The 72,089-nt window shown below is 37.9% G+C and overlaps 1 protein-coding gene and 1 long non-coding RNA gene across 2 annotated transcripts; one reads left to right on the top strand and one right to left on the bottom strand.

The window, feature by feature from the left end:
- The first annotated feature begins 19,784 nt into the window (after nt 1-19,784).
- Nucleotides 19,785-21,596, top strand: LOC138896839 (uncharacterized). The gene is made up of 2 exons (XR_011410251.1): nt 19,785-20,156; nt 20,225-21,596. It is a non-coding gene; the product is annotated as an uncharacterized lncRNA (long non-coding RNA).
- LOC104119176 (vestitone reductase-like) lies at nt 20,747-24,050 on the bottom strand. The gene is made up of 5 exons (XM_070182209.1): nt 23,870-24,050; nt 22,073-22,591; nt 21,795-21,993; nt 21,313-21,463; nt 20,747-20,830 (listed from the first exon to the last, which is right to left on the bottom strand). Exons 1-4 carry the CDS (start codon nt 23,994-23,996, stop codon nt 21,319-21,321), a joined length of 990 nt encoding a protein of 329 aa, XP_070038310.1. The 5' UTR covers nt 23,997-24,050; the 3' UTR covers nt 20,747-20,830; nt 21,313-21,318.
- Between the last annotated feature and the right edge of the window lie 48,039 nt (nt 24,051-72,089).

Genomic DNA, 72,089 nt, shown 5'->3' with positions numbered 1-72,089 from the left:
TTCTCCATTAGCTCTAAGCTTGACCTTGTACACCCATCTACACCCACTGGGAGTCTTCCCTGGAGGCAAACACACCAACTCCCAAGTTTTGTTGGCTTGTAGTGCTGCTATTTCTGCATGCATTGCTTCTATCCACCTAGCATCCTTGCAGGCTTCATAAAAAGATGTAGGTTCAGATACTGCTGAGAAGACCCCTAAATAAGTTCTGTGAGAGGAAGATAGTTGATCATAAAAAAGGTAATTAGCCATGGAATCAGGCTTCTTGGTTTGCAGAGGTACTATATAATCTGTCAACCACAATGGTTGTTTAGTCATTCTTCCATATCTCCTCAAGGGTGTGGAAGCATCTGATGAGTAGAGTTCAGGTTCTTCAAAAACATTATCCTCATTTGTATGTGTGTGAGGGGCAATGCTATCTTGAGGAGCAGCAGGTTCTGCATCAGCATGGGAGAAACTAGGTAATGCATCATGTTGCTCCTGATGGTCGACAGGTGAGGAATCAACTATTGGTGTATCCAAGAATTGATTTGCATCAGTAGCTATGACATGAGGCTGTATATATGTTGCATGTGTATCAGCCTCTACAAAAACTGGGGGCTGCAATGTATCTACTATAGAAGTGGGAATGGTAGAATCAACATCTGCAAAATGAGAAGGATGGTTAGGATAAACACCGTCCTGGCAGGAGGTTGGTGAAACAAGTCCTTCAATATCCTTGAAAGGAAACACTTCCTCCTTGAAAGTGACATCCATGTTTACAAAGAACTCCTTCTTCTCCAAGTTGTACAAGAGGTATCTTTTAGTAACATTAGAATACCCTATTAGCACTGCCTTAACTGCTCTAACACTGAATTTATCCTGTCTAGGCAAGACATTAGCATAACACAAACACCCCAAAGTTCTCAGATGAAAAAGGGTTGGTCTCATCCCATGGAATAGCTCATAAGGTGACCTACCTTGCAGCACAACTGAAGGTAGTCTATTGATGATATACATTGCTGCCAAAACACAATGTCTCCAAAATCTCATAGGGATATGCCCCTGAAACCTAATGGCCCTTGCCACCTCAAGAATGTATCTATGCTTCCTCTCAGCTACTCCATTCTGTTGAGAGGTATAGACACATGTTCTTTGATGTACTATGCCCAATTCTCTTAACAAAGTAGTAAAGTTATGATTCACAAACTCACCACCATTATCTGACCTCACTGTCTTTACCATAGTACCAAATTGAGTGTGTACCATTTTAAAGAAATCTCTTAATATAATGATCACATCACTTTTAAATTTCAACAAGAAAACCTAGGTCACACGAGAATAGTCATCAACTATAGTTAAAAAGTACTTATTTCCATCAATAGTAGAAGTGTTATAAGGTCCCCAAACATCCAGGTGTAACAATTGAAAAGTTCAGTACTTTTACTGTTGCTAGAATGAAAAGGCAGTCTAGTATGCTTAGCTAAGGTACAAACATCACACTTATCTATTACATTTCTACAATTCTCAATAGGCAGTCCAAGCACCTCCTTCATAGCTCCTCCAGAAGCATGTGCTAACCTTCTATGACATAGAGAGACATCAACTCCTTTCTCCTGTGCATTTAATCCTCTACTCATTTCTTCTCGTTCATTTTCAGGTAGGAAGAGGTACAATCCATCTTTCTCTTTACCAATACCCTTGATCCTCCCATTTGAGAAGTCCTGGAACAAGCAAAAATAAGGGAAAAAGGTGACTGAGCAATGAAGGTCTCTAGTTATCTTAGAGACTAACATGAGATTGTAATGAAAATCAGGCACAAACATCACATTTTTCACTACTTGTCCTTTAGAAATTATGCAGTCTCCTATATGTGATACCAAAGTCACTAGACCATTAGGCATATACACCTTCCTACAGCTCCAGGAGTCAAGCCTTTTAATATTCTGTAACATGTTTAAGTCTGATATCATGTGGTTAGTTTCCCCAGTGTCTATGATCCATTCTTTTCTTGCTGCATTAACTATAAATGATTGTATCATACCTGCCATGTTGGCCATTGTATTTTGTGGAACATCTTTGTTCAACATCCTCATAATTTGATTGTACTGATCAGTTTTGAACTGTGGTAGCCTAGGAAACTCATTCATGTGTCCCTTGTCTGTTGTCTCAGTTCTTCCTGCATTAAATCCTACAACATTAGGATTATAATTTTCAACATTCACATTGTAAGCAGTATTAACATTGGCTCCTGATCCCTTTTTCTTGTACTTGAAATCAGCAAGATACCCTACTATTTTGTAACATGTCTCCTTAGTATGTCCTTTTATTTTGCAGAAATCACAGTGAAGATTTCAATTTTTCTTTGGTCTACGGTTCTGCCCTTGAAAGTTTTCTCCTTTTGCAGTCATGAAAGTTGTGGCCTCTTATCCTCCATTCCTCACAGATACATTAGAGACAGCTCTTTGACTCTCTCTCTCTCTCTCTCTCTCTCTCTCTCTCTCTCTCTCTCTCTCAATGATCATTGCATATGCTGTACTAACATTGGGAGTAGGATTTGTCATAATAATCTGACTTCGTGCTTGCTCATAATTCTCATTAAGCCCCATCAAAAACTGCATCAACTTCTGCCTATGTAAGTGTTCAACAAAATCTTTGTCACGACAGACTGGAATCATACTTTCATACTCATCCCAAAGCTCCTTCAGCTTAGTAAAGTATGTTGATACACTGTTAGAGCCTTGGTGCAGTATCACAATCTCCTTATGCAATTGATAGATTCTAGATGCATTCACTTTATGAAAACGCTCTTTCAAATCTTCCTAATCTCGACATGCATTCTTAGCATACACCACTCCTGTCACTAACTCCTTCGAAACAGAACTCATAATCCATCCCAAAATAATTGCATTACTTATATCCCATTGGTGACCTAAATCCTCTTCGAAATCTTCTCTCTTAAGTGTGCCTTCAATTAACCCTAGCTTATTTTTACCTAAAAGCTGGATCCTTATCGCACGACTCCAAATCGAGTAGTTGTCAGATCGGGTCAGCTAAATCGACATAATCAGAGCTCCGGTTATGTCTGAAGGGTGTAGATACACTGCATGGTTGTGATCGAAATCTGTATTCGCCATTGCCGAAGAAACAGAGGTTTTCAGGATGAAATCGAGTAAATCAGTTGAGCAATTTAGCTACTGGATCTGTAGATTTGGCTCACAATCGTGGCTCAATCGCTCTGATACCATGTGAATCTATGGGTGATTTAGCAATCAACCATAGATAATTGAGAAGGAAGGAGAAAAACAGAGAAAAGGGAAATGAATTATGTTATTGGCTAAGAAGAAGAATAATGTTCTGAATGCACTGTGCACTCTAACTACCTCTATTTATAGACTAAGCCAAAGTACCGACTTAATTAACTAATCTACTTGGCTACTTACAATAATGCTACTATGTCTAAGTAGCTCCTATTTTCACATGTGAGAGAGAGAGTATGTGCGTGTGATATAAAATTATAGTAATTATTTTGTGCTTTAATTATGCTATACTAAGTGCTACACTACGCAATCCTAACTTGCAAACCCCAGTTAAATTTAGCATTTCATGATATTAGCTCTCTATTTGAATTACTAAAAGTAAAATCAAGCTATCTTATTTGGTACTCCTTCCGTTTGGTTTTAGTTGTCAAATATTCTAAAAATAAATTTTCATTTTTACTTGTCACTTTTCGCATATCAAGTGAAAAATTATATATTTTTTTTGTTTTGCCCCTTAGCATTAATTATTCATTCCAAATTATTTTTCAAATATATTAAGACTACACACCAATTGATATGAGTATCATGGTAAATTATGCACTTTATTTATTATTTCTTAAGGGGTGTGCAAAGTCAATAGTGGACAAGTAAAAGTGAACGGATGAAATACCTTATATATATATTTTTTAAAATCTATTTGGTACCTTATATTAATGTTTAACACGTTAAAGTATGACACTACAGAAAACTAATAATTCTTTATAGCTCTAACAAAAAGAATTAAGATTTTCAATAAACACAAACGACCCAATTTAAATAGGCAATTACTTAGACAAACACAAGCGCATATCCAAATAAATAACATGAAAGGAAACGACGTAGACTCAACCCAAAGTCCCAAAGAGACAATTTAACCGAAATTGGTTAGACACCGAAGAAGAAAAAATGCCAGATAGCTCAAGAATCTAATGGGATCAAACAAAAATTCCACATAGGTTTCATGAAGATAAGAACTCTACCTTGAATAGAAAGTGATACTAAATAAACTAGAGGAAAAGAAATTGAGTTTCCAAATCAATATAATGGAGGTTTCAGAGTAACAAATACAGTGCAAGGATGTATGCCAAGCGACTTGTAATAGAATGAGAATTTTAGAGCGAAGTCAATGTTAAACTCTTGTTGCAAAGAAAACCATTCCTTCTTGCCAAACAATGTATTTTATAAGTAAAAATTCTAAAAATAGTGTGATGAAAGAAGGTGTATAATATCATCTTACAGAGTTGTATTAAAAGTATATATATGTTATCATTAACTTAGATATGATAACTAAATTAAAGTGTTAAACACTTTTGTTCACAAAATTTATCTTTCATTAGTCAATGATTTTTTAAATATATCTTTCAAGAGTCAATGATCAGCTCATGTATAAATTTGACTCTACAAAAGCTTCTTATGAGAAACAAGCGTATTTTTGAATTCTAAAATAAAAAACTCAGAATATAATTCATTTTCGAAAAAATTATACAAAGTTATTTGCTAATATGTTTCTTTGATTAACTCTTTATGCTGGAAAATGTTAGGAGTAGTGTGTTATTTCAATAAGAAAAGTTATTATGTGTAGCCCGTGTACTGCACGGGCATATCCGAACTAGTTTGTTATAAACATCACATCTGTTAATTCTTACCAATGAGAAGGGATGACAACAAGAAGGAATAGAAAAGAAGACAAAAATTTGGGGCATTCGCAGCCGTACCCTATATTTGTGCCACCTTTTAACGTGTACCTTATTTTTAAGAATTATTAATTTGATAGCCAACTGACAAAAAATCCGTAATAATATGACAATTACACCTCTGACAAACGCTTTAATCGCGTGAGATCTCCTCCTCTCCTCTCACCTTGAAGCTAAAACTTCATGCTAATGTAGCATGAAGTTGTTTCATGTTGAAGCTAAAACTTCATGCTAAAGCATGCTGAAGTTATTTATCCTGCAGTCTACAGTTTTGTCATGAGTTTTATCCAAACCTTCAGTCTAAACATGCTGAAGTTATTTAGTTCATTTGCTAAAACTTCAGACTAAACATGCTTAAGTTTTTTTAGTTCAATTGTTAAAACTTCAGATTAAACATGCTTAAATTTTTTAGTTCATTTGCTAAAATTTCAGACTAAACATGCTTAAGTTATTTAGTTCATTTGCTAAAATTTCAGACTAAACAGCTTATGTTTTTGTTTTGCAGTATGTAATTTTCTAATGAGTTTTTGCTAATGCATGCTGAAGTTATTTAGTTCATTTGTTAAAACTTCAGACTGAACATGCTGAAGTTATTTAGTTCATTTGCTAAAATTTCAGACTAAACATGCTTAAATTTTTTAGTTCATTTGCTAAAACTTCAGACTAAACATGCTTATGTTATTAGTTCATTTGCTAAAATTTCAGACTAAACATGCTTAAGTTTTTGTCTTGCAGTATGTAATTTTCTAATGAGTTTTTGCTAATGCATGCTGAAGTTATTTAGTTCATTTGCTAAAATTTCATACCAAAACATGCTGAAGTTTTGTCATGCAGTCTATAGTTATGTCATGAGTTTTATCCGAAACTTCAGTCTAAACAAGTTGAAGTTTTTTAGTTCATTTGCTAAAACTTCAGACTAAACATGCTTAAGTTTTTGTCTTGCAGTATGTAATTTTTTAATTAGTTTTTTCTAATGCATGCTGAAGTTATTTAATTCATTTGCTAAAATTTCATACTAAAACATGCTGAAGTTTTGCCATGCAGTCTACAGTTTTGTCAATAGTCTTTTATTAAAGAAGGGAAAAATCGTCTTTTAAAAATATTTTTAACAAAAAAATGGGTACGAATGCAAATAGAAAAACAAAACGGGTATAAGTTAAAAAAGGGCGACCAAATAGGGCGCCCCATGCAATTTTTACCAAAATTTTCTAGGCCGATTAGTGAAGCTGTGAGCCCGGCCTTTTTGCTACAACCAGGCTTTTCCTGCTTTTTAACCAGTTGTCCTATTTAAGAAAATGACAATATATAGTCGCTCTCAAAATAATAGCCGAACATATATATATATATATATATATATATATATATATATATATATATATATATATATATAATATAAATTTTATACACATTTTTGGCTACCGAATGTAAATAGTGTCTGGCGCGAGCTAAAAGTGAAAAACGTTTGTCCTATTTCGATGAGAAAAAATTGGCTGGCCAATTTTTCATGAAGGCCCAGTCAATCTTAAAGTAAAAATTAACTATGTTGGACGTTAGAGTTTATCTATACTTTAAAGAGAAAACTACACTATATACCTATAAAAATCAAAATATTTACCTGCTTTTACACATTTTAAAAATAGTTACACTATCTACCTATCCCATCCATATTAATTACCCGACCTATCTATCATTCCTTTTCTGCAATTGTATAGTTTAAAGCTGCCTGATATGTTCCTCCTACTTTTCTTCCCATTTTCTCTTTCTTCCTTTTACGACATCAATTCATTTTTTCCTCATATTCTTCCAGCGATAGCAATTCCTTATATTCTTAAATTCTTTCTTCCATATATCATTAGCAAGAAAATTAAAAAGGATAAAGTTCTCGGTGAGTCTCTATTGATTATTCAATAGAGAAATACTACAAAGTAGGAGTGTACAAACCGAACCGAAAAATCGCACCAAATCGATTAAAAAACCCGACTTGGTTTGGTTTAATTTGGTTTGGTATTGAGTAAAAAAACTCCGAACCAACCCGACATATAAATATATAATTTTTATATATATTTTTAATATTTTATATAGAATTTTCTTTAAAAAATATCTAGAAATATTTGGAATTTACTTGTGGGATATAAATTTTAATAGAATATGAAGTGCTCCATATTTATTGACCTTAAATAATGGGTTGTATGATCACTTTCTTATCAAGTGTTACTGAAATGTGTTTATCTCTTTGTTCTTCCATATTCATATCATATGTTAAGATCTATTAAATTCTTATATCTTTTTCGAATGTGAAGTGATTATTAATATTTAGGTATCATATTGATTTTTATGTTTAATTACTAGATTCGGTTAACCTGAAAGTGTACATCAACGAAAAATTATTGTCAGACGACTAAAAAAATAACTATTATGTGTTACTAATACAATTCTCCCATAAGAATATTTTAATCGATAATATGTTTCTCAAATTTTTTATATATTTTTACTAAATATATGTTTACTTATCAAATATTTAACAAAGTAAAATTGAAATAATATTTAAGTAACAAAAAACACGAAAACCCGAAAAACCTGACAAAATCAAACCAATCCAAACCGATATAGTTGGTTTGGTTTGGTTTTGATAAAAATCGACCCAACCCAGTCCATGTACACCCCTACTACAAAGTGGTGGATCCAATTTCAGATCTGAAGAAAAAAATTAAAACTTTATATGTATGAGTTCAAAATTCTAGATCTGAATTTTTAGTGTGTGTTTGAAATATTTTGTTGTGAAAATTAGTTTCGTGTTATTCTTTGACGTGTAGATTATAGTGTTAATGTTGATTTTCACATATTTGTTATTAAAAATGTCAAATCCACCATTGAACTACCTTGAAGCTTGAGACTCATATATTCAGTTTGTTGATTAATATCACGACCCAAAATCCAACTAGTCGTGATGGCACCTAACCCAACCCGCTAGATAAGCTAATTATCAATTATCCAATTCCAATAACAATAATTAAAACAATTTAAGTAAAGAAAAAATCTTAATCTTATACATTCCCCAAGAACTGGTAGTTCTAAGAATAGAATTTACAAAGCTGAAATGAAATAAATACATCGTCTTTTTAAAAAGTATATAAACAGAGTTTTATAGATTTAAAGCTACCACGAACAAGGGGCAGCTATAACCGGGACGCAGGTACATCTTCAAATTCAGCTCCCATCGAACACAGCAACATCAGCAGCCAACATCTGCACACAAGGTGCAGAAGTGTAGTATGAGTACAACCGACCCCATGTACTCAATAAGTAACAAACCTGACCTTAGGTTGAAAGTAGTGACTAGCTAACAAAAAGGTCGGGTCCAACATCAATATTCCACAATAGTTCATAACAGCATATTACAAAAATAAAAGAAGAATCTCAGAAATAAAAGGCTCAGTTTGTTCACAGCTCCAGAAAAAAGTAGGAATTTCTTTTCAAGTATCTCAGTGAAAACCCAAATCTTTTACCGAAAAAGCCAAAATAAGTAAGATGCTTTATTTTTTCTAATAGCATGAGGAAAGTACTTCTCTATGCCTACATGTTAAGATACAGAAAAATCATAAATATCCCCACAACCGGGTAGCAGAATGAAATGCACCTTTATGCATGTATCACAAGTACGCAGGTCAAATGCAATGCATCTCGATGATGAGCTCATGTACTCACACTCCCAGAGTACTAAATCTCACTGTCTCGCTTCCTCTCTCACTATGCTCAATGCTCAGCACACTCGATCACTCAGCATTGTACAATACCTGCTGCGGCATGTAGCCCGATCCACATATGACCATAAGGCCCGTTGCGGCGTGCAACTCGATCCACATATGTATAGTCGACTGCGCTCACTAGGATGTGTAGACTACTGTGTGCTCCTACAGCCCAAGCGCTATAATCCGCACGGACAACTCACGTGCTGAACGGACAACTCACGTGCCATAATATCAATATCTGGATCCGCACGGACAACTCACGTGCTATAGCATCAATATCTTCACAAACAGCCCCCCGGCCTCACTCAGTCATCAATCTCTCGAGTCTCACTCACGGGCTCACAATGTCATGAAACTAGCCTGACAATAATGATATGATGTATCAATAAATAACTGAGACTGAGATATATGAATGCATGAATATGACTAAGTACGAAATATCAATGAAATCAGTGAGATGACAGTATGAAACGACCACTATGGGTCCAAACAATATCGGCATAATGCCTAAACATAATATATATCATGATTGACAGCTTAACTACTTTATCACATGGTGAAAACACAGATATCAATAAAGTAGGACCACTATACAGTGCCATGGAAACAACAGAGTCCCAATTCACATGGTGCGCGCCCACACGCCCGTCATCTAGCATGTGCATCACCTCAACACCAAACACATAACACGTATTTCGGGGTTTCATACCCTCAGCACTAAGATTAGAAGAGTTACTTACCTCGAACAAGCCAATACCAATGCCGAGCAAGCAAAACGGTGCTCCAAAGATGCCATCCCGTGTGTTCCGACCTCCGAACGGCTCAAAACTAACCAAAAATAACTCAAGTACATCAACCAATTGTAAAGGAACCAATCCCGATCGAAAAAGATCAAATCTTGAATCAAAAGCCCGAAATCGGCCAAAAGCCCAACCCGGGCCCACACCTCAGAACCTGAAAAAATTTATAAAATTCAACAACTCATTCAATTACGAGTCCAACCATACTAGTTTCACTCAAATCCGACTCCAATTCGATGTTCAAAACTCAAAAATTCATATTATGAAACTTTAGGCCAAAACCCCCAATTTCCTCTTTAAAATTCACAATCTAATTACCAAAAACAAAGGTAGATTCATGAAATATAACCAAAACCGAGTAGAGAACACTTACCCCAATTCATATGGTGAAAATTGCCTCAAGAATCGTCTCAATCCGAGCTCCATAGCTCCCAAAATGAAGAAAGAACCACACCCTCGATAATATAGCTTCTGCCCCAGCGATTCCGCATTTGCGGACAATTCGTTGCATCTGCGACCAACGCTTCTGTGGTAAAAACTTTGCTTGTGCAAAAACAACTGACCCAGCAATCCCTCGCACTTTCGGTCTTGAAGCCGCTTCTGCGATCGCGTTTCTGCGCATTTGAACCGCATTTGCGATTGCGCAGGTGTGTCCAAGCACCCGCACCTGCGATCCTCGCGCCCAGCTCCCCTTCACGTTTCTGCGATGCATCTGTCGCTTCTGTGACCATCGCACCTGCGCAAACCAGCCGCAGGTGCGATCACACCAGAACCAGCAGCTAGCAAAAATATAAAAATGCAATGAAATGATCCGAGCCTCGTCCGAAACTCACCCGATCCCCTCGGGACCCCGTCCAAACATACCAACAAGTCCCATAATATAACACAAACCTATTCGAGGCCTCAAAACACACATAACAACATCAAAACGACGAATCACACTTCAATTCGAATTTAATAAACTTTGAAACTTCAAACTTCCATAACCGATGCTGAAACCTATCAAATCACGTCCGATTGACCTCAAATTTTGCACACAAGTCCGAAATAACATAACAAAGCTATTCCGATTCTCGGAATCACAATCCAAATCCGATATCAAAAAGTCCACTCCCGGTCAAACTTTTCAAAAATCCAACTTCCGCCATTTCAGGCCAAATTCCACTACAGACCTCCAAATCACAATTCGGACGTGCTCCTAAGTCCAAAATCACCCAACGAATCTACCATAACCATCAAAACTCCGTTCCGGGTTCAAATTCACAAAAAGTCAAACTTGATCAACTCTCCTAATTTAAAGCTTCAACAATGAAATTCATTCTTCCAATTCGATTCCGAATAACCTGAAAATCAAAACCGACGATTCACATAAGTCATAATACATCATACAGAGCTACTCATGCCCTCAAACAACCGAGCGAAGTGCAAATGCTCAAAATGACCGGTCGGGTCATTATATCCTCCCCCACTTAAACATACGTTCGTCCTCGAACGTGTCCAGAGTTATTCTCAAGGCCATCAAACCGCCGTATAACCTTACCATGCACATACCCGGGGGTGATCCCACGTCACCCTATCCCATACAGGTCCGATAACACAACATAATTGAAATTTCTCAATTCAACCTAGCCCACAAGCCTTCGAATCAAATTTCTAACATCCGAAATTTCTTATAAGATCAGAGTTTCGCATCTACATACTGTATAAGTCTGAACAAGCTGTACCAAAAGCCGTAACCATAACTCAAATACTCAAATTCAAATACCACATAGCTCAAATGCTCGAAGCAATGTTTTCTAATCACAGTAACTGCTCAAATCAACCCAATGTCGGTAATAAACATCATATCAAACAAAACCTCATTCTAAAACCTTCGTACACTGCCGATGATGAAAGAAACATGCAGAACTCATAACCATTCATCAGATCAACCAGTCATGGAATTTCCTCTCGTTCGACAAGAACTATAGCAAATTCTAAGCCAACTTTCGATATTATCCTTCCAAACATGCTGTAATCAATTCTGATAGTATCCATCCTAGGTCCAATGATCTTATCTCATCCAACACGACCGCTCTAGTGAAATGCCACATCAATATAATCTAAAGCCATAACCCGTGCACCAATAAGCAACATTCCAAATATACTCAAATCATGTAAAACTAATTCAGACGGAAGAACTGTCCCTCAAGCTCAACAAGTACCACCACAATGCAATGCTAAGAACCTATCACACACCATAGAACCAAAACATACGAATCTAACACGAGGGATCATATGCTGCAATGCGCGACCCTATCGAAATACTGGTCCATATGAAATACCTCAAGCCACCCTGCTAAAAATCAATAACCATGCACAATTCGACATCAAGTACTCAAAGTGAATTGCCATAACCACAGAGAAGCAAATGACACAATATCACACAAAACCCGAAAGAACATAACCAATACTCTATCAACCAAGCAATACCCAATACTCTTCTCGCTCAACTTCCACTATAAGGCCCTAATAGAACCGCACCATATGTGCATATAACCAACGAATCACAACTCCTTATAGCATAGAAGAGTAACTCACAGATCATCTCAGAACATGAATAAGCTCAACAACAACCGAATGGCACATCCCTCAACAATAGCAGTATGGAGCCAACAAATCCAGCTCGGTGTAGAATGCACATCCTAATTGGGCCTACCAATGGACCCCTAGATCAGCTCTAGTCACCCATATATAGATAAATAACCTCCGAAAGTTCACAATGACTGAATCATAACACATACTATCATCTAGCTAGTTTCGGCCACGACTTCACAGTCCACAACCATGAAACAGTCTGCTCCCGAGAAATCCTAGTCTCCAAATCCATAAAACACACGAATCACCATATTTGATCCTAACTCCATCGCCAGAATGTCTAACACATCTCTCATACACGATCATCCCACGAGGAATACTTCTAAAATTCTTCCGTTCCACCTAGCAAAATTTGAATATCAGTAGTCGATCAACCAGAAGAGTGCCGCAATACCAATGGAGTATCCATAAACCAAAACACATTGCCCCTTCTGAAATGTATACTCTCATCAAGCCACACCGATTAGTAATGTCAGTTACCTAGTCATCTGAAACCGTCCATGCTGCCTACGAATCTATTCCCTTCCCTTCCAAACTGACCTATGACCTTGCACATGTAAATCTCAATCCCACACAACACCGCATCTACCATGCCATCATGTGAAGAGTACAAGAATCTCATAATCAACTCTGAGTCCCAAGAAGAATACATACTTGATCAGTCAGAAATCTTCCATTTGATCTCATGCCGGAGAAAAATCCCAATACGCAACATATCCCTCACGCCGGTAGGAAATATACTCCTCGAACCGTGGTAAAAACCATTGAGAACTCCTTGAAACCCATTTGCACATAACCAAGCTATCAGAACCGAATCTCTCTAACTCAACCCAGCCACGCAGGTTGCCAAAACCTAAGATCATTGCCACGAAACACCTGTGGAGACCAGCCACATCATAGGAACCTAAAGAACAGATTATATCCATTACTGTGCTGATCCAACCTATTACCACGCTGTCCTATTTCTCCAAGTCCCTTCTAAATTGCCTTCAAATTGATACTTCTCCTTGCTAGAACACCACGATCCCTAACCAAAATTCACCACATAAGAGACCCTAGTATAAAATCACAATGCCCTAAGGCCCATAAGCCGCTGACTTCCCTCTTAAGCACCACACCCGCGACACCCACTCTAAAGAGACCTTATGTGAACCTAAAACTGTTTCCTTCACCTTCTTGATACTGAAATGCATAATCTACAATGATATAAAAATGCCACAAGTCTCGACACCATCCAATGTAACTCTCAGTTTCTAGCTATATACCAATCTTAAAAATTCCAAATCGCTACATATAATTCTTGAATCCATTAGAACCATTCTCGAGAGTCATCCAATGTGCTCAAATCTCAATTGCACCGCCCCAAACGGGCCAAACGTTTGGTGCCTCATTGGCACGACGACACCCAAAGGAGTAACCCCACCTTAACACGACCAAGCAAATTCCTACTCCATGCACACTACATCTTTCACGACTAACCACTCAATCATTCCATAATTCCCATATACCCATAGAGTATAATACAACCCATATCCAGGAATTCCTTTACCCAAGTCATCCTCGATCTCGACCTCTACAAGTCATAACTGATTCACCAGTATACCCCGAACCGAAATCAATACAAGACATAACCATGCAATCAACTCGTCGATAGCAGACTCCCCCACTTGGCTCAAAGCTGTGGAATAAAACATTTGACTACTTACAATAACCATACCCCGTTACTACCATAATACCACAGTGAGATTCCATTAAATCCTTCATCCGCTCATGTAACACAAACCATCTAGTACCTCAAATCATCTGCAAATCTCGTGTTCACCCTTGTAATAGTCAAGCTAACTTCCACAAGCGATCCAAACTCAAATTGCAACATATATCATTCACTGGTAAAAGAGAACTCTCTACAAAATATCATAAGGACCACACAACCTCAGGACACCTCACAAGAGATATCCCACCTGCTCTGCCTTAAACTGACATCACTCTATACCCTGCTATAGTAACGACTACTACGCAATCACTTAATCTTTTCGATTCTGAACTCGTCAACAAGACATGATAATCAACTTCACTCCACAACTAAACAACATGAGAGATCCCTCCATACACCCATAACTTGGGACCATATGCCAAACCAAGACCACACCTTATAGTCCTTGCTACATCTCAAGTAAACTTTCCTCGTCACATTCGTAAAATCTGAACACATCTCGCAATCACATCATACTCATCACAAAGCCATTCTACCGCTTATCGAGCCACAAATTCTACCCGTAGGGACATTACCGGACATATAAGTCCCAGAAGCACGTGCTCACAAAATCAAAATCTCCGTGCTCAAGCTACCGTTAAAACCCGGCCTCAAGTCCTCCAGACTGGCCCATCATCAGCACGCTAAAATCACATCTCGTACCTCAACCATGGAACCACAAGTTGCCGACGCACAGCCGATACCGAGCGCTCACATGCGCATATAAATGCGTGAAAGGAATTCAAAGAGTTACGCTTCAAGCTGAATCAATGCCACACGATAGGGAATGAAAGATGGGAAGTATATCCTATATGTCCTGTAGCCTCTCGAAGATAGGTATGGATGTCATCATACCGATCCGTAAGACTCTACTAGACACTTGCTCATAACTTGTAGAACCTATGAACCGAGAGCTCTGATACCACCTTGTCACGATCCAAAATCCAACTAGTCGTGATGGCACCTAACCCAACCCGCTAGGTAAGCCAGTTATCAACTATCCAAATCCAATAACAACAATTAAAGCAATTTAAGTAAAGAAAAAATCTTAATCTTATACATTCTCCAAGAATTGGTAGTACAAATTATGAGATTCTAAGAATAGAATTTACAAAGCTGAAATGAAATAAATACATCGTCTGTTTGAAAAGTACATAAACAGAGTTTTATAGATCTAAAGCTACCACAAACAAGGGGCAGCTACAACCGGGACGCAGGTACATCTTCAAATTCAGCTCCCATCGAACACAACAACATCAGCAGCCAACATCTGCACACAAGGTACAGAAGTGTAGTATGAGTAAAACCGACCCCATGTACTCAATAAGTAACAAACCTAACCTTAGGTTGAAAATAGTGACGAGCTAACAAAAAGGTCGGGTCCAACACCAATATTCCATAACAGTTCATAACAGCATAGTACAAAAATAAAAGAATATTCTCAGAAATAAAAGGCTCAGTTTGTTCACAGTTCCAGAAAAAAGTAGGAATTTCTTTTCAAGTATCTCAGTGAAAACCCAAATCTTTTACCGAAAAAGCCAAAATACGAGTAAGTTTGAAAATTGTGATTTTCCAAAAACCTTTTCAACAATAAGTAAGATGTTTTATTTTTTCTAATAGCATAAGGAAAGTACTTCTCTATGCCTACATGTCAAGATACAGGAAAAATCATAAATATCCCCACAACCGGGTAGCAGAAGGAAATGCACCTCTATGCATGTATCACAAGTACGCAGGTCAAATGCAATGCATCTCGATGATGAGTTCATGTACTCACACTCCCAGAGTACTAAATCTTACTGTCTCGCTTCCTCTCTCACTATGCTCAATGCTCAGCACACTCGATCACTCAGCACTGTACAATACCTGCTGCAGCGTGCAGCCCTATCCACATATGACCATAAGGCCCGTTGCGGCGTGCAACCCAATCCACATATATATAGTCGACTACGCTCACTGGGGGTGTGCAGACTCTGGAGGAGCTCCTACAGCCCAAGCACTATAATCCGCACGGACAACTCACGTGCCATAATATCAATATCTGAATTCGCATGGACAACTCACGTTCTATAGTATCAATATCTTCACAAACAGGCCCCCGACCTCACTCAGTCATCAATCTCTCCAGTCTCACTCACGGTCTCATAATGTCATGAAACTAGGTCGACAACAATGATATGATGTATCAATAAATAACTGAGACCGAGGTATGATATGAATGCATGAATATGACTTAGTACGAAATATCAATAAAATCAGTGAGATGACAGTATGAAATAACCACTATGGGTCCAAACAATATCGGCATAATGCCTAAACATAATATATATCATGATTGACAGCTTAACTACTTTATCACATGGTGAAAGCACAGATATCAACAAAGTAGGACCACTATACAGTGCCGTGGAAATAACAGAGTCCCAATTCATATGGTGCATGCCCACACGCCCGTCACCTAGCATGTGCGTCACCTCAACACCAAACACATAACACGTATTTCGGGGTCTCATACCCTCAGTACTAAGATTAGAAGAGTTACTTACCTCGAACAAACCAATACCAATGCCGAGCAAGCCAAGCGGTGCTCCAAAGATGCCATCTCGCATGTTCCGACCTCCGAACAGCTCGAAACTAACCAAAAATAACACAAGTACACCAAACAATGCTAAAGGAACTAATCCCGATCGAAAAAGATCAAATCTTGAATCAAAAGCCCGCAAATCGGCCAAAATCCCAACTCGGGCCTGCACCTCGGAACCCCACAAAATTTACAAAATTTAACAACCCATTCAATTACGAGTCCAACCATACTAGTTTCACTCAAATCCGACTCCAATTCGATGTTCAAAACTCAAAAATTCATATTATGAAACATTAGGCCAAAATCCCCAATTTCCTCTTTAAAATTCACAATCCAATTATCAAAAATAAAGGCAGATTCATGAAATATAACCAAAATTGAGTAGAGAATACTTACCCCAATTCATATGGTAAAAATTACCTCAAGAATCGTCTCAATCTGAGCTCCATAACTCCTAAAATGAAGAAGGAACCAAACCCTCGATAATATAGCTTCTACCCCAGTGATTCCGCATTTGCGGACAATTCGTCGCATCTGCGACCACCGCTTCTGCGGTAAAAACTTCGCTTCTACAAAAATAACCGACACAGCAATCCCTCGCACCTGCGGTCTTAAAGCCGCTTTTGCGATCACGCTTCTGTGCACTTGAACCGTATCTGCGGTTGCGCAGATGCGTCCAAGCACCCGCACCTACGATCCTTATGCCCAGCTCCCCTTCACACTTCTGCGATGCATCTGTCGCTTCTGCGACCATCGCACCTACGCAAACCAGCCGCAGGTGCGATCACACCAGCGCAAACCAGCCACAGGTGCGATCACACCAGAACCAGCAGCTAGCAAAAATCCAAAAATGCAATGAAATGATCCTAATCTCGTCCGAAACTCACCCGAGCCCCTTGGGACCTCGTCCAAACATACCAAAAAGTCCCATAACATAACACAGACCTACTCGAGGCCTCAAAACACACATAACAATATCAGAACGACGAATCACAATTCAATTCGAATTCAATGAACTTTGAAACTTCAAACTTCCACAACCGATGCCGAAACCTATCAAATCACGTCCGATTGACCTCAAATTTTGCGCACAAGTCCCAAACAACATAACGAAGGAATCACAATCCGAATCCGATATCAAAAAGTTCACTCCAGGTCAAACTTTCCAAAAATATAACTTCCGCCATTTCAGGCCAAATTCCACTACGGACCTCCAAATCATAATTCGGACGTGCTCCTAAGTCCAAAATCACCCAATGGACCTATCGGAACCATCAAAACTCTATTCCGGGTTCAAATTCATAAAATGTCAAACTTGGTCAACTCTCTCACTGAGTTGAACTGGAAAAGAAGAATTTACATTGTATAATGTAATAGTATACTATTACAATTTTGTCCTTTTAGAATTTTTTGAAATTTTCATTGAATTCTTTTTCAATTTTCCAACGGAATTCTCATCTTTTATCAATTTTTTTCTTAAACCAAAATATTTAGTTTGAAATATTTGATTGGAGGTTGTGGCTAAAGCTTGAGTCAATTTGGTAAAAATTCTGGAGTAAATTTTTAAAATTGAGTTGAACGAGCGAAGAAGACCAATTTGTACTATATACCAAAATAACATACTATATACTATTTTGATATATAATATTTAATTCAATAGTGTATAATTTATTACAACAATATACTATTATAGTATATGGCATAATGTAACAATATAGTTAAATTTGGTATTTCTTTAATTTTTCAAAAACAAAATCAATGGGTCATTTTTCAATTTTCTAATAGAGTTCTCGATGTTATATACCCTGCCAGTATATGATATATAGCACATGAGTGTCATAGTATACTGCAATAATATACTTCAACTACTACTAATATATTATTTTCATATACTATATACTAAAGTAAGTCATTTTCTAATAATTAATATATTAAAAATAGAAAAAATAAAAAAAATAAAAATAGAGCCAAAAATGTGTGCAGAATTAGATTATAACAAAAAAGAAAATAAAAATAAAAGCAAAAAAGAGAAGAGAAAACAGTTATAATGTATAAGTCGTTCTGATCATTGAATTAAAAAAAATAAAATGTATATTATGCCAGTTATATTTAAAAAAGGTGAACAAATATTTACTATATCAATTATCTTTTCTTATTGTATAAAAAAAAAGAAGAATAAAAGAGCAAAATAATAATAAATGAAATTAGATTATGAAGAGAAAAAAATAAAAGAAAAAAGGAGTTAAATGAAATTAGAAAGGGAACAAGAAAAAAATAAATAAATAAAAGAAAAAAATAAAAAAATAAAATAAAGGAGTCAAAATTGAGTGTGAAATTAAATTATGGTAATAATAATAATAATAATAATAATAATAATAATAATAATAATAATATGATCTGGGCGAAAAATAAATGATTAGAAAAGGAGAAAAAAGAAGAAGAAAACTAGAAAAAAGAAAAGGAGAAAAGAAAGAAAATAAGAAAAAAAAAGAAGAAGAAGGAGAGAAATAAAAAAGAAAAGGAGAAAAAGAGAGGAAAGTACTTACAAAAGCTATCATGGGTAGGAAAGGTACTTAGTTTGATGAGTAGAAAAGTAAATGGGTAGGAAAGGGTAAATAGTTTTATTTTTGTGAGTAATTGTGTCATTCAGCCTATTTTAAATTGTAATGGCAAAGTAGCCACTGAAATTTTCAAAATTTAACAATTTTGAACCTTTACTAGTACAAAATCCAAAATGCAGGAAAAACTACTGATTTTTTAACCTTTACTAGTGCAAAATCCAGGAACAGTTCATGATTTTTCCATTCAAATTATACTTCAGCAATTTTTTACCTTTTAATATAAACTTCAGGAAAAACTACCGGTTTTTAAATCTTTACTATTGCAAAATCCAGGAATAATACAGTAATTGTACCTGGAGTTGTTCCATATTTTAGATAGGAATATTTTCGTCAAGACTTATATTTTCACATTGATAAGTAACTACTTTACCCATGCAGTTTAAAATATAGCTAAGCTCTATAGCTAAGATCATCCAATTTTAGACGAATTAGTAAGAATTCATCAATTGGAACTTAACTATGTATTGGGGAAAAAGAACTTAACTATGTAACTCTGCTGACTTAGGTTGAGCCCTTAAATTTCATGTAATTTTTTCAAATTTTTTTAATGTAATTTGGTCTGCAACCCGGGATCTTTTGATATGCCAAATAAGGAATTTGATGGGTTGTGTCTTGAAATTTAAGTCCTCTACCATCAATTATAGGTCTCCAACATAATAAGTGTGGATTTAATTCTCACTGTGAGTCACTTGGTTGCCCTTTATCAATCCCCCACTATATTAGACTTTTTATTATATAAGAAAACAAAAGAAGCTACTAAACCTCTGTCCAAGCAAATGCATATGCAGTTATAAAATATAAGAGCACTAAAATGTCTGGTTCCAATTATTGGGTGTATGAGCGAGTATATGGAATGTTTCCCCAATCACACGGCACGGCTTAACATCCCTTATGAAAACAGAATAAAGGAAGAACAATAAAGGGATGAGCAAGTTTCTAAATTTTATTTGCTACAAAGGAATTAGAGTATGCCTCTTTTTTTGCAACATTCAATTGCTCCATCGAATTCTTCACTACATGCCCCTGTGTACCTGCAAATAAATGTAAGTAAAATCAATTTATCTCCTTCCATTTTCTCAAATTAAACCTTTTTAATTTAACTTGCACCTAGATATTCGTGACACCATCTCAGTACTCAAATCCTCAAATCAGTGGGAACCCCAACTGTTGTCAAGTGATCACATTAATCACTGTTGCATCGGGCACTGGACTTGAGGTCACCATCTCTAATTTTTAGATTTACTTTCATTTGGTAGTTGAATTATTCTTTTTTGTTTCAAGTCGTAATTTTGAGTTATGCTAGAGAGTTGTTTGATGAAATGCCACAACTAGATTGGTCTGTCTTAGAATGCTGTGAAGTTTGAATTCCATGAATGTTCCTGGAGTTTGAAGTGACAAAGGTTTGAATTCTATGAATCATTCATGGAATTTGAAACTCCATTAAATTCTCACACTTGTACTGTGAAAGTTTGAACTCCATAAATCATTCTGAAAGTTTGAGCTTCATGAATCGTTCATGGAGTTTGAAACTCTAGCAAATTTTCACACTTAGATTGTCAAAGTTTAAACTCTATAAATCGTTCCTGAAGTTTGAACTCATAAAGGTTTTGAGCTTCCTGAATTGTTCTTGGAGTTTTCTGTGTTTTAGCTCGTGGGATTTTGTCCAAATTTTATTTTCACGTTAAGAAGTGGCTACTTTCTAATTACATTTGAAACAGTGACTAAACGCTTGAAAACTGGCATCCCACCTAATTTACTTTGCGGAAGGACGATGATAGCAGAAGGGTCAAACGCAAAATGGTGTCCGCACTTGCACGAAGATAGCCTAGTCCATTTATTTTGGAAATGGCGATGTGGCTTCCGATATCGCGAAATACCCCGGAGTATAAAAGATCAGTTTTGCGAGATTTCAAACTTTCTATTCTAATTCTGAGCGAAAATAGTCACAGGTTTGAGGGAATTTCAGTTCAGCTAAGGAACTATATATTGGTCTAAGGTAAGCATTCTGATCTCCAATATCATTTAGAGCATGTTATATTGGATACAAATATTAAAACTTCTACACAGGAGGACTCTTTTAGGCTCTATCCATGCAAATACATTTGCTGTACTTCTGTCCATTCATTTGAACCACCGAAATATGTAAGAGCAATAAAATGTAAGATTCCAATTATTCGGGTGAATAAGTACATGGAAGCAAAGGGATTAGAGTATGCCTCTTTGTTTACAACACTCAATTGCTCCATCAAACATTTCCTCAAGACCATACTTGTACTTGAATCCAGTCTCCAAAAGCTTTTTTGGTGAAAGGCTAGGTGTTTTAAGCTCTTCACTGCTTGTCCCTCGGTACCTGCAATGCTTCAATTAGTTTCTTTCATTGTCTCAAATTAAACTTTTTGATTTGACTTGTGCCTAGATATTAATATAAGCAATTAAAATATGCATTGCTTAGCTTATGAGAGCAATATCACATGTTCTTTGGCTAATCAAATGAAGAAAAAATTCTATTTAAAATAGGTAGCGCAGGTCATATGTAAATCCTTTTCAGAGTATATTTTGTTTTGACAGTCACTTTTGAGAAAGTTAATTATTTAATATTTCACTTTCTTCTTTCCTCTTCTTATCCAAGCGGAACAAGCAAAAAATCGAAGTCAAGGCAAGAATGAAGAATCTATACTTACTCAGTAATTTGTTTTTGAAATTCAGGGTATCTAGTTGTAAGAAATTCAGCTAGCTTTTCACGTGTTATTTCAACAGCTGAGCAGATATACCTCCCTTTCGCGTTAGGATTGTCAAGAAGGAAGATGTGAGCATTTGTCACATCATCAACATGTACAAAAGGTACTAGTGCAGGATAATTCATGCTATTATTTTGATGACCTGCAAAAATTTCAACTACTATTAATTAAAACATACCTTAGGCAAACGAGAATCAATGATAATATAATTTAAGACATACCAAGAATCATTTCCATAGATGAGCGAACAGAGCCAGGAATTTGAGGAGTAATAAAGGGGCCATGTATCCAGGTAGGGATTACAGTCACAAAGTCAATTCCATTTTTTTCTGCAAATTCCAGAGCTGCCTTTTCCGTTAAGGTCTTGCTAATCGCGTAAGAACCTCCGAAAGGCTTTAAGGTTCTTACAAGATCCACGTTAGTCCATGAGTTTTCATCTATTATACTTGGACTATCAACCATAACCGTAGCTGCACTAGAAGTATACACGACACGTTTAACTGTCTTTGAATTCAGACACGCCTGTAAAATACCTAAAGTCCCATTAATCGATTGTTGTGTTATTGTTTCTTCGCTTTCTTTGTTCTCAAAATCAATTTGATGTGCAGCATGAAAAACACCAATGCAGCCTTCAATCGCTGGATTGAAACTCTCTGGTTTGTCTAGATCAGCTTTAAAAATACGCAGCCTTTCTGGTGCACCTGGAAGATTTGTGAGGTAGCTCACATCCCTCTTGCGATCTAGAGTCAGTGGATTCAAAATTTTCTATCTTCATAAACTTGAATGTATTTCATAATCAAATAAAAGACTAACTAATATAACTTCAACTTACAATCACATAAAACTATTAAATGAATAAGAAGTTAACAGGGGATTTTCTAAGAATAAATCTTCATCCTGCATACGAGTGACAAATGGGTTGTTGGGCTGACTCATTAAATGAGTCATTGCACAACCCTGCCCAAAGTTCACTTGGGTTAAAATGGGCTAAACAATTAGTTATAACCCAACCTGCCCAAATTGACCCAAATATTTGCAATATTCTCAACTTTTAAACAAGCATATGTAAAACATTATCTTATGTTTTGGAATAAATGTCAATTCATGCCAAATGATTTCTTTCCTCAATTTGGATTTAGAATTTTATTTGATAGTTCTTCATCTTATAATACTAAGATGAAGAAGAGTTTTGGAAAATGTTTTCCTTCTCTTGATACGAAAAATAATTTCCCCCAATTAGAGAAAAACTAATTCATAAAGAAAATATTTTTCAAACATTTAAACCAAACAATCATGGAAAAATTAAAAAATATTTTCCTCCAATTAGATAAAAACGAATTCATAAAGAAAATATTTTTCAAACATTTAAACCAACCAAACATGGAAAAAAACTTAAAAATATTTTTCAGTAACATGGGTCAAGGTAGAACTCTAAGATTGAGCATTTACATGGGTCAATGTTGGGCATTATTATGAGTCCATTTGGACTGATGATTTTTGATGGGTGAACTTGAGTTAGCCCAAAACAACCCAGTTTCAAAATCGTTCTAGCCCAAACTCATTAAAACTTGGGCGGGTTAGGCGGGTCAAATAAGTTTGTGTTAGTTTTGCCACCCCTAAATTCCAGTATTTGATTTATGGATTTAGTTGTCATATTCAATTAGATCTTTTTTAGTTAAAGACCCGGCTGAATTTTATTAGACATTTATCTGATTTTACAAGAATTGTTTCTGCAAACAAAAAAGGTACAAGACCATGGCAAAACAGATATGGCAGATGGCCTAAAAACTGTTCGATTAAAGACTGAAAAACTAATCTACATATTCACATAGAGAACAAGTGAGGAAGCAAACCCAAGGATTGTTGGTCACTTTTACCCACTAGGTAACACGTTTTATTTTTCAAAATAAAAAATTCCACAAGGGGACTTACCTGCAAATATTATTTAGATGATCTAATGGCGTAATTGTTTTTGTTTTTTACAATAATGTATATAATTTAAACTCATAAAAAATCACCTGGGTGAGACCTAACGGTGGTGTTAACAGAATAACCAAGTTGAAGAAACCTCATAACCATCCATGATCCTAGATAACCACTTCCTCCTGTTACACATACTCTTCCCTTCCTCTTCTCTTCTTTCATCTCCCTCTAGTGATTTCTTTTTCTTCTTCTCTTTTTCCTATGTTCTCTTATTTCTTTTTATCTGTCTCTATATAGTAATAACTATCAATTGGTCATAGGTTATATCAAAGTGGTTGAGAAGTAGACGTAAAATAAATTGTCATGTTATATGTCAGTTACCCCTTGCTTTCATCTCTTACAAATGGCAAGACATTCAATTGGATGGGACAACAAATGGACTGGAGGAGAAACAAAATGAGAAAATCCTCTATTTTCTATAATATAAATCAAATTGAATTTTCATCAGTACGTTCATTCCTTAAAATAAAACTTACCACCATAGTGCAAAGTCTCCCCATCCTTAACAAAGAGCATCGGATTCGAGCCGTATGAAGTCACCTTTAGTAGGAAGTGATTTACCCCAACGTAAGACTTTCTCAACGCGAATCCAAATCAGTAGGACATTAAAGTAAGTACTAGACACCCGATATAAAATAAAAAATAAAATGAAACGTATGTGAAAAATCACAAAACAAAACTCTTTTGATGGTCTTTATGCACAAGCAAATCCACGTAATTCACCTTATCGGTATGCAAATCCACCTTCCACCAGCAACATGTATCAGGTAACTCTGTCCACCAGCAAAATAATAGATTTATCTTAGATGGAAAGCTATTTTGAAATCATTAGATTATTATTTTTTAGTTCTTTTCTTCTTTGGAATTTGACATTTTTGGTCGAAATAGATCGTATACTGTTATTAGAATATTTTTCATTTGTATCCTTTCTTTTGTATATTTTTAATGACCAACGATTGGATTGCTTAATGAAATAACAAAAACTAGCCCGCTAGCTAAAAATTAAGTTGCACTGTCTTGTATTTTAAATTAACTGCTCAATCGTTGCTACTCATTTTTTATATTTCTATATCCAGTTAAATATTTTTTTTGGGTAATTCTATATCCAGTTAAATATGTACAAAAGAATGTTTACTTTGTTTGGACGAAAATAAAATTTCACTTTTTTCAAAATGAACGTAATATGGGGACTTGGATGTCAAAAAGGTCACAATCCATCAATTTCATTGTTAGCAATTCTAACTCACGTAGCTCTCCATTTCATTTTCTCATATCAATTTTAAAACACAACCCAGAATAAATTAGCTGATACACAATAATGCGACTCTTTTGTGACATTTTAAAAATAAATTACCAAAAATTAGTTGAACCAAAACTGATATAAAAAAAAATTAAAATAATTAGAATGGTTTCAGAAGATCTAATTTTAATCATACATAATAGAATAATAAAAAAAATTAGTATGATACAAAAATAATCGATGGACCCAAATCATTGACGGTGTGAGATTTGGTCCAGTAACTTTTGGTGTAGTAAAGTTTAATACCACACTTGATATTAGCCACGTATCACTAAAAATATGAACGATGTGGATCATTAGTCTTCAACAAAAATATTAAAAATTTTACAGCCTGAGAAAAAGAAATCGTCCTGTAATCTTCAAGCTGCTAAGTTCTTTATCTTGTTATCATTGTTTTCTTCCCTTCAACTTCTTCCAGAATTTCTTCGCTTTTTCTCCGACAATCCCTCTCCACAAAAAAAATAAAAAAAATAAAAATCAATGTTTTTTTTGCACCTGCAAAAGCTTTAAAAAAGAACCATTTACCAGAGATTTAAATATTCCCAAGAAAATAATTTTCTAGACCATGTCACAACAATCTCAAAAGACCTTTTCTTGCTTTTTCAAATGACATTAAACCCAGCTCCCAAAAGATTTCCTTTAATTTACTTGGTGAAGTTAAAATAAGATTGAAGTTGATTATGCAGATAACACGAACTTCTTATTGTTAAATCTTATTTCATGCATATGGCTAATACGAATTTTATAATCGTATTGATCACTTTTGATGGTGTATAACTTATTTTTTACTGATGACTTCTCTAATGTTAGAGGAGACAATCTTCTCGTGATAAATGACCATACAAGTCTCCCTATTGTTCATGCACACATTTTTCTTTTTGAGTATCCAAATACAAAACAAAGAACCATTTGTTCGGTTAACGAGATGACTAGATAATCTTTACGATTTTCTTTCAATCAGATATCCTCAATATCGAATAGCAAAAAGTAGAATGTTAGTCTAAAATGATCATTTTATTTGGTTCTTGATTTGAAAATATAAAGGGTTCAAATCATATAATTCAATCCTCTTTTCTGCAGAACCTTAACAGCTTGTTGGGATGGTTGTCCCCTATTGTATTGTATCACATACTTACTTTAAATCCAATATTTATTTTAATTATTATTTAAATTTTATTGTATCGTATTGTTAAATTCATAGTTATGTAACGATAAAAGTGCAACTTTATATAATGAGCGATTTAGCATGGTCGCGTCGTTACCTTGTTCTTTTCTCTCATTTTGTCTTTCCTTGTTATTAATTAATCATAGTTTATCTTTTATCCTAAATTTTTATATGATAATTCTACCTCGTATCTTATTATTATTATTTTTTGTAATATTGCTTGTTTATTCTTCAAATTGTTAGTATCTGACATTATGAAACGATGACAAATTAAACGATACTCCATCCATTTCAAATTAGATGAGTTACTTTCCTTTTTAGTCTGTTCCAAAATAAATGACACATTTCTAAATTTGGAAATAATTCAACTTTAAACTCTTAATTTTACCCATTTTACCCTTAATGAGAAGCTTTTATAACCACACAAATGTCATGGCCCCATAAAACTTTTACCCCTTAAGCTTTTAAGACCACAAGTTTTAAAAGTTCTTTTTTTTTAAAACTCTGTGCCGAGTTAAACTACCTCATCTAAATTGAAACGGAAGGAGTATAATTTATCAAAACATTATATTCATCAAAATAATACATCTAGGGAAGCTTATAAATATTCACGGGTTTCGTCAAAGAAATTTCTGGCCGCTGGATTCAAATTAAATACAAGTATTGTCTCTAGAAAGAGATTTGCTCTTTTCTTGAAAACACTTTGTTCTCTTAATAATTATGCAATTTTCTTGACTATTGCATTATTAAAGTATTAGATTAATTTCGAACCAAGATAATCCGTTTTAGTAACCAAAGTGATGTTATTGAAGCAATACGAAAATTAGTGTTCTTGTGGACTTACCAATCTATCTACATCCCTTTGGCGTAGGGTGTTAATAGTCCGGGTCGGTCAGTCATTTTAAAAAATTTAAATCATACTGTTTACCCTCAAAATCGAATAACAATTGAATTTGTAAGTGGTTTTAAGTATACGTGGATTAACTTGACATAAAAATGATAAATCAGATTGCAATTGAAATAAATAAGGGAAAAGTAAATGCAAACCACACAAATTGAACAGTCTTAGCTTTAGAAGGTCAATCACCCTCGAGCCAGGTGCGCTTCGATCGGTGTCAGGATACAGAAGAACAAGAGATTAAATAATAATAATAAAATATTACTTTGGGATGCGTATTACAATGTGTTCAATGAATTATCAGTCCCCCCTTTATATAGTAGATGAGTCCTACTTTAGGTACAATTCTATAAAAGGTAAAAATCATTTGATTTGCTGATTGTCGGTTCCTTATTGATACGTGCCGAGATTCCCGCCGTAATATCCGACCGGTCACGGATATTTCGGTCTTCTGTTAGTTATGCTAACAATATTTCTTTGAGCTCGATCGGGGCTAAGGTCGACTCTGGGATTACGGACTCAATTTTCTCGAAGGCAGGCGTTATGGCCCCGGGTTCTAGCTCGGTGGGACTCGAGGTCTATCTTCAGTCTTTGGTTGTCATGTTCCTAACCTATCATGCCAAAGGCGAGCTCGATTTCGATCGTACACAGATAGTCCCCTCATTTTTCGGAGAGTAGACGACGAGAAACGATATGAGCTTCCGATTCTTTCTTCGATATCATACGACAGAATCGACAAAAAAGTTGAAACGTCTTGTCAGTCAATTCTTAATGGTATTAAACGCTTGTCAGTTGCTGGTCGGCCACTCCTAGATGTGAACCGTCATTGGAAAACTATAAATACCCCTCATTTGTTTATTCAAACTTTACATTCAAACCTTTTGCCCTCATTCCTAAGAAATTTCAATACTTCCACGCACTTATATTCTAGTTACTTTGAGATCTTTTACAAGAACTCTCACTCGACTTTTTATCAAACCATCAAGTGTACTCTTTTAACTTCCTCTTTTTCCTTATTTCCTCTCTATAAAGAAATGGCAAAAACTTCCAAAACTGTTCCCCAAAAAGAAACTCCTTCTACCTCGCGGCCGGCTACCGAAGAAATCGCTTCACGTACAGCTGTCGAGGAACCAGCACCGGAACCTCCTCTAAAAATGTTCATCCCGGGGGGATGCCCGGTAAATGCTGATTTTAAAGTCGAAAAGCCCTCCTTCGTACTAGGCCGGTGTGAGGAGGTCTCGAGGTACATCTGCTCGATCACCGAGGATATTCTCTCCGAAGTCAAGAAGGATTGTAACTAGACTGACAAACATGTGGTGGTTCTCGAACCTGACGAAGCTATCACCATCTACGTCGAGGGATTCTTAAGTGTTTACACTTATCCCTTCACGTTGAGCCCCTTGGATCCGGTTATCGCTGACTTTTGCAAAATATACGAGGTAAACCTCAGTCAAATTCATCCTTCTTTCTGGAGGATCGTAATTCTCCTCCGTTTCTTTGTAAGCAAGATCGAAGGGTGCCCTTTCACGATCGATCACCTTATGCGCTTATACAGTCCCGACTCTACCGGGGAGGGGGGGGACTGATCAATCTCGCCCGTTGGGCCAATAAAGCCGAGTTCTCGAGTATCAATGAAGATAGGTATCGAGGTTATCTAGGCCGTTTCGTCCGAATGAGGACCTCGGACGTGATCCCGGCAGAGCACATGTCGTTCGCCTAGAAGTGGAACATGAAACGTAAGTATATAATTTTGCTTCCAAGGATTTATTTATCTCCCTTTTTCTTCTTTCTTATCGGTGTTCTGTGATGCTGCAGCTGTTGCTCGGATCCCGAATGCAGTTCCTCGACTCAAGGAATGGGTCGATGGTATCGTATCGCAAATGCCTTATTCCGAGTGCTCATGGCGCGAGCTTTCAAAGGGTCGATGGGAGGCCCGTTTGCACGATGAGATCTCTTTCATAAGTGATATTTGGTTTCCCCTTTGCATGATTAAGTCCTTACTTGTTTTATTTCTTTTTGCAGGTTTACCCAAGAATGTCCAAATGAGGCCCCCATCCGGTAGTGATGATTTCCCCATTGAGTCCCTTGCTCCGAAACAGGGTGAAGAGAAGAAGAGAAAAAAGGCTCCGAGTTCTCCGAGCTCGGAGAAAAAAAAACCAAAGAAGAGGCTTATCCGCAAGCCAAAAGAAACCTCCAGCTCCCGAATACTTGATTCAGACTCCCTCTACCAGCTCAAGGACGAGTCTGAAGAGGAGGAAAATTTAGTGGCCTGGGAGCCATTGGTCCCTGAAGAATGGGCATCAACCGAAGGGGGGACAATAGAGGCCAATCCTTCGCAAACTCAAGAGGTCAACGCATCAGTGAGGGTCGAGAACCTTCAAGATGCCGGTTCTGCTCCACCCGGTGTCATCGATATAACAGGATCGCCTTCGTTCATGGACTCAATATTAGGTGAAGCTCAAGCGGCGAAGGAGCGTTCAAATGAGGGGGTCCTAGGAGCGAACGATCCCCTCAAAGCTTTTTTGATGGCGTGGACTCTATTGCCATGGAGGATGTCACATGTTTGGGTGATTTGGAAGTACCAAGAAAAGTCCTCCCTCGGGGACAGGTGGATCTAGCTCGATCCCGAGATTGGTCAACCGATTCCCTGCCGCGAGTGCCGATCCCGGTCGGAAGCGGTCGATCATTATCTCTGTTCTGGAGGACGCCCGGGTCCTTTCTGCACCTGTTGGGGTAGCTAGTTACCTCCAATGCCTGGTGATTGAAGAAGACCAGTCAAATATGAAACAAGGTGGAATCTCCATGCTTGTTCAATGAAGCACATCAGGCATTGAATCGGGTAAGGTGTTACCAAACCTTTTCATTTTCTAGCTTTGGTTACTTAATGATCTTAATATTTTCCCTTGTATCCGCAGGCCTCGGTGCTTCACCACGAGACCTTCCTCCGATATTGAGAAGAGCTGAGTCTCCTCGAGGCCTAAACTAAAGAGCTTACTGAGAAGAGATATATGTACAAACTTCTCAGTGAGCAACGCGAGGGGGAGGTTAAGAGCCTCCGAGCTGAGCTGGAGGTGGCTTGAAAGGAACATACCGACTTAGTCGTGCAGATAAAAATATTTGAGGTTAGTGACGAAGAGCTAAGCTCGGTGACTAACGGTCCGAATCCGCAGGTCCAACAAAAAATCGATCAGATCGATCAACTACGAGCTGAGATGGATATTATCAAGGCCGAGACCGACGAATGGAGGGGCAGGATTGATCACCTAGCCTCAAAAAAAGAGACTACTCGGGCGCAACTGACTTCAATCGAGGTCCAGCTTTGAGCAGCAAAGGAAAAGTTCGAGGTGCAAGACAAAAAGGTTGAAGAGCTCCAGTCTCGGCTAAGTTTGTCTGCCTCTGATCGAAACATTATGGCCTAGGAACTTGAAATGGCCAAGTTAGCGGCCGCGGTGGTTAAAATCGACGCCGGCGAGATGGTGGCCCAATATAAGGCCAATGTCGAGGCGGACCAGGACCACTTGAAGGACATTGTTGATTATGAGAAGCGGCAGTCGCAAAGAGAGGCCCTCGAGGAGATTCATGCTCGAGGTTTCGATCTATCGGCCGAGATCAAAACTGCTAAGGTGCTCGAGGCCAAGGCCAAGAAGTTGGCCTACCCTGAAGAAGAAGAAGAAGAAGAAGAAGAAGAAGACTTTGAGGGTTCCGATGGACGCAGGGGTGGATAAGACCGGACTATTTAGACGCCTTTGTAGAAATTTTCCCTTTTTGTTTTTAGAACCGGTTATGAAATTTCAAAGGCCTTGTTTTTTTGTTATGGGTCTCGGACATCTCTGAGCCATTTTAATTATGGTCGTAGCCTTTAGTTCGGGTGTTGCCCAGTGGGCTTGTTACCCCGAGTTATCCGGGCTTGCCTAAGATAACAGTCTCCGAATGGGGATGGCCGTAGCCTTTAAGGTTTGGGCGTTGCCTAATAGGTCTCGTGCCCTCGAGTTATTTGGGCTTTGCCTAAGATAACAGTCTCTGAATGGGAGTGATCGTTTGAACCCGGATAAAGGCAGCCCTTGGGCTCGATACCTTTAAGGGATCGGATGTAGGAAATTCCTTAAGAGAAAAAAGAAAAAAAGAGAAATTCTTAAGGGACAAGATATTTATCCGCAAGTTAGAAATTTATTTTTATTCTTGTGCGTAATAGATATACATGTGTATAGGTTTTTTGCCAGGGCTCGAGCAGTCTATGCAGGCACGATTTGTTTGACCATATGGCCCTTACAGTAAATCCTATCGATCGAGCCGAGACCATTCAATCATAAAGTTTCCTTCCTTGTTAAAGTCGTTTATCCGAGGGTGATGCCCCTTAGTGTTTGGGGCCAAGCGTAGAGAGGCCTCGAATACTGTTGACGTGATTTTCGATACCGGTTCGTGACCGACCTTCAATTCCAAGTTAGCACAATTTACTGTTGTTTCATTAAAAACCTTGCTGGAAAATTCTATTTGGGACAAAACCGGTTCAAGGGAAAAAGAGTGCACCGCGTGTTTTCAGGCCTAAAGATTGTATTGTTTTTTGATGATTTCCTGCAAGTGTTAGTTCATAATGTAAATAAATAAAAGAAAATGAATGAGATCGTACCCTAACAGTAGTATCACTTCAAGTGAGTTATGTTATAGCTGTTCGGTAGTTTCTCACCGCTCATTGTTCTGAGCTTGTACGATCCTTTACCGGTGATCTCGATAATTTGATAAGGTCCTTTCCAGTTCGGCCCCAACTTTCCTTTGTTTGGGTTCCGAGTGTTTAGTGTGACCTTCCTTAACACTAAGTCCCCGACATTGAAGTGTTAAAGGTTGTCCCTTCGATTGTAATATCTCTCGATCCGCTATTTTTGGGCAGCTAACCGGACAAGGTCTACCTCTCACCTTTCATCTTATAGATCTAGGCTCGTGTTCATAGCCTCAACGTTCGATTCCTTGGTTGCATATCGGAACCTGAGACTTGGTTCTCCGACTGGTATTAGAGCTTCGGCGCCGTAAACCAGTGAGAACGGGGTGGCCCCGGTACTGGACTTCGAGGTCGTACGGTATGCCCATAAGATTTCGGGCAGGATTTTCTTTCATTTTCCTTTAGCGTCGGTCAGCCTCTTCTTGAGGTTTTGGAATATGGTTTTGTTGGTCGATTCATCTTGTCCGTTCCCACTAGGGTGGTAGGGTATTGATAGGATCCTTTTGATCTTATGATCTTCGAGAAACTTGCTAACTTTGTTGATGATGAATTATTTCCCATTGTCGCACACGATCTCAGCTGGCATTCCGAATCGGCATATGATGTGGTCCCAAATGAAATTGATGACTTCCTTCTCCCTGACGTTTTCGTATGTATGGGCTTCCACCCACTTAGAAAAATAGTCAGTCATAAACAATATAATTTGAGCTTTACCGGGTGCCCACGGAAGGGGTCCAACGATATCTATTCCCCACTTCATGAACGGCCATGGTGACAAAACCGAATGCAGCAGCTCCCTGGACTGATGAATCATCGGAGCGTGTATTTGATATTCATCACATTTTTGTACGAACTCTTCGCGTCCTTTTCCATATCGATCTAGTAGTAGCCGACTCTGATCACTTTTTGAACAAATGATTCGGCGCCTGAATGATTTCCACAGGTGCCTTCGTGGATTTATCTCAAAACGTACTCGGTGTCCCATAGTCCTAGACATATCGCTAGTGGTCCATCGAATGTTCTTCTAAAAAGGATTTCATCTTCGGACAGGCTAAACTGGGCTGCCTTTGTACGTAGGGCCCTCGATTCCTTTAGATCCGACGATAATTTTCCGGTCTTCAAGTATTTTGTATATTTATTTCTCCAGTCCCAAGTTAGGCTCGTTGAGTTAATATCGGTATGACCTTCTTCCACTACCGACCTCATAAGTTGTACGACTGCCCTTGAGTTTAACTCGTCATCCTCGACAGATGACCCTAGGCTAGCAAGGGCATCGACCTTGCTGTTTTGATCCCAAGGTACGTATTGCAAAGTCCATTATTTGAATCGATGTAATGTTACCTGCAATTTATCAAGGTACCTTTGCATTCGTTCTTCTCTGACCTCGAACGTCCCATTAACTTGGTTCACTATAAGAAGGGAGTTGCACTTGGCTTCAATTACCACTGCCCCCAAGCTTTTGGCTAGTTTGAGACCTGCAATCATGGCCTCATATTCGGCCTTATTGTTAGTCAATTTCACAGTCCTAATAGATTGTCTAACTATATTTCCTGTTGGTTGCTTCAATACGATGCCAGGTCCGGACCCTTTTGCGTTAGAGGCGCTTTCTGTAAAGAGGGTCCAGATCCCCGAGGAGGTTCCTGAGTTGATTAATAACTCTCTTTCGACCTCGGGTATTAGGGCTGGCGTAAAGTCGGCCACAAAGTCTGCCAAAATTTGAGAATTAATGGCAGTCTGAGGTCGATATTCAATATCGTACCCATTGATTTCCACGGCCCATTTGTCCAACCGGCCCGAGAGCTCGGGATTATGCATAACATTCCTCAATGGATAAGTAGTCACGGCACATATGGGGTGAAACTGGAAGTATGGTTTTAGCTTTCTAGAGGCGCTTAGCAAAGCAATCATCAACTTTTCTAGGTGAGGATACCTAGTTTCAGCCTCACATAGGGTCCTGCTAACATAGTAAATTGGAAATTGCGTACCTTGATCTTTCCGGACCAGGACTCCACTTATCGCTATCTTCAATACTTCCAAGTACAAGTATAGTTGTTCGTCTGTCTTAGGCGTGTGGAGCAGCGGTGGGCTCGATAGATACTGCTTGAGTTCCTCCAAGGCCCGTTGGCACTCCGGGGTCCATGAGAAGTTATTCTTCTTCTTCAATAGTGTGAAGAACTAGTGGATCTTGTCGGAGGAACTCGAGATGAATCGCCCCAGGGCAGCTATGCTGCCCGGTTAATCTTTGCACAACCTTCACGTTGTCCACAACCGTGATATCTTCGATGGATTTGATCTTGTCGGGGTTGATCTCGATTCCCCGGTTGGATACCATGAATTCGAGAAATTTACCTGACCCAACTCCAAATGCACATTTCTTCGGGTTCAGCTTCATATTGTATTTTTTTAATATGCTGAAGGTTTCCTGCAAATGTTTGAAATGGTCCTTTGCTTGCAGGGACTTAACCAACATATCGTCAATATAAACCTCCATTGATTTTCCTATTTGTTCCTCGAACATTCGATTTACTAGGCATTGGTAAGTGGCACATGCGTTCTTTTAACCCGAATGGTATCACGTTGTAGCAGTAGGTGCCGTATTTAGTGATGAAGGAGGTTTTTTCCCGGTAACCCGGGTCCATCCGTATTTGGTTGTACCCGGAGTAGGCATAGAGAAAACTGAGGATCTCGTGGCTGGCCGTGGCATCGATCATGCGATCGATGTTGGGCAGAGGAAAAATGTCCTTGGGACATGTCTTATTCACATCCTTATAGTCTACCCACATTCTTAATTTATTCCTCTTTTTTAGGGAATACCACTACGTTCGCTAACCAATCCGGGTATTTAACCTCCCGGATCAAACCAATTTTAAGGAGTTTAGATACCTCGTCCTTGATGAAAGCATGTTTGATCTCGGATTGAGGTCTCCTCTTCTACTTTATCGGATGGGACTTCGGGTCCAGCCTTAGCTTATGAGTGGTTATTTATGACGGGATTCCTTTCATTTCAAGGTGAGACCAAGAGAAATAATCTATGTTAGCCATAAGAAACTGAATGAGTTTTTTCCTGAGCTCGGGATTTCACCCTGTACCTACGTATACCTTTCGATCGGGTAGACGCTCGACCAATATGACCTGTTCCAGCTCCTCGACTGTCGATTTAGTGGAGTCGGAATCATCGGGGGCTATAAAAGACCTGGGTACCCCGTAATAATCGCCTTCATCAGTCTCATATTTCTCTGGTTGGGTCAGAGCTAGTGTCGGTAGTTGCTATTTAGTTTCTGGTTTTGTGACCGAACTAGGCCTCTTTGTTGTTGCAAGTGCGGATATTGAAATCGCCTCTTCGACCGCAAACATCTCCTTTGCGGCTAGCTGTTCTCCGTATATTGTTTTAATTCCACCTGGTGTTGGGAATTTTAACTCTTGGTGCAGAGTTGAGGGTACTCCCCTCATGTTGTGGATCTATGGCCTTTCGAAAAAGGTGTTGTACCTCATGTTTCCTTCGACCACATAAAACTTAGCTTTCTGAGTAGTTCCGGCTGTGTTCACCGATAATGTTATCTCACCCTTAATGGTTTCATATTTCATGTTGAATCCGTTTAGAACTCGGACTGCAGGCACGATTTGATCCTGTAGACCGAGCTGCTCCACGACCCTCGATCGTATGATGTTGGCCGAGCTACCTGGATCAATTAACACACGTTTAGCTAGAATTTTATTTACGAGTACAGATATTACCAGTGCATCATTATGGGGTTGCACAATCCCTTCCGCGTCCTCGTCGTTGAAAGACAACGTTCCCTCCGGTATGTAATCTCAAGTTCATTTCTTCCTCGTGATTGATTCTTTGGTGCGTTTCAACATCGGCCCTTGAGGGATATCGACCCCACCAATGATCATGTTAATGACGTGTTGAGGTTATTCTTGTTTGGTATATTTGTTAGAATCCCTATTCCTGAAATGACTCTTGGCTCGGTCACTCAAGAATTCTCGAAGGTGCCCGCTGTTGAATAGTCAGGATACTTCCTCTATCAACTATCGGCAATCCTCCGTTCTGTGGCCGTGAGTGCCATGATATTTACATATCTGGTTAGGATCCCTTTGGGTTATATCAGATTGTAGAGGTCGAGGCCATTTGGTATTTTTGATGCGTCCAATAACCTCGGTGCTTCTTTAGGCCCAATGGGCCTGTCGAAGCTGTTTTTGCTCATGAGTCCCCGGTTGCTCTAACCTCGCCACTTATCCTTTCGTGTCTTATAGAGTTCTACCCGGACCCACTACTTCTTCGGTCTCCAATATACGGCTAATACTGATCCCTGTTTGGTCTCGGTTCACGATCGATGTCTCTTTTGACTCTATCGATAGTTCTGACAGGATAAATAGACCCCGAAGGGGCCCCGAGTTGATCATCTTCCACTATGATCTTTGATTGATATCGATTATGTACGTCGGCAGTAACGACCGGATATTCTATCAGGTTTTATTTCAACTGCTGTGAAGCCACCAAGCTTTTAACATTGAGCCCTTGGGTGAAAGCCTGAACGGCCCAATCATCAGCGACATGTGGCAGGTCCATTCTTTCCATTTGAAACCTGGACACGAACTCTCTGAGCATCTCGTTATCCTTCCGTTTTACTTTGAAAAGGTCCTATTTCCTGGTCTCGACCTTGATGGCCCCGGCATGTGCTTTCATAAAAGAATCCGCAAGCATAGCAAATGAATCAATAGAATTAGAAGGTAAGTTGTGACACCATATCATAGCCTCTTTTGACAGGGTCTCTCCGAATTTCTTCAACAGGATAGACTCGATCTCTTCATCCTCCAAGTCATTCCCTTTGATGGCACATGTGTAAGAGGTTACATGCTTATTTGGGTCGGTCGTTCCGTTATATTTAGCAATCTTGGGCATGCAGAATTTCTTATGTATCGACTTCGGAGCCGCGCTTGGAGTAAAAGGTTTTTGTAAGAATGTTTTGGAATCCAGGCCTTTCAATATTAGCGGTGCTTCTGGGATTTGGTCTCCCTTGGAAATGTAGGTTTTCACCTTTTTTTCATTAGCTTCGATTTTCTTCTCCCCTGATTCTATCCGTTTTGTCAGCTCTTTGAGCATCTTTATGATCTCGGGGTTAGCCAACGATTCATATTTATTTGACCTTTCTGCGATCGGTTCATCCCTGCGGGTGACTTCCCGGGGTGGATCGGGTTCAACCCTGCTCGGTGCACATCTTTGGTTCTGTAACTGAGCTATTGCCGCCTGTTGAGCCTGCAACATTTTAAAGATCACCCGTAAACTGACCACATCTCCTCCAATGTTTTGTGTTTTTGAGTTACCGATCGAGCTCCACCACAGACGCTATTCTCGGGGTCGGTAAGAAAGTTTGCGTCGATAACCACATGTGAATTAGCATCAATCAGGCCCGTGACCGGAATTCCGATAGGATCAACGGGCGATACCTTGTCACCGGGCGCTATGTTATTATTTTCACCGTGATGGTCAGACTCGTTGTCAACATGTAGGGGTGCTGATTGAGAGTTCGACATTTTGAGTTTTAACCTGAAGGTAGAGACACCTCAAAGAACAAGTGTGAAGTAGAGTGTGATATGGAGATTTGTATGAAATAACCACTATTATCCTTAGCCCCACAATGGGCGACATAACAATTAAATTTGTAAGTGGTTCTAAGGATATGTGGATTAATTTGACACAAAATGATAAATCTGATTGCAATTGAAATAAATAAGGAAAAAGTAAATACAAACCACACAAATTGAACAGTCTTAGCTTTGGAAGGTCAATCACCCTCAAGCCAGGTGTTCTTCGATCGGTGTCATAATACAGAAGAATAAGAGTTTAAAGAATAATAATGAAATATTACTTTGGGATGCGTGCTACAATTTGTTTAATGAATTATCAGTCCCCCCTTTATATAGTAGATGAGTCCTACTTTAGGTAAAATTCTTTAAAAGGTAAAAATCTCTTGATTTGCTGATTGCCCGTTTTTTATTGATACATGCCGAGATTTTCGCCGTAATATCCGACCGGTCACGGATATTTCAGTCTTTTGTTGGTTATGCAAATAACGTTTCTTTGAGCTCAATTTGGGCTAAGGTCAATTCCGGGATTACAGACTCAATGTTTTCGAAGACAGGCGTTATGACCCCGGGTTCTAACTCGGTGGGACTCGGGATCGATCTTCACTCTTTGGTTGTCATGTTCCTAACCTATCATGCCAAAGGCGAGTTTGATTTCGACCGTACACACATACTAATTTTTTGATTATTATATTTTGTATGACCACTCTTAGACCTTTTAATACCTTTATAATCATTTTGGTTTTTCTTCAATAACAGTTTTGGTTCACTAAATTTTTCGGTAGTTTATTTTTAAAATGTCACAGGAGATAGCATTATTGTATATCGGTTAATTTATCACACGTTTCGGTTATTCTGGGTTTTATTGTGTTTGAAAATTGATATAAGAAAACTAATAGGAGAGCTACGTGGGTTACAATTGCTAAATGCTAACAATGAAATTGATGGATGTGGCCTTTTTGACACCCAAGTCCCCTTATTACGTTCATTTTGAAAAAAGTGAAATTTTATTTTCGTCCAAACAAAGTAAACATTCTTTTGCACATATTTAACTGGATATAAAAACATAAAAAGTGAGAATAATTAAGAAATTAATTTAAAATACATGAAATTATAACTTAATTTTTAGTAAGCGGGCTATTTTTTTGTTATTTCATTAAGAAAGACAATTGTTGATCATTAATAATATACAAAAGAAAGGATAAAAAGAATAAATTTCTAATTACAGGATACCATCTATCTCAACCAAAAATGTCAAATTCCAATGAAAACAAGTACTAAAAAGTAATAATTTATTGATTTTAAAATAGCTTTCTATCTAAGATGAATCTATTATTTCGATACGTTGTTTGTTATTATACGCTGTAACGATCCGGCCGGTCGTTTTGAGTTTTAGCATTCCGTTCAGTTGTTCGAGGTCTTGAGTGACTTCATATTGTGTATATGACTTGCATGTATGGTCGGATTCGATTTTCGGATGTTTCGGGATAGATTTGGATGAGTGATTCTCATTTTAGGAGCTTAAGTTGAAAATGTTGATTGAGGTTTGACTTTTGTAAAAATGACCCGGGAACGGTACTTTGATGGCTCCAATAGGTTCGTATTGTGATTTTGGACTTGAGCGTATGTCTGGAATATAATTCGGAGATCCCTAGGTTGATTTGGTATGTTTTACCGAAAGTTAGCAATTTGAAGGTTTAGAAATTCTTTAGGTTAGACTATGGTTTGACTTTATGAATATCGGGTTTGAATTTTAGTTTTGAGACTTGGAATAAGTCTGTTTTGCTATTTGGAAATTGTTTGTAAAGTTTGGCGTCATTCCTAGTTGTTTTGATAGGATTCAGACGCTTGGTTGCAATTCTAGAGGTTCTTGAACTATCCTTTGAAAATCAAGCATTTTGATGTTCGATTCGTGGTTCTAGTTATTATTTTGGTGTTTAGATCGCACGAGCGAGTTCGTATGTTATTTTTAGACTTGTGTGGATGTTTGGTTTGGAGTCCCGAGGGCTCGGGTGAGCTTAGATGCGTTTTGGAGTGTTTGAAGAGTTTTAGTTCTGCTAGTTATAGAACAGATACTTCAGGTCTCGCAAATGCGAGATTTTGTTCGCATTTGCGATCACCCATTTGCAAGGTGGCAGATCGCATTTGCGAGATATACTGGGAACTGTTAGATTCTCATTTGCGAACACAAGGTTCACATTTGCAATGGGGACCTGGGCTGGGCTCAATCGCAATTGCGATCAGAGTGGTCGTTTTTGCGAAGTGTTCATGTTCGCATTTGCGATAAAATCATAGCATTTGCAACATTAGCAGGACTGTGATGTATGTCGCTTTTGTGATCATTCTTCGCATTTGCGGAGTTCGTTTTTGCAAATACTAGGACACATTTGCGACACCTGCGCCTGGACATAAGGGTTGGAAGTCATAATTTTAGTCTCATTTTCATATCATTGAACCCTAGACTCGGTAGGAGGCGGTTTACAGAGGGAATTTTCACTTACTGTAATGATCCGACCGGTTGTTTTGTACTTTAAGGATCCGTTCAGTAGTTCGAGAGGTCTTGAGCGGCATCACATTGTGCATTATGACTTGCGTGCATGGTCAGATTTATTTTTCGAATGTTTCGAGATGAACTTGGATGAGTGATTCTCACTTTAGAAGCTAAAGTTAAATATGTTGACCGAGGTTTGACTTTTGTAAAAATTATCCTTGAACGGTGTTTGATGGCTCTGATAGGTTCGTATCATAATTTTAGAATTGGGCTTATGCCCGAAATTGAATTCGGAAGTCCGTAGGTGGATTTGTGTTGTTTTGCCGAAAATTGGCAATTTAAAGGCTTAGAATTTTAATAAGTTTGATTGTAGGTTGACTTCATAGCTATCATGTTTGGATTTCTATTTTTTGACTTGGAATAGGTCCGTTTTTTTTATTTGGAACTTGTCTGCAATATTTGGCGTCATTCTGAGTAGATTTGATTGGGATCAGACACGCGTTTGTGTTTTTAGAAATTCTTGAGTTTCATATGAATTTCATGTGTTTTGGAGGTCCGATTCTTGGTTTTAGATGTTATTTTGATGATTTGATCCCGCGAGCGAGTTCATGTTTTGTGTTTAGACTTATATTGATGTTTGGTTTAGAGCTCCGAGGACTCGGGTGAGTTTCGGACGCGTATCAGAGTGTTTAAAGAATTCTAGCATTGCTAATTTTTCCACAGATGCCTCAATACGAGACTATGATCGCATTTGCGTCATCATAATTATGTGGGGGGAGGGGGGGGGGCACATCGCATTTGCGATATTAGCTAGACTATGTAATGTTCGCATTTGCGAACCCTGTGTTCGCATTTGCGAAGGGGCCTGGGCTAGGAGTTCCGCATTTGTGATCAAATGGTCAGTTTTGCGATTAGACCATTCTTCGCATTTGCGATCTTTTTGTTGCATTTGCGATGACAGCAGGGGTGTGAAAGTCTTCGCTTTTGCGATCATTTTCTCGCATTTGCGGAGTTCGCATTTGCAACACCTGCGCCTAGACATAAAAGCTGAGGGATGAGATTTTAGTCTCATTTTCATATCTTTAAACCCTAAACTCGGTAGGAGGTAATTTTGAAGAGGGGTTTTCATCTAGAATCATTGGTTAAGTGATTTTGATCAATTTTCATCTATTTTACATGTTTATATATGAGATGTAACATCAAAGTATGAGAATTAAAGTGAAATTTTTGAGAAACTTTATCTATATTTTGAAAAATGAGAATTTGAGTTTTGAGAGTCGATTTGGACTCGAATTTTGAAATAAAACACATATATATATACTTGTGGGGTTATGGGTAGACGGAATCTACCCTTAGACTCGGATTTTGATCGGGCAAGCCCGATGTTGACCTTTGAGGAATTTTGCAAAGATCATAGCTTTATTTATTAAAATTAATTTCTCTTGCATTACTTGATGTTATTAAGTTGATTTTGGTTAGATTTGAGTCGAGCGGAGGTGAATTGTAAATGAAAAACTGTCTTTGAGTATTGATTGAGGTCTTTTGAGGTAAGTATCTTGCCTAAATTTGTGTGGAGGAACTACCCCGTAGGGATTGGTTTTCTTGCACTAATGAACTACGTGAAAGATACATACACGAGGTGACAAGTGTGTACACAATCTTCTATTGCCAAATTTACTCATACATGTTTTAATTGTAATTATTATTTCTGTATTGTCACGTTATCTCTTTCGTAGTTGATTATCCTTATTTGAAGTTATTGTTACACGTTATCCCTTTCGTAGTTGATTATCCTTATTTGAAGTTATCATTACTGTTATCTCTTTAGTAGTTGGTTATCCTTATTTGAAGTCGACGTTACATGTTATCTCTCTTATTGTTGAACTACTCTCACTTGAAGTCAGTATTACTTGTTATGTATTTCATTGTTGAGCTTATTCTTCCGTTTTATTGTATTATTGTAATTCGTGTGTTGATTTACTTGTCGTACCCTCATGTTATTGTTGTTATTGTTGTACTCGATGTTGTTGAGCCGTGGGCTATGTGTGGTTGTGGTACTGGAATTGTGGTTGTGGTATATGGGCACATGTGGTGATGTTTGTTATATTATGTTGTTATGTTTTTGGCACAAGTGGTATTGTTGAGAGGATTGTCGGGGTGTTCGCACGTGAGTTGTCCGTGCTATTGTTATTATTTCTATTTATACATGCAGCGTGGCAAGGCAGGCTATATATATTGGATTTGCGCATGTAGCGAGACAAGGTGATATAATTATTTTACGCCTGTGGAGAGACAAGACGGATATTTACTTTATTGTTGCGCATACGGTGAGACAAGTGGGCTATGTCGGGGATGATTTGTGATGGACTGGGGGAAATGTTACCGATGATTATTGTGTGGTGGTGTGACCTTCTTGTGTGTGTCATGCATATTACAAGTTTTGTTATGTTGTTTCCAATGTGCCATTCGGTGTTTCTGATCTTACTTATTGACTCGAGCTGTGATAGTACACTAACATAAGCATACACCATAATCTGTCACTTATATCAGTCTAAGAACATGAACCTTGTAGTTTGTTGATCATTTACATGTATTCTTGTATACCTGCCTTCTGTGCATGAGTTGTACTATTGGCACGTGAGTTATCCGTACGGATATGCGATATTGTTACTATTGACACGTGAGTTGTCCATGCAGATATGAGATATTGTTATTATTAGCACGTGAGTTGTCCGTACAGATATGAGGTATTAATGCTATTGGCATGTGAGTCATCCGTTCAACACGTGAGTTGTCTGTACGGTTATGATTGGTAATGTGGGCACAAGATTCCAAGTGATTAGGGTTCATGAATTGGGACCCGTGATTTGTGTTTATGAGGTGTGGTACCTCGAGAAAATTCTTGTATAAACTTGGTGTGAGAGTGGTCGGTTATTGGGTTGTTACTTATTTTTCCTTACTTGGTTTCACTGGACTTTAACTGTATTCTGCTTACTTTACAGCATTGTTACCTGTTTGCTCCTTGTTGCTAATTGTTGCATCTAGTTTCCATTCGCAAGTATTGTAGTGTTACTCTTACCATGTTTCGCTTATGTTGATATTGTTCTCTGTTAGTTTTATATTCATATTTGTATATGTTATTATGTCTGGTAGGTATCTCGACTGTACCTCGTCACTACTGTACCGAGATTAGTCTTGATACTTACTGGGTACCGATGTGGTGTACTCATGCTACGCTTGCTGCACATTTGTTTTTGTAGATCCAGGTACCTCAGAGCGGGTTGGTCATTAGATAGCTAATCGAGTATTGCTGTGGAGACTTCAAGGTATAACTGCCGTCGCATTTGCAGGACTCGGAGTTCCCTTTTGAAGTTTTACTTTGTACTGTTTATTTCTATTCCAGAACAGTTGTACTTAGAGATTTTCTAGTGAACTCAGTAGATCTTATGACTTGCACTACCGGTTTTGGGATATTGTACATCTATTGGTGGTTGTTGGCTATGTATAGAAGTTACCGGTTCATGTCTAATAGTTAATTTGTTTCAATCTGTTGTTAACTCAGTATGTGGTAGGCTTACCTAGTCTTAGAAACTAGGTTCCATCACAACTCTTAAGGAGAGATTTCAGGTCGTGATAAGTTGGTATTAGAGCTCTAGGTTCATAGATGCTACGTGACATAAGCAAGTTTAGTAGAGTCTTGCTGATCGGTATGGAGACGTCTGTACTTATCTTTGAGAGGCTATAGAACTATTAGGAAACTTTACTTCTTTCATTCCTATTGTACGAGTTTATTGATTTCGGAGCTTTGTCATTCTATTCTCTCATAGATGGTGAGGACACGAGCTGCAGTTACTGATGATGCTGCCCCTAGAGCCGGCATTGCTAGGGGCCGGGACAGAGGTAGAGGCCGAGAAGGAGCACGTGCTACAGATAGAGCACGTGCCAGAGCAGGAGCTGAGGAGCCACCAGTAGCTTCAGTTGGGGGGCAGGCACCGAAGGCACCTCTTGTTACCCCGGGACTTCAGGAGACGTTAGCGCAGTATTTGAGCATGTTTGGTACATTGGATCAGGCGGGATTGATTCCAGCTGCACCAGCTACTTCACAGACCGGGGGAGGAGCTCAGACTCCCGCCGCCCATATCCAGAGCAGCGAGTCAACATTGGTTAGGTTCCGGGTGTTATGCCAGTACAACCTGCTATTCCGGTTCAGCCTGAGGTCAGAGCAGGGGCATCTAAGGAGGAGCAACTGAGACTTGAGAGGTTCAAGAAGTATCATCCTCCTACTTATAATGGCCTAGCAATAGAGGATGCACATGGTTTTCTAGAGAAGTGCAACTGTATACTCAGCACCATGGGTATTGTGGAAACGAACAAAGTTAATTTCACTATATTTTAGTTGTCTGGAGCAGCATATCGGTAGTGGCAGGCATATGAGGAGGGTAGACCAGCGGATGCAGCGCTGCTCACTTGGACTCACTTTTTAGGGATATTTTTGAGGGAGTTTGTTCCCCAGACCCTTTGGGATACGTGGTGCACATAGTTTGAGCAGCTGCATCAGTACACTATGACAGTGTCATAATATGCCATCAGATTCAGTGAGTTGTCCCATCACGTGCCTGCTTTGGTTTCTACAGTTAGAGAGCGAGTCCACAGGTTCATTGAGGGGCTTAGTTATGGTATCTAATTCATCATGGCTCAGGAGTTGGAGATGGATATTCTGTTTCAACAGGTTATGGAGATCGCTCACAAGTTGGAGGGTATGCGGGGTCAGGAGAGAGAGGATAGGGAGGCTAAGAGGCCTCGTGGACCAGGAGGATCTACTGATCCCTATTTTTAAGGCAGGGTGCATCACGGTAGAGGTTTTGTGGGTCAGCCAGTTCAGTTTGCATTTCACGCTTCATATGGTATTTCAGATATCTATGTGTCCCAGAGTACCCGTACCAGACATCTTCCACAGCAACGCCAACAAAGAGGATGCTTTGAGTGTGGGGATACTAGCCACATGGTGAGAGATTGTCCTAGACTCCGGACGTGTATGCCACAGCAGAGTATTCAGGCTATGGGTTCTTCTCGAGTTATTGCTATACCTGCACTGCCAGCTAGGGGTGGAGGTCAGGCAGGTAGAGGTCGTCCTAGAAGGAGAGACCGGGCCCAATGTTATGCTTTTCCTAGTTGGGTGGATGGTAATGCACCATATGACATCATTACAAGTATGTTTTCGATTGATTATAGAGATGCATTTGTGTTATTTCGGTTCAGTCCCATTTATTGGTAATATTCATCCTATCTTGCTTCAGATATGGTTGTGTTTTGTGATTTTTGTACTATGTTCATGTGTTCACGCCAGTTGCGGAATTCTATTGTGATAGGTCGTGTCTATTATTCTAATTTGGTCGCTATTGAGGGTCATGAGACTTGGGTGGACTTCCTGGTAGTTAACACAATAGGTTTTGATGTGATTTCTAGGTGGTTTGGCCACGACTTGTGATTTGGGTGTTCTACAGGTATGAGAAGTTTGCTTCCTGTTGTAGTTTTGGTTCTACGAGATTGAGTTAGTAGAGTGTTTTAGTTGTCGAGATGTTTATTTTACTCTTGATTCCAAGTGGAGCATGGGGACCTGGTGTTCTTTGTGGATAGGTGTGTTTGTACTGGTCTATGCGTCGCAGTGGGATTATGTTAGGGTGAGATTCATTGTAGTCATTGCGTGTGTCTTGCTTTTTCCTAGAGGAGTGTAGTATGGTATCGGTGGGGAGTTGTGCATGTTGGACTTGGGGATTGAATTGTGATATATGTGCCCGGGTGGCGTTGATGTGGCTTGTTGCTTGGGTGAGTAGTTATAAGTTCCATATGTTTCTTGCATCATTGTCAGTGTTGTGAAGGTCTGGAACAAGGTTCTAGTTGATATGAGGGTATTTGCCGGTACCAGGCTTGGTAATGGGCAACTATTGTGGTCAGAGTTGTTGCTATGGGCATATAGGTGATGTTTTGTGTCATGTGGTTGTATGTTGTGGATGTATGTATGAGTTGGTGCAGCTAGTTGAGGATTTTACAGAGTGTTTGCGTGATAATAGGGTGCTTAGTGGATGTGGAAATTTGATTCTAAGGCTTATCGACATGAGTACAAAGAATAGTCTTCAGTTGAGATAATGTTGTCGGGCCTATGTGGATTGGGGTGACATAGGCTCACCCGTCGCTACGTGTATGGTGAGTGTATACCGTGATTTGATGGCTTGGGAAAGACTCTTGGCATGTTAGAGGACGAACGTTTGTTTAAGAGAGGGAGAATGTAACGACGTAACCGATCGTTTTGAGCTTTAACGTTCCGTTAAGTGGTTCGAGGTCTTGAGCGGCATCATATTATGTATTATGACTTGCGTGCATTGTCAGATTTTATTTTCGGATGTTTCAGAATGAATTTGGATGAGTGATTCTCACTTTAAAAGCTTAAGTTGAATTTGTTGACCGAGGTTTGACTTTTATGAAAACGACCGCAGAACGGTGTTTGATGGCTCAGATAGGTTCATAGCGTAATTTTGGACTTGCGCGTATGCCCAAAATTGAATTCGGAGGTCTGTAGATGGATTTGTATTGTTTGCCAAAAGTTTGTAATTTAAAGGCTTAGAATTTTGATATGTTTGACCGTAGGTTGACTTCATAGCTATCATGTTTGGATTTCTATTTCGAGACTTGGAATAGGTTAGTTTTGTTATTTGGAACTTGTCTGCAAAATGTAGCGTCATTACGAGTTGATTTGATAGGAATCAGACGCGCAGTTATTTTTTTTTAGAAATTCTTGGGTTTCATATGAATTCCATGTGTTTTGGAGGTCCAATTCATGGTTTCAGATGTTATTTTGATGATTTAATCGCGCGAGCCAGTTCATGTTATATTTTTAGACATGTATTGGTGTTTAGTTTGGAGCCCCGAGGGCTCGGGTGAGTTTCAAACGCATATTTCGTGTTTGAAGAATTCTAGCATTGTTGGTTTTTGCACAGATGCCTCAGGTCTCGCATTTGCGAGACTATGATCGAATTTACGTCATCGCAATTGCGAGAGGGACATCACATTTGTGATATTAGCTGGAATCTGTAATATTCGCATTTGCGAACCCTGTGTTCGCATTTGCGATGGGACGTGGGCTGGGGAAGTTCTGCATTTGCGATCAAATGGTCGCTTTTGCGATTAGTCTATTCTTCGCATTTGCGACGACAACAGGGGTGTGCGAGTCTTTGTTTTTGAGATCATATCCTCCCATTTGCGAGGCTCACATTTGCGAACCTCAGGTCACGTTTGCGACACCTGCGCCTTGACATAAAAGCTGAGCGACGAGATTTTAGTCTCATTTTCATATCTTTGAACCCTAGACTCGATAGGAGGCGATTTTGAAGAGGGATATTGATCTAACATCATAGTTAAGTGGTTTTGATCAATTTTCAACTATTTTACTTGTTTATATATGAGATTTAACATCAAAATTATGAGAATTAAAGTGAAAGTTTGAGAAATTTTGTCTATGTTTTGAAAAATGAGAATTTGAGTTTTGAGAGTCGATTTGAACTCGGATTTTGAAACAAAAAACATATATAGACTCGTGGGGTTATGGGTAGTTAGAATCTACCCTTAGACCCAGGTTTTGACCGGGCGAGCCCGGTGTTGACTTTTGAGGAATTTTGCAAAGAACATAGCTTTATTTATTGGAATTAATTTCTCTTGCATTATTTGATGCTATTAAGTCGATTTTAGTTAGATTTGAGTCGAGCGGAGGTAAATTGTGAAGCAAAAGCTAGTTTTGAGTATTGATTGAGGGCTTTTGAGGTAAGTATCTTGCCTAACTTTGTGTAGGGAAACTACCCCGTAGGGATTGGTTTGTTTGCACTAATTGAACTACATGAAAGACGCGTACACGAGGTGTCTCCTCCATTGTTAAATCCTCTTCCATCGTGTTATATCCTTCATTGTTAAATTTACTCTTATATGCTTTAATTGTTGCCTCTTTATTTTCATGATATCCCTTTCGTAGTTGATTATTCTTATTTGAAGTTATTGTTACACGTTATCCCTTCCGTAGTTGATTATCCTTATTTGAAGTTATCATTACATGTTATGTCTTCAGTAGTTGGCTATCCTTATTTGAAGTCGATGTTACATGTTATCTCTCTTATTGTTGAACTGCTCTTACTTGAAGTTATTATTATTTATTATGTATTTCATTGTTGAGCTTATTCTTCCCTTTTATTGTATTGTTGTAATTCTGTGTTGATTTATTTGTCGTGCCCTCGTGTTATTATTGCTCTTGTTGTACTTGGTGTTGTTGAGCCGTGGGATATGTGTGGTTGTGGTATTGAAATTATTATTGTGGAAACGTGGTGGTATATGGGCACATGTGATGCGGGTTGTTATATTATATTTTTATGTTTTTGGCACATGTGGTATTGTTGAGAAGATTATCGGGGTGTTCACACATAAGTTGTCCGTGCTATTGTTATTATTGATATTTGCACATGCGGCGTGACAAGGCGGGCTATATATGTCGGGTTTGCACATGTGGCGAGACAAAACGGGATAATTGTTATGCGCGTGTGATGAGACACGGCATGAATTTACTTTATTGTTGCGCACGCGGTGAGACAATGTGGGCTATGTCGGGGATGATTTGTTATGGCCTCGGGGCAATGTTACTGATGATAATTGTGTGGTGGTGTGACCTTCTTGTGTGTGTCATGCATATTACAAGTTTTGTTGTGTTGTTTTCCAATGTGCCATTCGGTGGCTTTGATATTACTTGTTGAATCGAGCTGGGATAGAACACTTGTACAAGCATACACCGTAATCTGTCACTTATATCAGTCCAAGAATTTGAACCTTGATATTGGTTGATCATTTACATGTATTCTTGTATACCTGCCTTCTGTGTGTGAGTTGTACTTTTGGCACGTGAGATGTCCGTGCAGATAGGAGATGTTGTTACTATTGGCTCATGAGTTGTCCGTGCAGATATGAGATATTGTTACTGTTAGCACGTGAGTTATCCGTGCAGATATATGGTATTAATTGTTATACCCCATATTTTCGTAAGTGAGAGTATGTTTTAAGTCAATTGAAAGCTTAGAAATGAGATCGTCTTTGAAAGTGCATAAAGTATGTTAATCATGTTACCTTGGAGGTTACAAATCTTTAAGATCATGGATAACAAGTACCAAGAGGGTTGAGAGGCTTAGAAGCTAAACAAATTGAAGAAAATAAGTTTCGTCGAATGTCGACAAGTTGGGAATGTTATAACATGTACTTTTGGGTTGTTTCTAGGGTTATTAACATAATAAGGAGGTTATGTTATGAGTTATTTTAGTCGTATGATAGTCGTGTATTACGATTTGAAGTCAAGCGAGTTGTCGAACAAAAGTTGGAAAAGGTCATCACAAGTTACATTCATAAATATGCTGAACATTAGGTCAAATGTAGCTGAAATTTTCTCCCAAATACTTGGAATTACGGGATGATCCACCTATCAAATTGAATATCTATGAGTCTAGTTTCTAGCGCATTAAATCATTTATCGATACAACATCAGAGAAGAGATATATTTACATTTTTGTGAGATCGCGCAAGCAGCTCCCAATGGGACCCACTTAGGCGGTGGACGGCCCTTGAACATTTTAAAAGGATGGGACGGCTCATTTTTCATCATTTTCGACCAAGGACAGTGCCCAAACTCTCTCAACACTTCTCTAATAGTTCTCCAACGTTCCAAGTCGAATCCATGGTGGTTTTATCTACACCTAGCCTCAAAGGTTAGCCTAAGTGAAGAAGAGAGTCTCTATGGTGTTGTGATGTATTTAAGGGTGCTTGTAAGCTAAGGGAAGCTTGTTTTCGAGTTTTTTCTTATTATTTAAAGTTTGTATAACACCCTAGTTCTTGGGCTTAAGCTTATCTATGTGTTGGTTAAGTTATTTGGATGAAGAATTACAACTTAAAACTTGAAGTTGTATAAGTAGTTGTTGTCTTTTATTGGACCATTTTGGAGTTATGTATATGACTTCATATGGCTATAAATCATGAGGAATAGCTTGGATATAATGTTCTTATTATTTTTATTTTTGTCAATATGTTGAGTATGTTGATGATGTTGTAAATAGGAGAAGAAGTAACCACACAATACCTAGAAGTTGTCCATACAGTTGTTATATGTTGTTGGGTTGTTTGATGTTACTTTTATGATGGATATAAGGTTGGAATGTCATGTAAATATATATGTTTATATGCTGGACCTGTTGATGGTGTTTAATGGACTTGTTGATGGTGTTGTAAGTATAGGGGATATGGGAAAACGATTGGGTGTTTGGTTCCAATCCAAGCTTGCCGCTCGTCGTGTTAAATAGTAGTTTCATTGGTGACATTTGTTCACTTGTTGTTGTGTAGATTGATTGGTGTTGTTGGGATGCTAGGTGTGTTGTGGTGCTGAAGGTATAAAGTTGAAAGTTGTATATGTTCTTGTTGTTTAGATGGACTTGGGGTAAGCAAGGAAAACAAGGGAAAAGCTGTCAGTTTTAATATAAAATAAGCTTTTCATTCGTTATAAGATAATTGCATCATTCATAGCTTAACGATAGTATTATTATCATTGTTGTAGATTAAAGTGCGACGAGATGAGTTCAACGTGGTCATTGGACAGACTGTGATAAGGTATGTTAAGTCTATCCCTTCTTCCCTTTTGACATGATCCATATGATACAAATGAAATGAGCCAACACGGAACTTTCACAAATGACCCTATTCTTAGAAATACTAGGGGTGCCTATGTTCTTGAATCTCCAATGTGTCCTATTATTATATCGTCTGTTCATGGGTCTTAGAAAATACGTAAGTTGATAAAGTTTATTTCATGATATTAACTGAAGTCATATTGTTCTTATTACTTTCCGAGAGATCTTATTGACTTACTTCCGTATGCATTGCATTCATTTATACATGTACATTAACTCATGACCAAATGGCATTATATACGTGTATTTTATATATATATATATATATATATATATATATATATATATATATATATATATATATATATATATATGGCATTATATAGGCACCACCACCTGATCAGCTGGTATATGTTGATGATTTCGCCCACTGAGGCTGATATGATATGATGGGATGTCCTCAGAGGCTTGAGGACATTATGTATGCATATACCTATGCATGTTATGACATTTATACATATATACATGATACTATGAAGGTTTCATGATTCACCGAGCTATTCAGACTTACAGGTTGAGTCCTTTACTCCATATTTCTTTCATGTCTTTTACATATTGCTTTTTAGGCCTTACATATCGGTACATTATTCTTACTGACGTCCCTTTTTTTTGGTTATCTCATGATGGCCCTTCTGGCCCATTTACTCATGATAGTATGGTAAAAAAGATTCGTTATGTTGGTACTCGGTTGAGTAAGGCATCGGGTGCCCGTCGCGTCCCATCGATTTGGGGCGTGACAAAAGTGGTACCAGAGCAGTTATGTCATAGAGAGTCTACAAGCCGTGTCTAGTAGAGTCTTGTTTATGGGCGTGTTGTGCACCACACTTATAAGCAGGAGACTATATGGCATTTAGGTCTGTCACTCTTTCTTCTTATTCTAGATCGTGTGGTAGAGCTCAGTTGTAGGAATTCAAACTCCTAAATTTTATTTTATTTGTAATAAAATGATAACTACATCCAGAAATATAGTTGGTAAGAGATTAAATATGGCTGTGGAAGAGTTGAGTCAGAGGAACTCGATTTTGCATCATGCTTATGATGAGTAAATGTGACTTATTTAGCAGATCACGTGTGTACTAAGACGTGTAAGCTTCTTGATAAGGAGCCATAAGGCATGAATATCTATCCACCCATATGGTAAAAAGTAACGAGAGAATCAGAAGGTAGATATAAGTTTCAACAAGTAAAATAAGCAAGGTGAAGAAGGGTACGAGGTACCCAGTTAGTGAAAATAATCAATTTTTATAATTCAGGCAGATAATATAAGATTTCTGAGTTATAACCACACTCATCTCAGTTATTGCCTATGGGAGCTTACATATCTAGTTTAAGAGAAGAATGGGATATCAGGATCCAGCTAGGGTTAGAGTAACCCAAAATAGTTGATGGATTGTTAGCTGGCATTTTTGAGGGATATTGCAAGTAATAGTTCTCCTTGTGAGACATGCAGATGGTGCACTTTATAACAATACAGTTAGATATGAATACTAGCATGTTCATAAACTTCATAAGATAGGCACTAGAATCCTAGAAGAAATAAATATTTACCTTAGCGTGGCTCTTGTCCCTAGTCAAGAGAGAATGTTAGGCAACCTGAAGAGCTAGTGGATGGAGTAAGGGGAGCTAAAAGCGAAAGAGTATTTTGTTGAAGTTTTCAGAATAAAGTGATAGACAGAAATATTAGCAAGAGAATAAGAAGAGAGTAAATAAAGCATTATGAGTAAGATGTGATAAATGAGTTGATAACAGTAAATCAAAATATGACAGGATGGCAGAGTCTATAGTCAAGTGAAGGAAAATACAAGAGAAGACATGTCTTGAAATAATAAAAGAGTATAAGCCATAAAATCATATCTTCATTTCGAGAAATAAGTTGGTGACTCCAACATGATTACCAAAAGGAACAGTTAGACCCCGGAGTAATAGAAATCAGTATGGGCTGGTGAACAAGATAAACTGAACATGAATTATGGACCGAATGATTTGATAATAGAATGGACAATAGAAGAATAACCTTTAAAGGTCATTTAGGAAGACGCTTTCCTAAAGCGAGCACTATGAGCAGAGTTAAGCTTAAGAGACTAAGTGTGCCAGTTACACTAGGTGTCACCCTCATGAGTAAGAAATTTCATTATCCTTGGTACAGAAGGGTTACCGCAAGACGAGTAAGAGTCAGTGAAGATGTGAAAAGACGCAAAAGATGAAGAGAGGGGGGAAGATGGAGTGATATGGTATTAAGTATGAGTTATATGATGCAAGTAACTACGGAATAGTAAAGGAAGAATGTGGTAAAAAGGCGAAAGGAATGAGATTGCATTTATTTAGATTCTACAGATATGTTATGACTCCAGAATATTATGCAAGCACGATGCCGGGGCGAGGCAGTAAGGGTTCCCGTCCATGATGCTATTGATAAATAAGTGTGAATGAACACTGGATACATAAGTAGCTAGCGCGAGAGGTAAGTTAATACAAAGGAAATAACCCAAGAGAGATTACGTGGAATATAAATATGAGAATGGACCAACGAGTAATTAGTAGTTGATTCAAGAAGAGTCTAGTTATGGCTAGACAAGAGGATACAAATAAATCAACAGATCATGCAAGATAAACGTAGTGAACCCCAATATAGGGAATTAAGTCTCGTAGATATGACATCATGATCCTTGAGAAATATTCAGATAGGTGTTGGGGTAGTTAAAGGTACCGTATAAGTGTTACGAAAATAAAAGAGAGTTCCACGGGGAAGAAAATTAAAAACTTCAGTTCAGAAGCAACCCTATGAGCACAAGGGCGCGGAGATAAGTAACTAGGGATAATTATAGGCGAGCAAGAATATCAAAAATTCCGCCAGGTATATGATGTAATAAGGTCGCAGCTTTACAAGAGTCATAGGGTCTCCCCTAAGTACTACACCGAAAGACTAGCTGATGAAATAAGGAAGAAGGTATCAACCTAAGCATAGTAACTTGAAGAAAAAATGGTCTTGTAACAACATTCTCACTACAATATTGTAGCCACTCCATAAGAAAGTGGCACCTATCGTGCTAATGAACGGAAAAAAAAAATCAAAGGTGATATTTGATTTCATATGAGTTATAGGAAATTTCAGTATTCGTGGGCAATAAGATAAGCTAAGTATTCATGCAACAAGTGGCAGAACGACCAGGAAAAGTAATTGTTTACATTTAAAGACAACTGATAAGGCACAAAAGGAAATCTATAGTGCTCGCAAGTTAAATGAAGGTTAGAGGTAGTATAAATAGATATCCGTAGGTCGCAAGATAAAGTATCGTAGAGCGACAAGGTTTTAGGTAGATAGGAGTAAGGATATGAAAGGGTGAGTGAGAATGTGACGAGAATACGTAAGTCCTCGAGATTAAACCCATCAAAACAAGAAAGCTGATGGTTTTCGTAAGTCATAGAAAGTTCGGACAACCTGAATTAACTCAGAGGAGACTAAGACTAGGAGCAATTAGAAGAGATGAAATATTGCCGAGGTAGTAGAATAAGGGTATAATGGTGATAGATAAGAGGATGACGTTTAGGACTTTGATTGAGTAATGATTTTAAGAAAATAGATTTTATGAATTTCACAGGATTAGAATACCTCAATAAGATAAATCACGTTGGGATGCTATGAAATACGACTATTGAAGTATAGTATTGTCCCTAGGTGGATCAGGCAAATCACTTCACATGTTCCACGATGCAACGTGAGCCATAGTGACAATATATTATGTAAGAGGTTTCAAGTTATCAGTAGTAGATTATGGATCAACATTAAGGTGAATCAACAGTGGATGGATAAAAGTTACAAAGCATAAGATGAGATTAGGCCGTCATTATTAAGATGAACAGTAATGAGGAAGCATTAAAGGATTTAGATTTATACATATAGGATAAGCAGCAAGAGAGTAACCTGGAGTTGGGTAGCAGACCTCAGTAATAATAAACCGAAGTAAGAGTTATGGTATAGTATGACCTACCTAGTTGTAGTAAAGCCATAAAAATAGATAACCGAGGCTATGAAACAAGATATATCAATAGTCGTAAATTTCACAAAGTACTGAGCGAAGAATTTTAGTACAACCTATAAATTCCCAGAGGGACAACTTGTCATAGTTCTGTATATGTTCACAAAGTGAGGCCTAGAGATTGACTAAAAGCTGGAGGAAAAGGAGAGAAGAGTCGCATAGGCGCACATACAAGGTCAGAGTCGTACAGGCTGCATGACAGAAGGTAGCAACAGTTACGAGATTGGAAGAATTTTGATCACAAGTCATGATGTGAGAAAGAGACCTAAAGGGGAAAATGCCCTGGCCTTTAGATTTATTCATAGAAAAGTTGCCTAGATGGCAAAGACAATATTAAAGTATTCATAAAAGCTACATGTTATGAGACTGATAAGTGCATCAGTCAACATTCAAGGACGAATGCTCTAAAGGGGGGAATGGTGTTACACCCAATATTTTCGTACATGAGAGTACGTCATAAGTCAATTGAAAGCTCAGAAATGAGATCGTCTTTGAAAGTACATAAAGTAATTTAATAATGTTACCTTGGAGGTTACAAATCTTTAAGATCATGGATAACAAGTACCAAGAGGGTTGAAAGGCTTAGAAGCTAAACAAATTGAAGAAAATAAGTTTCGTCGAATTTCGACAAGTCGGGAATGTTATGACATGTACTTTTGGGGTGATACTATGGTGCTTAACATGATAAGTAGGTTATATTATGAGTTATTTTAGTTGTATGATAGTCGTGTATTACATTTTGAAGTCAAGCAAGTTGTCGAACAAAAGTTGGCAAAGGTCATCACAAGTTACATTCATAAATGTGCTGAAAATTAGGTCAAATGTAGCTGAGATTGTTTTCCAATATACTTGGAATTACGGGATGATCCACCTACCAAATGGAATATCTATGTATCTAGTTTCTAACTCATTAAACCGTTGGTCGATAAATGAGAAGTTTAAATTCAACTTGTTACTAAATATATAAAATATCACTTTTTCGTACTAATTAAAAGGAAATAGTATCACATCAATTGAAACAGTTGAAGTAATATATTAAAATTAAATTCAACGGTCACGCAACTCGAGGCTTGCATCTCGCCCTATATTAGATAAAATGTTTCCCCCCTCATGTCCACACCTTTTAATATATTGTTTGTAATACTAGTTTCCTTGTGATTTACAATATTAGGTTACCTTCTTTGTTTTTGATTGATTGTAACAATTACTTTTACCTATCAATCATTAATGTTAAAAAAATATAAGTTAACTAATTTATCCCTTATGGTATACTTTGTTGTGTAATTAATTCCGTAATCTTTTTGTGAAAATTTCTTTAGAATAAAATATAATCCCATCTCCCATTAAACTCAGAAATTCACCGATTTCTGCTGCAACATTTTTAATGGGAAAGCAAAATTAGTTTCTTTACTGTATTCTTCCTCCAAATATCAAGTTTTGCACAAAAGCCCTTATATTGGGAAGGAAACAAATGGCTGCAACAACAAAGATAACTCCGCCTCAGCTTTTGAGTACTTCTACAATGGCTTGAATCGTAGTTGTCAAGCTTATCTGAACTTCAAAATCTTATCCCTCTTAATTATTAATTGCCAATAATATCGTCCCAGGCTTGACAATTAGCCAAGCTATCAACTCCTAGAATAAAGGACAAGCCAAAAATATGATTATTGGTTTAAGAACAATTTCTGTTTCGATGCGCCTTTCCAATTGGTTTAAGAATATATATATATATATATATATATAGAAAATATTTGCTATATTACTTAGTTGCTGTTGGAAAATGTTCCCCTCGTTAATTAGCAAGAAATTAGGGGTAAAGTCAAATATTTATTTATATTAATAATAAATAGGTTTAAAAAGTTATTACAAAAAAATAAAAATAAGGGAGCCACAAGAAAAATTAGCATTACAAAGTCAAACCTAAGGAAAATATACTTAAGTCATTTTAATCAATTCTTTCAAGTACTAGAACAATGATGATGACCTTTTCAACATACACGCGGTTTGTATATTTTGCATCTCTCAAGACTATGAATCAAATCTAAGAAATTACTACACTTTGACGGTGATCGCTCACAACGGTGGCATCACGATATAGTCAAATAAGTCATCTATCCTCGATAATGGGTATTTATTTTTGATTGTGACCTTGTTGAGCTACCGATAATCGATGCACATTCTTAACGAATCATCCTTTTTTCTTACAAAGAGAACTGATGCACCCTAAGGCGATACACTCAGCCAGATAAAACCTTTCTCTATAAGATCCTTCAATTGTTCTTTCAATTTTTTTAAATGCGCTAAAACCATTTTGTAGGGTGGGATTGATATAGCTCGCTTAATCTCCATGTCTGGTGGAATTCCAGGAAGCTCGTCAGGAAAAACTTTTGGGAACGCATTCACATTTGTATAGACTGGATTGTTGGGGTCTCAGCATTGGTATTTGTAACTCGAACTAGATGGTAGATATATCTTTTGGTGATCATCTTCCTTTCCTTAAGGTAGAAATAAACCTACCCTTCAACACAACATCATTTCCCTTCCATTCAGTAACTGGCTCTTTTGGAAATTCAAACTAAACAATTCTGGATCGACAATCTAGTTTGGCATAACATGAGTAGAGTCAATCTATTTCCAATATAACATCAAAGTCTACCATCATCAACTCGATGAGATTAAATGTGGTGTTTCGGCCATGTACTGTGATAGTATAATTCCTATAAACTCACGTGGCTACAATAGACTCACCACGGAGTAGATACATAGAATGGTCCATGGAGCTATTTCATTTCTATCCCGAATTCAAATGCAACATAAGGAGTGATATATCATAGGGTAGGACCTGGATCTGTGAGAGCATACACATCATGAGATTGAATTATTAATATACCTATGATAAAGTATGGTGAATACTCTAAGACTTGGTGACCCATCATAGCAAAGAATCGACATGATCCTGAACTTTGTGCACCACTACTAGCATGCCACAACCAGCCCGTGCATATGTGCCACGTGATGGGTTAGTGCTACAGAAGTCATAGCTGCTGAACTGGTTGGCTAAGCCACTTCACCGCTCACCTTCTATCGGGCGAAAGGAAAATCTCTCTGAATATTACCTCTGTGACCACACCCATATCATAAACTTGAGCTACAACAAACTCCCACATGCATCTTCCCATATTTCTCACAAGGAGATCGCTGTTGTGGCTGTGAGCTCACACTAGTCTGAACTTGGGGGGTAGTTGTCTGGGTGCTCTGATTCTACCTAAAATTGGCTCCATTGATGCTTACTGGGACTTTGTGATGGCGCGCTAGCTAAAGAATAAGCAACTGACTATGTAGGTCCGATGACCCGTTTTGAAACAACCCCTTTTCATTATTTCCACCACCATAAGAACCTTCAAAGTTACCTACAGACCGAGCTTTTTTGTTGTTGTCTCTTTTTATCCTGGTACTTTATTTTTAAATCTCGGCTGCTTGAGTAAAAGTTACTATCTTACCATAATGAATGTTAGAATTCAAGATAGCTGTAAAAACCTCATTATTAACATAGCCCCCAAGGCCTTGTAAAAACTGACGAACTTTAGCCTTCATATTAGGCAACATGTGTGGAGAATATCTAGCAAGATCAGCAAACTTTAGGTGATAGTCTCACACGCTCATGTTTCCCTGCTTCAAATTTCAAACTTCATGGCACGTTTCACTAGCATCTTTGTCGAAAAGAAATGGTCCATGAAAGCATCGTCGAACTCATCCCATTTAGTTGAAGGATAATCTTCCTCGTGGGACTCTTCCCACATATTATACCATGAATATGCCATCTCCTTCAAGCAGTATGAGGCTAGTTCAGCAGCTTCTATCTTGGTAGCGTGCATAACACGAAGGGTCCTTTGTATTGCATCAATAGATTCATGTTGGTCCTCCTCGGGCTTAGTACCCATAAACACCGGAGGGTCCAACTAGAGAAACTAGTTCATCCTCAAACTAGCAGACTCCCTATTGCGATTGGCAGAAGATGACACCGCATAGCCTCTGAGCTCAGGAAGCCATAATATAGGTAAGTAGCTGTATGGCTCCCATAAGGGGAGGATATTGAGTATTGGTGAGAAACGGTACTTGTACATCCCCGTCTGTAGCATCGGTAGGAGAACTCCAGGTAGGAGATACACCGGTCGGTGGGGGAACCTCACTCATTATCTAGGTGCTTGCGACATTGGACGCCTCATTGGTTTCATCCCATGAAGTAGCATTGGCCCTTTGGCTAACCTTCGTCTTTTGCTTTGGTGCTATGTATTGAGAATTGGAATAATGCACGAATTAGAAATCAATCCCAAAACCAGCTTCTATTACATGATCTAGAGTATTGAAGAAAAAGGTAACATTCCTAAATGCCCAAGTAGCCTCATAATTTTAGATGTGATCGACAATACACCTATAAAAAGGACTCTACTAAACAATCCTCCAAGACATACTAGGATACTCCTAAAGATTAAGCTATGATACCAATATTGTCACACCCTAACCTTAGGGAGCGGGACACTATGCTCAACCAAGCGAACTCAGTCAATCAAGCCATTATATCGTCAGCTTCTCATTCTTAACCAATGCATCATTTATGAAGCGTGATAGTCATACTTCAAAATACTTGCCTTCCATTACTTAGTGAATTCCATAATAAGATGTCAAAGATTACATGCATATTTAGTCTAAATGAAAAATAAAAGATATAGCATAACTTCTCATACATTCCATAACCCATAACTGTCTAGGAGCCTCTAGAACATCATAGAGTGAAATAAAAAAATGTTGATAACAAGGCTCCGATAATACTCATAATAAATAATATAATCCAAAAATAACAACAGAGATACCCTGGATATGAAGTGGGGCTCACCAAGTGACTGCAAAGTATGAGGGCATGCCTAACAAAGATCTGCACTACCCGATAGAGTACTACCTGCATCCATTAAAAATGTAGCGCCCCGAATAAAAGGAACGTGAGTACACATGGAATAGTATCATATGAAAGACTAAATTCACTCACGTGAAATGTGACTAGAACATATGTAGGAAATCATGAACGAATAATAAAGCAAATGCAATAGAATGTGACATTTTAAAGGAGAAACACGATATAACTTCAATCTTCAAACTTACCTCTTCATTTATGTGCGAGTTTACTAGTTACCAACATAAACGTTCAACCATTATGTACGAGTCATGACTTCCGATCTCGGCTAGGCCATTCCATCATAATATCGTGTGGATCGATATCAAATTTTCTAGTATTTCATTAATCCTAGCCAAGGGAACCCCATCCAAAGGTGACTATCTAGTCTCCCAAACCAATGGTATGACCATTGACCTATACCAACATGTGTAGCTTTGAGTAATTGACCCTTATGGCCAACACCTTTTCGCTTACGTAATAAAGCTCCCAAAATATTCATTAGGTTTGGCACGGTAGCCTCAATCATTATATTTAAGTTCATCATTATTAGTCACATAATGTCTCATTTCTATTTCATAACATATGCATTCTACTTTTGAAGGGCCATAAGTCATGTTCATCAATCTTAAAAGTATAACGTCAAATCATTTGCATTCGTCATTTTATAAACATGATGTCACATTGGAACCATTGAAAAGCGTTAACTTCTTACTCACATTTATTTGGAAACTTGAAGCATTCTATACTATAGTTGTCATGAAATAGAATGGAATTTTAATATATATATATAAACTTTCATAGAGAAATCATGGATAGTACATAATCGCTTGTCACTACAAATATATGCTAACAATTTGAAGCCAAAAGGTCATAGAGTCATGTGTAGAGAAAAATATGGGATTTTAGCCAAACATATCTACTTCCATAACATTACTACCATGCCCAATCAACTCTACAACGTCAATCGATAATATAGCAAGCCATGTGGGTTACTACTAGTATGAAAATACACGAACTTAGATTATATAGGCATTTTATCAAATACTTAGTGCACATAATTCTCTACAACTTCTATCAGTGGTACTTTCCTGAACCATCATCCACCTTTCATGCCATAAGCATCCTTAGTTTATCACCTCGAACGATACATGCATATCCAGCAAATAAAATGCTTTTCATTCTCTACAACAACAACAACAACCCAGTATATGTTAGTCCCGCCAATATTGCTATATTTGTAAATAATAATTCTGGAAAATATAAGTTATCGTAATGAAACAGTAATTAATTCGAGCCCACTGAATTCACAGTGTTTCCTTAAGGAATTTAATCCCCTCCTAGTACCCAAGGTTATGGATTATTTCTCCCAGGATAGAACGAATCACACACTGGTGTAGCGGTATTTCAAACCACAGTGTTTCAGCAAACACAAAGTTCGGTAGCAAATCACACTTACAGTTGCTTTGTTTGAAGTTAAAACAATGCAGAACAAAGGAGTAGAAACTCAGAAAATCGTATGGAAATGCTGAGAGGAAGGAGTGCAATATATAGCCAGAGTTGAGCGTTTTCAGTTTGGTGTATCTTTCTTCAACAGCTGCTGCACATATTTATAGCAGTCAGCTTTGAAGATGAACGACCCTCCACCCTCCATGGTGGAGCATGCACTAGCTTGTTTGTGGAGCAAGCACTTGGCCATGGTGGAAAGAGCATTAGACGGCTGCTATTGCAGCTGGTGGTCAATACACGGATTGAAACATATCCGTTACAAATGCGGATAATCTTACGTTAATATTTACTATTAACAAATAAATTTGGTTCAAAAAATTAATCAATCAATCGATCATTTGACCAAATCCAAATCCAAATCCAAATCCGAAGTCGAAGCTGAAGCCGAAGCCGAAGCCGAAGCCGAGCCGAGCAGAGCGAGCGACGACGACGACGGCGCGAGGCTTGCTTTCTTCTTAACTCTTTAAGAGCTACAAGAAGAGCAATTATATATATACCCACCAAAAATCTTTTCCTCTTCCAATATGGGACAATGTCTTATTGTCAAGAGGGGAAAACTTAAAATTTTACTCAAAAATTTTATTTTTCCTCCATTTCCCATTCACCCTCATTTTAAGACTATTTTATCTTAAATAACAAAAACCTCAACAATCCCCCACATGAATGTGGAATGGCTATATCACGGAAGTATGCATGAAAAAACTGTGTGATTTACAAGTAAGGATTAATCGCATCTGGATAAGTAGGTTTCCCTTTGAACTTTCCGTAGTGAACTTATGTCGGATATACTCGGTCAATCGGTGAATTTGATATCTTTGAACCGTCGATCTTTGGTGTATACCTAGACAAACATAAGTCACACAATCAACCCTTAACCGTCTTTGGTTAACATTGTTGTGTTCGTTTCAGCCATGAACACCGCCTGGTTTCATAAGTGCGTAGAGAACTGGCCTTATAAAGTTCTCCTTGAAGCGGCTAACACTTCACACTTACATAGGTGATTCTTAAACGTGTCATCCTGTAGATACACTATTTGATATATCCCGTATCAAATTTAGAAATCATTAAAAAGCCTTAATACTTTATCCTTGGTACTGAACATTGTCTCATCACGAGAACAGACTAAAATTTTATTTGACAATGTTGAACCTTCATTAATGACTTTGTTTGATCTCCTTGAACCTAAATCTTGGGATCTCCAGTCTTCTAGGTAGAGTTACCGCCACAAGGACTTGTTCTCGGCCATAGCCCCATTCCCCTTGATGATTTCTCAACTACCTCTCTAGTTAGGTCTTTTATAAGTGGATCCGACACATTATCACTTGAGTTTACATAGTCAATCGTGATAATTCTTCTAGAGAGTAATTACCTAACGGTTTTATGTCTTCATCGTATATGACGAGATTTACCGTTATACATAATGCTCCCAGCCCTTCCAATTGCCGCTTGACTATCACAATGTATACATATTGGTACCAACGGTTTGGGCCAAAATGGAATGTCTTCCAAGAAATTCCGGAGCCATTCAACTTCTTCACCGGCTTTATCTAAGGCTATGAATTCAGCCTCCATTGTAGAGCGGGCAATACATGTTTGTTTGGACGACTTCCAAGATACCGCTCCTCCACCAATAGTGAATATATATCCACTTATGGACTTAGAATCAGTTGAACCGGTGATCCAATTTGCATCACAGTATCCCTCAATCACCGCAGGGAATTTACTGTAGTGCAAGTCAAAGTTCTGGGTATGTTCTAAATATCCCAAAACTCGTTTCATTGCCATCCAATGAGATTGGCCTGGATTGCTCGTATATCGACTCAGTTTACTTATAGCACAAGCTATATCTGGTCGTGTACAATTCATGATATACATTAAGCATCCCAACACACGAGCATAATCCAATTGTGATATGCTTTGGCCTTTATTCTTTGCTAATGCAAGATTCACGTCAATTGGAGTCTTTGCAACTTTAAAGCTCAAGTGCTTGAATTTTTCAAGTACTGTATTAATATAATGAGATTGTGACAATGCCAGACCTTGAGGAGTCTTATGGATCTTAATTCCCAGAATTAAATCAGCAACTCCCAAGTCTTTCATATCAAACTTGCTATTGAGCATACGCTTAGTAGCATTTATGTTGGCAATGTCATTACTCATTATCAACATATCATCCACATATAGGCAAACAATGACTATGTGATTTGGAACATTTTTAATGTACACACATTTATCACATTCATTTATCTTAAAACTATTTGACAACATTGTTTGGTCAAATTTTGCATGCCATTGTTTGGGGTGCTTGTTTTAGTCCGTAAAGAGACTTAACATGTCTACATACCTTCTTTTCTTTACCTGGAGCCACAAACCCTTCAGGTTGTTCCATATAAATTTCTTCCTCCAACTCTCTATTTAAGAAGGCCGTCTTAACATCCATTTGATGAATTTCAAGACCATACACTGCAGCTAATGCTACTAACATCCGTATGGACGTAATTCTTGTAACTGGAGAGTATGTATCAAAGTAGTCTAGACCTTCTCGTTGTCTATACCCTTTGACTACGAGTCTTGCCTTGAATTTATCAATAGTGCCATCATCTTTGATTTTTCTCTTAAAAATCCATTTAGAACCCAAAGGTTTATTTCCAGGAGGAAGATCAACCAATTCCCATGTATGGTTGTTCAATATGGATTCTATTTCACTATTGACTGCCTCTTTCCAAAACAATGATTCCGAAGAAGTCATAGCTTCTTTAAATGTTTGAGGCTCATTCTCCAATAAGAAAGTCACAAAATCTGGTCCAAATAAAGTAGACGTTCTTTGACGTTTACTACGACTTGGATCCTCTTGATTACATGTACTTTCTTTTATTTCTTCCTGAGGTCATTTAGATCCTTCACCAAATGACTCACATTCCTTTTTATACGGATATATATTTTCAAAGAGCTCAGTATTATCTGATTCTATAACCGTATTATTATGAATGACGGAATTTTCTGATTTATAAACCAGAAATCGATATGCTTTACTCTTTGTCGCATATCCTATGAAAACACAATCAACGGTTTTTGGTCCTATCTTTACCCTTTTGGGTTTAGAAACTTGCACTTTTTCCAAACAACCCCACACTTTAAAATAATTCAAGTTGGGCTTCCTTCCTTTCCATTTTTCATATGGAATGGATTGTGTTTTACTATGGGGCACTTGATTTAATATTCGATTAGCCGTAAGAATGGCTTCCCCCCACAAGTTCTGTGGCAAATCAGAACTTATCAACAACGCGTTCATCATCTCCTTTAATGTGCGATTCTTTCTTTCCGCAATCCCATTAGATAGGGGCGTGTAAGGGGCTGTTGTTTGATGAATAATTCCATATTCTAAACATATTTCTTCAAAAGGAGATTCATATTCACCACCTCTATCACTTCTTATCATTTTTACTTTCTTGTTAAGTTGCGTTTCAACTTCATTTTTGTATTGCCTGAATACGTCTATTGCTTCATCTTTACTATTCAGTAAGTAAACATAGCAATATCGAGTACCATCGTCAATAAAAGTTATGAAATACTTCTTTCCACCGCGAGATGGTATTGACTTCATGTCACAAATATCTGTGTGAATTAAGTCTAAAGGATTTGAATTCCTTTCAACTGACTTATAAGGATGTTTAACATACTTAGATTCCACACATGTTTGACATTTTGATTTTTCGCATTCAAACTTAGGCAGTACTTCCAAGTTAATCATTTTCCGCAAGGTTTTATAAAACATGACCCAAACGTACATGCCATAAATCATTTGACTCAAGTAAGTAAGAAGAAGATGAAATATTATTATTGTTTTCCACAACCATTACATTTAGATTGAAAAGGCCCTCGGTGAGGTAACCTTTTCCTACAAATATTTCATTCTTACTTATGACAACCTTGTCGGACACAAAAACGCACTTAAAACCGTGCTTAACAAGAAGTCCAGTAGAGACTAAATTCTTTCTCATTTCAGGAACATGAAGGACATTGTTCAAAGTCATGACCTTGCCAGAAGTCATTTTCAGAAATATCTTCCCATATCCTTCAACTTTTGCTGTTAAAGCATTTCCCATATAAATTGTCTCTCCGGGTCCAGCAGGAGCATAAGTAGCAAAAGCTTCTCTAACTGCACAAACATGGTGAGTGGCTCCAGAATCAAACCACCACTGTTTAGGATTTCCCACCAAGTTACATTCAGAAAGCATGGCACACAAGTTATCAACATCATCATGCTTTACTACCATGTTTGCTTGACCTCTTTTCTTGTCTTTCTTCGGAGCACGATACTCCGTATATTTGTATCCGATTTTCCCATAGTTGTAGCAGTTTCCACTGAACCGCTTCTTGCTTGGGTTGTATTTCGGAAAAGAAGCCTTCTTCCTCTTTTTGTTATCTTCAACAATATTTGCTCCCATTATTGTTGAATTTCCACAGCCTCTCCTTTCAGCAGCTTTATTGTCCTCTTCGATTCTCAACCGAACAATGAGATCTTCAAGGGACATTTCCTTTCGTTTGTGTTTCAAATAATTTTTGAAGTCCTTCCACAACGGAGGCAACTTCTCAATCATTGCTGCTACTTGGAATGCTTCATTGATGACAAGACCTTCAGCAAGTAGATCATGAATAATCACTTGCAATTCCTGAACTTGGGTAATAACAGACTTGCTATCTACTATTTTGTAGTCGAAAAATTTTGCGGCAACGAATTTCTTCATCCCGGCATCTTCAGTTTTATATTTCTTTTCAAGCGCATTCCACAATTCTTTTGACGTCTCCACGCCACTGTATACACTATACAGATTATCATCCAGTCTGTTAAGAATATAATTCTTGCTTAAAAAATCAGAATGCTTCCACGCTTCAATCACGACAAAGCGTTCATTCTCTGGAGTTTTATCTGGCAGATCAGGAACATCTTCCTTGATGAACTTCTGTAGACATAATGCAGTTAAGTAGAAGAACATCTTCTGCTTCCAGCGCTTGAAATCAATCCCGAAAATTTTTTTGGGTTTTTCTGTCGGTGCCAACGCCGGTGTTCGCTTTCAGTCGTCATTTTTTCTGTAAAAGAATGACACAAACAAACGTTTAATAAACATTTTCAAACTAGAGTAAAAATCACGTAGATTTTAATCTCCAACAAAACGCCACGAAGGCTTTACTCTCCAAAACGGGAGTACAAAAAATCACAAAGGTTTTAGTTTACAGAATAATAAGAATAACACAAATACAGAAATAAATATTAAATTCCTTAAGATTGTTAGTCCCGCCAATATTGCTGTATTTGTAAATAATAATTCTGGGAAATATAAGTTATCATAATAAAACAGTAATTAATTCGAGCCCACTGAATTCACAGTGTTTCCTTAAGGAATTTAATCCCCTCCTAGTACCCAAGGTTATGGATTATTTCCTTCCAGGATAGAACGAATCACACACTGGTGTAGCGGTACTTCAAACCCCAGTGTTTCAGCGAACACAAAGTTTGGTAGCAAATCACACTTACAGTTTCTTTGTTTGAAGTTAAAACAATGCAGAACAAAGGAGTAGAAACTCAGAAAATCGTATGGAAATGCTGAGAGGAAGGAGTGCAATGTATAGCCAAAGTTGAGCGTTTTCAGTTTGGTGTATCTTTCTTCAACAGCTGCTGCACATATTTATAGTAGTCAGCTTTGAAGATGAACGACCCTCCACCCTCCATGGTGGAACATGCACTAGCTTGTTTGTGGAGCAAGCACTTGGCCATGGTGGGAAGAGCATTAGGCGGCTGCTATTGGAGCTGGTTGTCAATACACGGATTGGAACATATCCGTTACAAATGCGGATAATCTTACGTTAATATTTACTATTAACAAATAAATTTGGTTCAAAAAATTAATCAATCAATCGATTATTTGACCAAATCCAAATCCAAATCCGAAGCCGAAGCCGAAGCCGAAGCCGATTCCAAGCAGAGTGAGCGACGACGACGACTGCGCGAGGCTTGCTTTCTTCTTAACTCTTTAAGAGCTACAAGAAGAGCAATTATATATATACCCACCAAAAATCTTTTCCTCTTCCAATATGGGACAATATTTCATTATCAAGAGGGGAAAACTTAAAATTTTACTCAAAAATTTTATTTTCCCCTCCATTTCCCATTCACCCTCATTTTAAGACTATTTCATCTTAAATAACAAAAACCTCAACAATCCCCCACATGAATGGGGAATGGCTATATCACGGAAGTATGCATGAAAAAATTGTGTGATTTGCAAGCAAGGATTAATCGCATCTGGATAAGTAGGTTTTCCTTTGAACTTTCCGTAGTGAACTTATGTCGGATATACTCGGTCAATCGGTAGATTTGATATCTTTGAACCGTCGATCTTTGGTGTATACCTAGACAAACATAAGTCACACAATCAACCCTTAACCGTCTTTGGTTCTCATTGTTGTGTTCGTTTCAGCCATGAACACCGCCTGGTTTCATAAGTGCATAGAGAACTGGCCATACAAAGTTCTCCTTGAAGCAGCTAACACTTCACACTTACATAGGTGATTCCTAAACGTGTCATCCTGTAGATACACTATTTGATATACCCCGTATCAAATTTAGAAATTATTAAAAAGCCTTAATGCTTTATCCTTGGTACTGAACATTGTCTCATCACGAGAACGGACTAAAATTTTATTTGACAATGTTGAACCGTCATTAATGACTTTGTTTGATCTCCTTGAACCTAGATCTTGGGATCTCCAGTCTTCTAGGTAGAGTTACCGCCACAATGACTTGTTCTCGGCCATAGCCCCATTCCCCTTGATGATTTCTCAACTACCTCTCTAGTTAGGCCTTTTGTAAGTGGATCCGACACATTATCACTTGACTTTACATAGTCAATCTTGATAATTCCTCTAGAGAGTAATTGCCTAACGGTTTTATGTCTTCGTCGTATATGACGAGATTTACCGTTATACATAACGCTCCCAGCCCTTCCAATTGCCGCTTGACTATCACAATGTATACATATTGGTACCAACGGTTTGGGCCAAAATGGAATGTCTTCCAAGAAATTTCGGAGCCATTCAACTTCTTCACCGGTTTTATCTAAGGCTATGAATTCAGCCTCCATTGTAGAGCGGACAATACATGTTTGTTTGGATGACTTCCAAGATACCGCTCCTCCACCAATAGTGAATACATATCCACTCGTGGACTTAGAATCAGTTGAACCGGTGATCCAATTTGCATCACAGTATCCCTCAATCACCGCAGGGAAATTACTGTAGTGCAATTCAAAGTTCTGGGTATGTTCTAAATATCCCAAAACTCGTTTCATTGCCATCCAATGAGATTGGCCTGGATTGCTCGTATATCGACTCAGTTTACTTATAGCACAAGCTATATCTGGTCGTGTACAATTCATGATATACATTAAGCATCCCAACACACGAGCATAATCCAATTGTGATATGCTTTGGCCTTTATTCTTTGCTAATGCAAGATTCACGTCAATTGGAGTCTTTGCAACTTTAAAGCTCAAGTGCTTGAATTTTTCAAGTACTGTATTAATATAATGAGATTGTGACAATGCCAGACCTTGAGGAGTCTTATGGATCTTAATTCCCAGAATTAAATCAGCAACTCCCAAGTCTTTCATATCAAACTTGCTATTGAGCATACGCTTAGTAGCATTTATGTTGGCAATGTCATTACTCATTATCAACATATCATCCACATATAGGCAAACAATGACTATGTGATTTGGAACATTTTTAATGTACACACATTTATCACATTCATTTATCTTAAAACTATTTGACAACATTGTTTGGTCAAATTTTGCATGCCATTGTTTGGGGTGCTTGTTTTAGTCCGTAAAGAGACTTAACATGTCTACATACCTTCTTTTCTTTACCTGGAGCCACAAACCCTTCAGGTTGTTCCATATAAATTTCTTCCTCCAACTCTCTATTTAAGAAGGCCGTCTTAACATCCATTTGATGAATTTCAAGACCATACACTGCAGCTAATGCTACTAACATCCGTATGGACGTAATTCTTGTAACTGGAGAGTATGTATCAAAGTAGTCTAGACCTTCTCGTTGTCTATACCCTTTGACTACGAGTCTTGCCTTGAATTTATCAATAGTGCCATCATCTTTGATTTTTCTCTTAAAAATCCATTTAGAACCCAAAGGTTTATTTCCAGGAGGAAGATCAACCAATTCCCATGTATGGTTGTTCAATATGGATTCAATTTCACTATTGACTACCTCTTCCCAAAACAATAATTCGGAAGAAGTCATAACTTGTTTAAATGTTTGAGGCTCATTCTCCAATAAGAAAGTCACAAAATTTGGTCCAAATGAAGTAGACGTTCTTTGACGTTTACTACGTCTTGGATCCTCCTGATTACATATACTTTCTTTTGTTTCTTCCCGAGGTCATTTAGATCCTTCACCAAATGACTCACATTCCTTTTTATACGGATATATATTTTCAAAGAGCTCAGCATTATCTGATTTTATAACCGTATTATTATGAATGTCGGGATTTTCTAATTTATAAACCAGAAATCGATATGCTTTACTCTTTGTCGCATATCCTATGAAAACACAATCAACGGTTTTTGGTCCTATCTTTACCCTTTTGGGTTTAGGAACTTGCACTTTTGCCAAACAACCCCACACTTTAAAATAATTCAAGTTGGGCTTCCTTCCTTTCCATTTTTCATATGGAATGGATTGTGTTTTGCTATGGGGCACTCGATTTAATATTCGATTAGCCGTAAGAATGGCTTCCCCCACAAGTTCTGTGGCAAACCAGAACTTATCAACAACGCATTCATCATCTCCTTTAATGTGCGATTCTTTCTTTCCGCAATCCCATTAGATTGGGGCGTGTAAGGGGCTGTTGTTTGATGAATAATTTCATATTCTAAACATATTTCTTCAAAAGGAGATTCATATTCACCACCCCTATCACTTCTTATCATTTTTACTTTCTTGTTAAGTTGCGTTTCAACTTCATTTTTGTATTGCCTGAATGCGTCTATTGCTTCATCTTTACTATTCAGTAAGTAAACATAGCAATATCGAGTACCATCGTCAATAAAAGTTATGAAATACTTCTTTCCACCGCGAGATGGTATTGACTTCATGTCACAAATATCTGTGTGAATTAAGTCTAAAGGATTTGAATTCCTTTCAACTGACTTATAAGGATGTTTAACATACTTAGATTCCACACATGTTTGACATTTTGATTTTTCGCATTCAAACTTGGGCAGTACTTCCAAGTTAATCATTTTCCGCAAGGTTTTATAATTGACATGACCCAAACGTACATGCCATAAATCATTTGACTCAAGTAAGTAAGAAGAAGCTGAAATATTATTATTATTTTCAACAACCATTACATTTAGGTTGAAAAGGCCCTCGGTGAGGTAACCTTTTCCCACAAATATTTCATTCTTACTAATTACAACCTTGTTGGATACAAAAACGCACTTAAAACCGTGCTTAACAAGAAGTCCAGTAGAGACTAAATTCTTTCTCATTTCGGGAACATGAAGGACATTGTTCAAAGTCATGACCTTGCCAGAAGTCATTTTTAGAAATACCTTCCCATATCCTTCAACTTTTGCTGTTGAAGCATTTCCCATATAAACTGTCTCTCCGGGTTCAGCAAGAGCATAGGTAGCAAAAGCCTCTCTAACTGCACAAACATGGCGAGTGGCTCCTGAATCAAACCACCACAGTTTAGGATTTCCCACCAAGTTACATTCAGAGAGCATGGCACACAAGTTATCAACATCATCATGGTTTACTACCATGTTTGCTTGACCCCTTTTCTTGTCTTTCTTCGGAGCACGACACTCCGTAGATTTGTGTCCGGTTTTCCCACAGTTGTAGCAGTTTCCACTGAACCGCTTCTTGCTTGGGTTGTATTTCGGACCAGAAGCCTTCTTCCTCTTTTTGTTAGCTTCAACAATATTTGCTCCCATTATTGTTGAATTTCCACGGCCTCTCCTTTCAGCAGCTTTATTGTCCTCTTCGATTCTCAACCGAACAATGAGATCTTCAAGGGACATTTCCTTTCGTTTGTGTTTCAAATAATTTTTGAAGTCCTTCCACAACGGAGGCAACTTCTCAATCATTGCTGCTACTTGGAATGCTTCATTGATGACAAGACCTTCAGCAAGTAGATCATGAATAATCACTTGCAATTCCTGGACTTGGGTAATAACAGACTTGCTATCTACCATTTTGTAGTCCAAAAATTTTGCGGCAATAAATTTCTTCATCCCGGCATCTTCAGTTTTATATTTCTTTTCAAGCGCATTCCACAATTCTTTTGACGTCTCCACGCCACTGTATACATTATACAGATTATCATCCAGTCCACTAAGAATATAATTCTTGCATAAAAAATCAGAATGCTTCCATGTTTCAATCACGACAAAGCATTCATTCTCTGGAGTTTTATCTGGCAGATCAGGAATATCTTCCTTGATGAACTTCTGTAGACATAACGTAGTTAAGTAGAAGAACGTCTTCTGCTGCCAGCGCTTGAAATCAATCACGGAAAATTTTTCAGGTTTTTCTGCCGGTGCCAACACCGGTGTTTGGCTTGTCGATGCGTTGGCAGTCACCGTCGGAACAACTTGGTTTTCGCTTTCAGTCATCATTTTTTCTGTAAAAGAATGACACAAACAAACGTTTAATAAACATTTTCAAACTGGAGTAAAAATCACGTAGATTTTAGTCTCCAACAAAATGCCACGAAGGCTTTACTCTCCAAAACGGGAGTACACAAAACCACAAAGGTT

This window comes from Nicotiana tomentosiformis, chromosome 8 (genome assembly GCF_000390325.3).
Source record: "Nicotiana tomentosiformis chromosome 8, ASM39032v3, whole genome shotgun sequence".
Lineage (NCBI taxonomy): Eukaryota > Viridiplantae > Streptophyta > Magnoliopsida > Solanales > Solanaceae > Nicotiana > Nicotiana tomentosiformis.
Note: the sequence above shows the minus strand (reverse complement) of the source record. Positions and strands in the feature narration are given on the sequence as shown.

Coding starts and splice junctions, on each gene's coding strand:
- LOC104119176 (XM_070182209.1), bottom strand. CDS start 23,996: ATGAAAGAAGAGAAGAGGAAGGGAAGAGTATGTGTAACAGGAGGAAGT. Junction 21,994..22,072: donor ATCTATGGAAATGATTCTTG/GTATGTCTTAAA, acceptor AAATTTTTGCAG/GTCATCAAAATAATAGCATG. Junction 21,464..21,794: donor TTTCAAAAACAAATTACTGA/GTAAGTATAGAT, acceptor GAAGCATTGCAG/GTACCGAGGGACAAGCAGTG.